General features: G+C 41.4%; 1 protein-coding gene and 1 long non-coding RNA gene across 2 annotated transcripts; both read left to right on the top strand.

Annotated features, from left to right (window-relative positions):
- Positions 1-10635: 10635 nt before the first annotated feature.
- On the top strand, positions 10636-13653 carry LOC142142944 (uncharacterized). The gene is made up of 2 exons (XR_012689414.1): positions 10636-10731; positions 13038-13653. It is a non-coding gene; the product is annotated as an uncharacterized LOC142142944 (long non-coding RNA).
- Positions 13654-27480: 13827 nt separating this feature from the next.
- On the top strand, positions 27481-58963 carry LOC142144522 (DNA-dependent metalloprotease SPRTN-like). The gene is made up of 5 exons (XM_075203502.1): positions 27481-27923; positions 35757-35856; positions 36397-36525; positions 47023-47296; positions 58329-58963. Exons 1-5 carry the CDS (start codon positions 27631-27633, stop codon positions 58949-58951), a joined length of 1419 nt encoding a protein of 472 aa, XP_075059603.1. The 5' UTR covers positions 27481-27630; the 3' UTR covers positions 58952-58963.
- Positions 58964-72089: the final 13126 nt, after the last annotated feature.

Below are 72089 nucleotides of genomic sequence, written 5' to 3'. Positions count from 1 at the left end.
ACCTGCTCTGTTTCCCGCCACATAGAACTTTTGGGGCAGTTTCGATAGAGCAACAAGTGTACGAGCCATAAGCAATTTATGCAGTTCTGCTTTAACTAAGGAGATCTCAGTACTCATGGTTTTAGAAGGGTTCTTTTTGTTCTGGGTTTCCAAAAGTTTAAGCTTAGATTCTAACTCTGATTGCTGATGTAGGTTTGCTCTGCGCAATCTAGAGGCAACCTGGGTTATCGTCCCCCTAACTACTGCTTTGAGGCGCACCAATATGTAAAGATAGAGGTATCTTTAGGATCATTAGTTTGAATATATAAGCGAAGCAACTGTGTGATTGTCAGCCTAGTTTCCAAAGAAGACAGCAGGTGGTCAGGCAAACGCCATGGTCTTAACGGGGGAGGCAGGCCAGTGGGCCTCCACGTCCAGACCACTGGTGCATGGTCCGACCATGTCATGGGAAGGATTTTAACTCTATAGGTGTCCTGCAATACCCACTTATCTGCAAGAATAAGGTTAATCCGGGAGTATGTGTATTGATGAAAAGTAGGTATAATCTCTTTCGTTAGGGTTAGCAACTCTCCATACATCATCATGTAACCCATGCTCTGCCAAGAGCCTTCCAAAGATCAATGAGGGATGAGCAGGAGTTGAATAAGGCAGTGCACTGGAATTAGCTGATCTATCAAGCTTTGGATCTATCACTAGGTTAAAACCTCCCAATATAATTATGCTACCTCTTTTGACTTTATCGATTATGGCTAGTGTGGATTTCAGGAATGGTATCTATCTAGAGTTAGGGGCGTATAATGACACCAGTGTGACCCACTTCCCAACCAATTGATCAATAACAATCAGGAATCTACCATTCTTGTCTTTAACCTTCGTAGAGAATTCGAAGAGGCATCTAGAGCTAAGCGATATCGCTATCCCACATTTTTTATACGGGCCATTAGCTGTGTAAAAGTTAGGATATTGGTAATTTTTAAAAACCGGGGGGGGGGGGGGGGGGTGGGGGGGCTTTAGCAGCAAAATGGGTCTCCTGGAGGGCCACAATGTCCGCCTTATGAAAGGAGGTTAATGCCAGTCTCCGCCTGTTGGGGGAATTTAGGCCTCTAGCGTTTAATGATAGGAACTTAACCATCTTTACAGAGTGAGGGCCAAATATGACTCAAACAGAATATTACAGGTTTAATGTCTACAAGAGCGACAAGGTTTGTGTAATGGGTTAAATCTTTTGCCGGAAAGGACAAGAGCCGGCAAAATACTTAATGCGGGGTGCATGGCTTGGGCCACTTCACACCGCCGACCGCATACAAATTTTCAAAAACAAAGACTAAGATGAACAAGATAAACATAAGTACATAACTTGATTGAATACCTGTAAAGGCAAAACTTTTCCAACCCATTTCAATAACAGAAAAATTGGCCAGTACGAGAAAATCCCCATAGTGGCCAATTAACAAAACCACAGGATGCGACTTGAATAACCTAATGAACCCAAATCAGCTTAACTTAATAACCATCCGCCTGGTAACCATACCCAGCCTGGACCCCTCCCCATTAATAACCCTGTCTGGTGCCTCAGTATATAGATAACAGATACCTACATACATCCTCCAGATTATGACGATGGAACCTTTGAACATGACACAAGAAATACTTAAATAAATAATTGTCGACATTCTTTTCCCCTGGGATCAGCTTATATGGTGTGAAGCACTGAAGCGGAACAGGGGGAGGAAAAGGAGGGGAAGGGGAACAGGGATGGAAGCGGGAAAAAAGGGGGAACAGCCGTGCACAAGACTCCTCAGGAACCAAACAATACGAACTGTATAACTCTCCACATAACACATAATTTCTGCAAGTATTAAATGAGACAGAAAATCATATCCCAACTGAGTATGTGGTGGTTTATACTTGCCACTTTCCATAGCAGTAAACCAGAGGAATGTGAAAGAGTGTAAGTAGAAACTTTACAAGTTATATGGCAGTAGTCTTGCGATTTAACAAACTCTGTTTCACGGATGATGAGACAGTCAGGACCAAAGACAGCCATAGCTTGCGAATCCAAGCCTCACGTATTAAGATGCCACCTCCTGGAACTCGAAACTTCCCTGTGTAGACCAATCTTTATTGATATGAGCTATAGTTTTGGGGTCAGGTTGAGGGTCTGCAGACTACAGGCCGCGAGAAGCTTAGTACCCTCTTCCACCAAAGAAATGACATGCAAAACACTGTTCCTGTGGACAAGAAGCTTTACTGGGAATCCCTATCTGTACGGGATATTGTTATCTCTCAAAAGCTTTGTTACCCGATGAAATGAGCGGCGTTTTGTGACTGTGGCTTGAGATAGATCTGGGGACAGTTGAAGACCCTGTAGAGGGCCTGAGTCATCCGCCTCTCTAGCCGCCTGCAGGATGCGCTCTTCTATGTGGAAGAAATGGACACATAACAAAGTATCCCTAGGTAGTGTATCAGATGTATTCCTTCCCCTGGACAATCGATGTATACGATAAATAAGTAGCTCATGCGTAGATGCTGCTGGTAAAAGCTTCTGGAAAAGACTGGTAACAAAAGAGTAAAGTTCTGCATTTGAATCTTGTTCAGAGATTCTTCAAATTTTTATATTGTTTCAGCGAGATCTATCTTCTAAATCCGTCATTTTAACTCTCATGGAGCTCACTTCAGCCTCCTATTGCTCGTGAGATGTTATCAGCTCATTATGTGACGACACTATCTCATCCGTCTTATTTTCCAGGTGGTCAGTCTTGCTCCCCAGTTCCACCACCTCAGATTGGAGGGCTTTAATGGATTTCTGCAAACATATCTGCTTTTAAGGTGGCCAGCAGATGCTGCATTGATTTAAACGAGATCGGCACCTCGGGGTCTATCTGCTGTTTAGCGTCTCCAATAGATAGAGGATTTAACGGGTGACATCAGGATGAACCGATGTTTCACCAGGACCTCCCTCCACCTGTGATGATGCGGACGAGGCTCTCTGGTTTTGAGGTTTAAATAAGGGGAGCTGCTTAGCCGGCATAGATGATTTCATCTTTTTAATTCTTTTTAGGAGCCATCTTACAGGATACAGGTTAGCGTCCCAATTGCACGTGGAAATTTCAAGAAGGCTGCTCCACTATGGTCAATACAGGCAATTTGAGAGTAGGCTTAGGACTGGGCTCAGGGTCACATGTAGCTCAGTTGCTGAATCTTGTTAGTCTGGTCAAGAACCTATGGAAATATGGACAAGGCATCAGCTCCTGCATTGCAGGGACAGACTGTACTTAATTATACATTGTAAGGTGCAGTAGCGCTGCAGCTAGGGCTACATCTAAGACAGAGGCATTGAGGCCATCTTCCTCAGATGGGAGGTTAAAGTGAATTAATTGAATGGCCTCTTCAGGGCGACTGGAAAAATCAACCTAACCCACTAACCGATTTTCTTTTAACTGCTTGCTCTGGCAGTCCGCCGTGTGTGGGCAGTGAAAAACGATAGTTCGACCAGACTGTCAGCCCGGCACTTCCAGTTTAGCGAAACCACGTTAATTTCCCCTCACCAGCCGATCGAGTGTCACAGGGGGATCTCCTGCACATCAGGTAGGCAACGGAGGTGATCTTCATGCCCTTCGGGTCTTCACGGGCTCGGTCCCGATGGCTATTCACACACCAGCAAACAGGTCCGTGGTCCCTATACCTTCTGAGGGTTGCAAACCACTCGCACCACTCTTAGTAGTGCCCCCTCTAGTATAGTGCCGTTTCTGGGCCCTAAAAAAGATTTTTAAGTCCCGATGGCCACCGATATTAAAGCAGACAGAGGAGAGCAGCCAAAATCTCCATCCTTCTCAAATGGCTGCCAAGCCACGCCCCTATCTTTAATTTATAAGGCGCCAGAAAGGGTCGGCAGCGCTGTACATAACATACCAAAAACAGTGAGCAATGACACAACAGGATACAGAAAGAACAAAAATGAGCAAAAATATATACACAGACACAGGTAACATGGTAATGCAAAACAAATTATTACTGGGACAATGAGTGGAAGTGATGGTACAAATCAGCGAGAAGTAGGCCGAAGCTTAAGAAAACAGGGCTAGGGAAGCAGGCCAAGAGGTATAGAGGGTAATGGAATAGTAAAAGGAGCACACAAGGAAAGAGGGCCCTGCTCCTGAGAGCTTAAATCCTAAAGAAAAGGGGGAGACACAAATAGGGTGGTACTAACTGGGGGAGAGAGTTAGGAGGAAGACTGATAGACTTGAATAAAGAAATGAGTCTTAATGGCACGCTTGAAGCCTTTGAGAGTAGATGCTAACCTAATGGAACGTGGAAGATCGTTCCACAGTTGGGGTGCAGCCCGGGCAAAGTCCATATAACTACAAGCTTATCTAAATCTTTATTTGCCCAGTTAGCCTGCACTGCAGACTGCCAGCTTGAGCCGGACATACAAGTGTGAACATTACTATAAAAGGCAAACAAGTAATGGCTTTGCTAGATTCCGGGGGTATGATTTTTATCGTTAAAACCGAGTTGGCGAACCCCTTAAAATATCAAGGCAAAACTGTTGGTGTAACCTGTATACATGGGGAAACTGGACATTGTTATTGCTGAAGTGAACCTAGAAACACAGTGTGGTCATGTTGGAGTTACTGCGAGATTAGTTCCTGGCTTGGGGTTTGATGTTATATTGGGGAGAGATTTTTCCCAATTCTGGAAGCTACGGGAAACCCAGTTGATTGCAAAAATAAATAACCCAGACACGTTTCATAATGTTACTGATACAGTGGAAGTGGGAGTGTTCCCAAAGTCTGAAGGGTTCCCTTTATCAAGCATTATTGGAAAGTCAGAAAATGATGAGGACAACAGTGGATTGCAGCATAGTGTAACTCCTACTGAAGTAGGAAATGTTATTGAACCCATTGACTCGGTGCCCTTCTTGAAGAAAGAAAATATAATTTTGCCTCAGAGCAGTTAAAAGACCCTACTGGTAAAGGATAGAGAGATTGTAAAAGTGGTTAATGGAAAACCCGGTAAAGCCTGATAGCAGGTTGTCATACCCTTACATGTCTTTAAGTCAAAGGTTACTCTATCAAATATACAAATAAGGAGAAAATACTTTGGAATGGTTCATAGTTTCTAAAGCATATAGAAGTACCATGTTAGACCTGGCTCATGGTTACATAACGGCAGAGAATATGGGGTAAAAAAAACTACAGGAAGAATTTTGCACCAGTTTTTCTGGCCAGGAGTTCATAAAGTTGTGTTTGACTACTGTGCATCTTGCCTTGAGTGTTAGTGCCATGCTCCCAGTCCTCATTCTAAGAGTTTGCTTGTCCCACTACCCGTTGTTAAGGTATACCTCTGTAGCGAAAAGCAAGTCAGAACGGATCTACCATGGTTAAGTTTAAAAATCTGTGTAAAGATAGAGTAGCTTTATCAGCTACCTCAGTTCCTCCAGTAAGCACTATTATTTTGGGTCTGAAAGGTACCGTAGCCAATAACCTCGCACCCATGCAACGGCATGAGACTAAAAACTTGATGATAAAGAATAGAGATGTGTTTTGGGATTACAAGTCTTCCGTCCCACAGTTCAAAACAAAAGAGGGGGGGGCTGATTGTGACAGAGACACTGGGCAAATGGTGAATGATAGAGGTTGTCTGTCTTATTTGCTTTTAAACCCCAAGGAGAATGTGTGTGGGGAAAAAACTTCCCAAAGCGTGTGTCCAGCTATAGGAAAAGCCGGCATAAGGGTCCCTGGAGTATAAATGGAGAGACAAGGGTTGGCTCCGTTTATAAGGCCCATTTCGGGTTTTCTAGCCAGCTAGCAAGTGCTAGTAGTCAGGAGTTACACCTGCAAGATGCTGACCAAAAGCTGCTAGGCAGTTTCCTCTCTCTCAGACCGGGGGATTAAATTGGATTCTTCCTGTGAGGCTCTGCATTTGGTGGCCAATGGTGCTATATTTAGTATGTGTGTGGGACACAAGGTCCTTCACAGGAAAGAGGGTGTTTAGTTAGTGTTGGACAGGCAAGGTGTTTGTTTTGAAGTTTTGTTTGTTTTCTAACTAATAAAACTGGAGGAGGCCATATATATCAGTGATACCAGCCTCCACTCTTCTCGGAAGGCTTTCCACAAGATGTTGGGAGTGTTTCTGTGTGAATTATTATTATTATTATTATTATTATTAATTTTTATTTATAGGGCGCCACAAAGTATCCGTAGCGCCGTACAAGGACAAACAATGGCACAGTACAAGGTGAAACAGCACAGTACAAGTAACAGTAAGCACTATAACTCTGGGGGCTCAGGCACAGCATGAAAGAGAGGGAGGGAGGGGAAAAGTGAGTACAGGCAGGTAACTATGGCCCAAGAGGGTGGGCACGGATGACAGGTTGAGAGTCACTGAGGGGAGCGGAGAGAAGCGAGAGGAGACAGAGGGCAGAGGGACTGAGAGGAGGTGAGCTGAGTAGCTAGAGAGCGCAGTTAAAAGTGATGGAAACAGAAGGTAGGAGAGCCCTGCTCAAAGGAGCGAACAATCTAAAGGGAGGGGAAGACAGACAGACACATGGATGAGACGGAGAGACGGGAGGAAGGGGGAGAAGGGAAGAAGGGATGAGAAAGAGAGGTAGCCGACCGGTGGGAGTTTAGGCATGAGACTGGAAGGCTTTAAGGAAAAGGTGGGTTTTTAATGTTCGTTTGAAAGAGGACAGATTAGGGGAAGTTCTGATGGAGCGGGGGAGCTTGTTCCAATGGAAGGGAGCGGCGCGGGAGAAGTCTTGGATACGTGCGTGAGAGGAGGTAATCAGAGGGGAAGAGAGGCGACGATCTTTGGACGATCGCAGTGAGCGGGAGGGAGTGTGAATAGAGATAAGGTTAGAGATGTAGGGAGCAGTGGAGTTGGTGAGGGCCTTGTAAGTCAGAGTGAGGAGCTTGAAAAGGATTCTGTAGGGGAAGGGGAGCCAGTGAAGGGCTTGGTAGAGTGGGGATACAGAGGTGGAACGGCGAGAGAGGAAAATAAGCCTAGCAGCGGCGTTAAGTACAGATCTAAGGGGAGCGAGATGAGAGGGGGGAGGCCGATAAGGAGAAGGTTGCAGTAGTCCAAGCGGGAGATAATCAGAGAGTGGACGAGAGATTTGGTGGCATCCTGGGAGAGGAAGGGCCGAATGCGGGCAATGTTGCGAAGCTGGAAACGGCAGGATTTGGCGAAAGAGTGAATGTGAGGGGTAAAGGAGAGAGAGGAGTCGAGGATGACACCTAGGCAGCGGAGTTGGGGAACAGGGGAGATAGATGAGTTGTCAACAGTGATGGAGAGGTCAGAGGGGAAGGAGGTACGAGAGGGAGGAAAGACAATGAGTTCAGTTTTAGCAAGATTGAGTTTAAGAAATCTAGAGGACATCCAGGAGGAGATGGCAGAGAGGCATGCGGATACCCTGGAAAGAAGGGAGGGAGAGAGATCAGGAGAGGAAAGGTAGAGTTGAGTGTCATCAGCATAAAGGTGGTACTTGAGGCCGAAGGAGCTGATGAGTGCACCCAGAGAAGAGGTGTATAGTGAGAATAGTAAGGGTCCAAGGACAGAGCCCTGAGGGACCCCGACTGGAAGGGAGGAAGAAGGGGAGAGAGAATCAGAGGTGGAAACAGAGAAGGAACGGTCGGCAAGGTAAGAGGTGAACCAGGAGAGGATGGTACCGGAGAGGCCAATGGACTGAAGGGTGTGAAGCAGGAGGGGGTGGTCAACGGTGTCAAAGGCCGCTGAGAGGTCGAGGAGAATCAGGAGGGAGTAGTGGCCCATGGCTTTAGCCGAGAGGAGATCGTTCGTAACTTGAGCCAGGGCAGTTTCAGTGGAATGGAGGGGGCGGAAGCCTGATTAGAGTGGGTCAAGGAGGGAGTGTTCAGAGAGGTAGGTGGAGAGATGGTTGCAGACAAGTCTCTCGAGTATTTTGGAGGCAAATGGGAGAAGGAAAATGGGGCGGTAATTAGAGAGTGAAGTGGGGTCAAGATTGGGTTTCTTGAGAATGGGTGAGACGAGAGCATGTTTAAAGGCGGAGGGGAAGATGCCGGTGGAGAGGGACAGATTAAAGAGGTGAGCGAGGTGAGGTGGGAGCAGGTGGAGGTGGAAAGGGAGCGAAGAAGGTGAGAAGGGATGGGGTCCTGGGGGCAGGTAGAAGGGGGGGAAGAAGAAATGAGAGAGTGGACTTCCTCACCCGAGGTGGGGCGGAAGAAGAGAAGGAGTTGGTGGCTGGGGGGAGAGGGGGGAGGAAGGGCGAGAGGGGGGGTGGCGGAAGAGTGGGTGGAGGAGGAGATTTCAAGTCTGATGGCCGCGATTTTAAAGGAGAAAAAGGAGGTGAAGTCAGTGGCAGATAAGGAGGAAGGGAGGGGGGGAGGTGGGGGAGACAGGAGAGTGTTAAAGGTAGTGAAGAGGCGGCAGGGGTTGGAGGACTGGAAAGAGATGAGGGATTTAAAGAAGGATTGCTTAGCGAGCGAGAGGGCAGAGCTGTAGGAGGAGAGGATAAACTTGAAGTGGAGGAAATCAGCCAGGGAGCGAGATTTTCTCTAGTGGCGTTCGGCAGTACGAGAGCATTTTTGGAGGAAACGGGTAAGTTTGGAGTGCCAGGGTTGGGGATTGGAGCAGCGAAGGTGGATGGGCTGGGCAGGGGCAACCGCATCAAGGGCGGAGGAGAGGGTTTGGTTATAGAGGGAGCTGCCTGATTAGAGCAGGACAGGGTGGAAAGGGGAGAGAGGAGAGTTTCGAGAGAAGAGGATAGAATAGCAGGATCAAGGGTGTCGAGATCGCGCCTGGACCGGGTAGATTTGGGTGGGGGGAAGGGTGCAGGAGTAGAGGAGAGAGAGAATGAGAGGAGATGGTGGTCCGAGAGTGGAAAGGGGGAGATAGAGAAGTCGGACAGACTGCAACGGTGGGAGAAGACAAGGTCAAGGGAGTGACCAAGGCAGTGGGTAGAAGAGGAGGTCCATTGGGAGAGGCCAAGGGAGGAAGAAAGGGCAAGGAGTTTGACGGAAGCAGGGTCGGTGGGGTTGTCAATAGGGATATTGAAGTCGCCAAGGATAATGGAGGGGATGTCAGAGGAGAGGTGGTGTGGGAGCCAGGCAGCAAAGTTGTCAAGGAAAAGGGAGGAGGGCCCAGGGGGGCGGTATATGACAAAGACGCGGAGATGGATGGGGTAGAAGAGACGGATAGAGTGGACTTCAAAAGAGGAGAAGGAAAGGGAGGGTTCAGGAGGAATGAGTCTGAAAGTACAGGTGGAGGATAGGAGAATGCCCACTCCTCCGCCTGGGCGGTCTCCAGGTCTGGCGGAGTGGGTGAAGGAGAGGCCGCCATAGGAGAGAGTGGCAGGGGAGGCAGTGTCGGAATCGGTGAGCCAGGTTTCAGTAATGGCAAGAAGGTTAAGAGAGTTAGATAAGAAGAGGTCATGGATAGAGGGGAGTTTGTTGCGGACGGATCTAGCATTCCAGAGGGCACAGGAAAAAGGGAGGGAGGGGAGATGGGGATAAGGTTGGCAAGGTTAGCGGTGCGCGGGGGAGTGCGGGGACAGGAGCGTGAAGTTGGGCGAGGTGAGAGTATGGGTATGGCAAGTGAACAGGGAGGCATGGTGAGGTGAGGGAGGGGTGGGGGAGGAGTGGAAGAAGTAGGGGGGACCGAAGAATCGTCTGAAGCAGAGGGGCGGGAGAGGAGGACAGGGGGAGTCAGAAGGTAGACAAGAGGAATTGAGATAAGTGAGTTTTGCATTACAAATGTTTGCAAATGGAAATTGCATGGCTAAGTGCTTGCTTTTATACACCTCAGGAAACGGGTCTGATTGAAACACTTTAATTCAATACTTAACAGGTGTGACCAAATACTTTTGTCCATATAGTATATTTGTAAAGGCTCACATGCCCCATATTCTATGTAGAGGTATGTAAGGCTTTATGGAGGCATATTAAGGAACAGTTAGGTCTGATGTTCCCTGTATTTTTTGTACCCTACAGTGTGTATTAAATATTTATATTTGCATTCCAAAGCGGCAAAGCATCTTGCCACTATATGTTTTTTTGCATGTCAATTTAATGTTTAGCAAATGAATGTCGCAGCAGAAACAGTTTGCCCCTAGCATACCTCTATAGAAAAAAAGAGCACGGTCACACCATTCTGGGTGCGTGACCACCCTACAGGGGTTTGTGTCTAGTGCTCTAGAAAACACCCCATTGCACACCACATGCACCAGGTCTCCACTTAGCACCTGCTCACTACGGTTAACTGTACACAGCTCCAAAAAGTCCTGTCGGTACAGTTTCTTGAAATTGGGAATATTCTACCTAAAGTGGGATAGTTAGGAGATATACCATTGTGCATAAAGTAAAGCTACACTCAAAATTGTCACTGTATAAAAATGTCAGCCCTGAGGCTGTTGCACTGAGCACAAGGCTTTGTATGGTAGACGTGAAGCCGTTATTCTGTCCATAGGAAAATGAGTCCTGCGTTCTAAAACAAACAATATATAAATCACAATGTATCTGCATATACATAATTAGAAGAATTGTGTGCACTTAATTCACTTAATGTAATAGGGATACATTAAGATAAGGTAGCGGCTAAATCCCCTTCAGCTTAGGTACCTTCCCACGTCACGGGGTCATGTGACCACAACGGTCACATGGTACACAGTGAAGGCGGGCTGATAGAACTGTATGGATGTCAGTGCAGAATCTGCTGCAATTCTGTCTGTTCCTGGAGTCACTCATCTAGAAAGAGGTAAGAGTAGGGGTAATGTGACAGGGAGCTAGTGTGTGTGTGTGTGAGATGGAAGCTGCAGTTTAAGAGGGGTGCATGTGTGACGCTGCATGGCAGAGAGGACGGCATGTGTGAAGCTGCAGTTTAAGAGGGGGGCATGTGTGACGCTGCATGGCAGAGAGGGGGGCATGTGTGAAGCTGCAGGGCAGAGAGGGGGGCATGTGTGAAGCTGCAGGGCAGAGAGGGGGCATGTGTGACGCTGCAGGGCAGAGAGGGGGGCATGTGTGACGCTGCAGGGCAGAGAAGGGGGCATGTGTGACGCTGCATGGCAGAGAGGGGGGCATGTGTGACGCTGCAGGGCAGAGAAGGGGGCATGTGTGACGCTGCATGGCAGAGAGGGGGGCATGTGTGAAGCTGCAGGGCAGAGAGGGGGGCATGTGTGACACTGCAGGGCAGAGAGGGGGCATGTGTGACACTGCAGGGCAGAGAGGGGGCATGTGTGACGCTGCAGGGCAGAGAGGGGGGCATGTGTGACGCTGCAGGGCAGAGAAGGGGGCATGTGTGACGCTGCATGGCAGAGAAGGGGGCATGTGTGACGCTGCATGGCAGAGAGGGGGGCATGTGTGACGCTGCAGGGCAGAGAAGGGGGCATGTGTGAAGCTGCAGGGCAGAGAGGGGGGCATGTGTGACACTGCAGGGCAGAGAGGGGGCATGTGTGACACTGCAGGGCAGAGAGGGGGCATGTGTGAGTAAAGCATATGGGCAAAGGGGGGTGTGTGTGAGTAAGCATGTGGACAGAGGTGGCATGTGAGGGAGAAGCCTCTTCGCCACACGGCCCTCCTCAACCAACAATACCCTGCTAACACTCACCATCTTTTCTCTGATATTCCCCATGGTGCTCATTATCTTTTCCCTCACAGGCCCCGTGCCCACAATCGTGTCTCACTGTTGCCCACCAGCTTTTCCCTCACAGGCCCCGCTGCCTCAATCCTGACACCTCTCAAAATGAGAAAAGGCACCTTTTATTTGAAAGAGGAGTAGAGGCTTACCAGCAAGTGAGATTATAATACAGAGACCGTTATTGCCATAGTCACATTTTGCTCAGATGATATTTTCATTACAGGCCATGAGTATAATTGATTTTCTCACAACACCGTACATAAAACACTTATCAATTATCTCACAAAAATATCAATACATCCAGTTTTCTAAGCACTTTTTTTAGGCGTCATACTTCTGCCTTCTCACTTATCCATAACTTTTAAATTTTGCTATTTTTCAGGCATTCATTGTGGGACACCAGGAACCATTGGAGAATAGTGTAGGGACCAGGCGAAAGGGCAATATAAGACATTCTGGAAGTTCACTGACACTGCTCCTGCTCTATACCCCTCTCCTGTTAGGCCCTCAGTTTAGATTAATTGCCCAGTGTGGCAGGGCATATTTTTTTATTATTGGGGTGGTCTCCAAAGTCAGCGACTTCAGTGTCACAACGCGGATGATTGTTTAATGCTCTGAGCGGACGAACGGAGGTAACGAGGTGGTGTTTACGCTAATGCCCCCACTCATAGTGCTGGATTCCTCTGCAGGACCTGGCCTTAGTCGCTACAGGTGTTCCCAGGCAGTGATTGCTGGAATGGCAGTCACTGCTTCACAGTGCTCTGTAGGATGGCAAGACTGTGAGTGTTAACCTTTCCCACCACAGTGCTGGAAGATAGGTTTAGCAAGATGATGTGGAACACAGGAATGGATACCTCTTAGTTGGGGCAGGCTTCATGTTTCCTTAAGGGGCCTGGGTCAGGTGGGCGATACTGGGTATATGTAAGCCCCCACTAGGCACTGGACTGGTGGAGGGTGCGTCCTTTTGAACAGCTACCAATGCATTTCTGGAGGGAGGTGCTTAGTGTCTGTATGACTGGTCCCTACACTATATCCCAATGTTTCCCAGTGGACTATGTATAAAAATCCTATTATTTCTTCTATGTTTTATTTCCCTGATTACTATTGCCGAAATAAAACATTTTTCCTGGTACTACAAAGCAATTTTTGTTACATTCTCCCCAGACTACTGCAACCTCCATCTTGCTGTAATGATATCTTGATCCCCTACATTCCATTCAAATAGTTGCTGCAGGAATAACCTCTCTACTCTCCATCATTAATTACTTTCATCCTACTGAAATAATCTTGTCCATTTTAATTATATTTTCACTACAAAAATATTTAGTACCGTCATATCCATTTCCACTTGTTATATCTATTATCACAGTCTCTGTACATACCAACCCTCTGCTCACGCTGACGCTTTTTTTATTTGCTTCATCCAGGTTACCTCCGCTCTCAGGACTACAACCCTTCTTGAATGCTGCCCCTGGAAATCTTCAACAGAATCTCTGTCTGTCAAATATTGTCTCTAACTGCAGTACCCTGCTGAAAACTCGCCGGTTTAACGAACAATTCAAATAGTGCTTGTGACTTACTTCTCCCAGACCTGCGCTCCAGAGGGGAAAAGGACACGTTCTGGAGCGGCGTGATATGGGTTTTCTTTTTTAAAGTGTCCGTTCATCAAGCGATATTAACGAAGGAGAAAGCAATAAACCCAATAGAGACAGTTTATTATTTTATTTCTACTCTCGCACTTTATATTATTATCCACCTGACAATGCCTGATGAAATTATCGCGAAGAGTGATAGTTATGTTGTAACTTGTTATGATGAGGACCAGCAAGTGGAATATAATACCTGATATTGTAAATGGACGTTATCAGACATTTGTGTGTGCTGTTACATATTACAGACAGCTGAACGTTGTAATATACTGTATATTTGAATACTTAGTAAGAAATACATAATGTGATGTAAACAAAACCTACTGTAAGCAGCTTTTTTGTATATTTGAGAGGTAAGGTTGTAATAAACTAGTTATTTATTTCACCATTAAAATGACATCTTTATTGTTGCTTTGCTTGCTAAACTTTCTCAAAAACATCTCAATGTTTAGTATATCAAGTCTGTACTTTACCTGTAATTGCTATGCCGACCAAGGTTCTCCCCCCAGCAATGGAGGACCCAGGAGGGGGTGACTGATCCAGGCAGCTGGCCGGACCAGCAAACTCATGGGGGGTATATTTATTAAACTGCGGCTTTGAAAGAGTGGAGATGTTGTCTAAAGTGTCGAAGTCAGCAAATTGGATAAAGTCATTTCAATTAAAGTCTAGCAAACTTGGTTGTCTTTGTCTGAAAAGATGCGTACGGTACGCTATGACGTACAAGGGCACGCTACGGCGTGAAAGGGCGTACGCATCCACTACACGTGGCAGCAACAGTAATTGGTCTTTTACCATACATTCGCACAAACACGCATACTTATAAAATAGTACACATTAATGGTAATTGCAACACATAGTCAGTTATGTCGAAATATAGTAGTATTTATATGTTATATCAGAGTTACATGCATATTAGTGAAATACACGGAATGGGTTAAAGGAATAACATCATGAGTGGTATCATAATGAACCTTATTACATATCCTACTGTTTGGTTCACTCTGCGAGGGAATCGCAGAGTGCATACGCAAGTTATGAATGATAGGGAATTATGAACTACTTAAGACTAAGGAATCCGGGCGGGAAGAGCAGAGCATACCCCCTGCAGAGATGACCCCCTCCTTTGGATTCCTTAGGATGAACCAGCCAATGATTGACGACCCCTTGGACATTCCTGAGACCCGGACCAATAGATGCAAGCTATACCATCTTCATTGTATTACTGTATTTGATTGTGTATATAAGCAGCAGCTTGTGATCCAGAGTGCAGACATCTTGTCCCCAGACTTCAGGATTGAATGACTGCACTGGATCCAGAGCGCCTGCGATAAGTAACGGCTGTATTTACTATTACTTCGCTTGAGCATATTTTTCCACTTATTGCGAATAAACCTTTGTGCTTTGGAAACACAAATCGAGGTTCGACAATCGTTATTGGTTAGCGACGATACGCACATTAACAATTTGGGGGCTCGTGAGCTTTGGAGGTTTCGTTGCCGATGATACGCAAGACCAACGGATTTCGGTTCCTCAACAAAGGGTGGAGACGCGTCATAAACGGGTAAGAACGCACGGTGTTCAAAACCTGAATTTTACTCTGTGTTGCGAAACCGAATGTCCGTTTTGCATTATCTAGGGCACGCTAACTAGAACCTAGGGACAAAAGAGAAAACTGTTTCTTTTTTCTGTCATTGTGCGTTTTAACTGTATTGCATTGTTTAGCGTATGTGTACTTCCTGCTGTGCGTACGCGAACTTCCGGTAAACTTGCCACGTGGTTAAACAATCGTGTTGATAGTTATTATACATGCATAGTATAATTACTTGTGAAAGCCTCTGAGACATTATTACTATTGTTGGGAACTTTTGATTTTCTGCGCAGAAAAGGTGTATAGTGTGTGATGTTGTAACGTAGATACACTGTTTTATTGTTGAGGTTTTCGCAAAGCGCTACCAATAGATCGCAAGGTTTGCTAATAATTAGTATTGGTAGGCAGTGCGATCCGGTCGCACCGTTAGTGCGAATTGGTGAAGCAGCTAGGAGGAATTATACTGGAAAGGCAGGTTGATTGTATCGACTGTGCGCTCCCAGCGATAATAAACTCAGCAGATATTTGTGGTTGAGCCAGGGTATCGAGGAGCTGATAGCCCTTGGGGCCCACAGTGATATTTCTGTATTAGGGACCCTCGCCAGGGGCGAGAAAAGCGAGTGAGCGCGGCTAAAGGAAACACGTTCACCGAGTATTATAGATCTCTAGCGGTGAGTATAGCAACAGAGTTGAAATTATTAGGTGGAAAGAACAGAGCATTGCGGTGTGTCTGTATTTCACATTTGGCCGGAAGGAACAGAGCATTGCGGTGTGTCTGTGTTCCGGGTAGAAGGTATATTGTTCAACATGGGTGCTAAGCATACGCTAGAGATGGTCAGTGTACTGCCTAAGGAAGGCCCTATAGGTTCAGCGAGGTTTCTCATGTGTAAGAAATATGGTGCATATGCAACTGTGTATTGTGACACGTGGGTCGGGATGACCAAAGCTTGTGATAGGCCTTTCCCAACAATAGGGAGTTTTAATGCAGAGGTACTGAATACTGTAAAAGATAAAATATGGTTGATCAAGTCAACAAAAAAGAGAAATAGCCATAATGATTGTTTAAAATTGTGGCAAATGGAAGGTAACACGTGGCAGAGCAGCGAATGCAAACCGGAAATAGGCGTGGCGAAAAACGCGCGCAAGGCGGATGTAACCGTTGAGAAGCGTGGCGAACTCAGCGCAAGCGCGCCCCCGCCACCTTATGTGGCGGGAGGGGTAAGTACAGCCGTTGTTAAAACTGAAAATAGAAAAATTACTAAGTTGTACCCTGTTTTAAATCAGTTTCAATCAAGTGTATCTGAAAATGAAGATGAACCCACTGTGATTTCGGCCATTGCCCATGCTGTTAATGTACTAGAGGCTCAACGCAAGTATGAGAAAATGGCTGAGATAGGTGAGAGTAGCGTGATCACTAGGAGTGAAAGTGTTCTAAATCTAGGGCCTGTAAATCCTGTAGCGTCCCCTGAAGTTAGTATACCAGAGGGTGTGTTCCCGGTCCGCACAATATCAGTTCCCAATGGGAAACCGGATAAGGATGGTGTAGTTCCTTTAAGAAATGTTACAATGCATTGTCCCTGGACTAGATCAGAATTACGTTCCATTATGACTGAAACGTTCCATTATGACTGAATTCCCGGACCCTAGAAAGGAGTTAGCTAAATGTCAGAAATTTGTTAAAGACTTAGGAAATGCTCACGAACCAACCAGTAAGGATTGGCGAGTAGTGTTGAGGGCGTGTCTTCCTCCCAATACTAACATACAAAAATTTATTGGAGATTGTTTGTTGGAGGAAGATGACACCTTGACTGATGAGATTAATCAACGGAATATAGAACAAATTGTCAAACACTTAGCCATCTGTTTTCCAGTAGTGGTAAATTGGAGTAAGATTTTCACCATTAAACAAAAGGATAGTGAAACTGCCTCAGATTACTTTGCTAGAGCTATAACAGCGATTGCACGATTTACTGGGATATCCAACATAAGTGAGGACCCACATCACAGAGAGGTAGCTGTAGGAGTACTGATGGATGGCCTTAGGGAAAATTTAAAGACGAGAGTACAAACCACATTACCTAATTGGAGAGGCGTCACGGTAGACTTCCTTAGGGAGTCTGCTGTGGAGCATGACAAGAACCTTTTTAGAAAAAGGGAAGAGAAAAGTGATAAGTTAATGACGGTAAGTATACAGGCTCTAGAAGGGGTGCACACACGACCACCAGCATACAACCCATATAACAGGAAACCTAAAGTGATCAGGTGTTTCAACTGTAACGAGGAAGGACATTACGCTAGAGAGTGTAATAAAGAAAGACTCACATCTACCCGCGCATATTACGGCAGCAAATGCTGCGCGGGAAATCAATAGTCAGCGCTAGGGGTCAGGTCATACCTGTAGTCTACAGCCAGTGAGGTTAACTGAGAGTCAGAGTGAAGAACCAACAATGATAGTTGACATAGCTGGCAGGAAACAAACTTTTCTTGTAGATACAGGGGCGGCCCGATCTGTGATAACCTCTCCTTTCAATCTACGGGTGACCAGCAAAACTATTCCAGCTATGGGGGTGACGGGAAAAGTGTTACATTATCCTCTAACTAAACCCGCCGAAGTTACTATCGGGCCTCTGCATACTAAGCATTCGTTTCTCTTGGCTGCAGCGGCTCCTACTAACTTGCTAGGGAGAGACTTGTTATGTAAAATGGGATGTGTCATATACTGTACTTCAGATGGTGTGTTCCTAGATATACCCGAGAAGGTTGCACATGAGGTACAGGACATATTGGACACCCCTCAAAGGTTAATGTTATACTCTCCTGTTATAGAACAAAGTCCATCTCAAGTACAGGGGATGTTGATGGAAATACCAGGTTCCCTATGGACCAGAGATGGACAGGACACTGGACTGATGGCAAACGTAGCCCCTGTCATGGTCAATCTAAAAAGTGGTAGGATAGCTCCAAAAATCCCACAGTATCCATTAAAACCGGAGGTGGAACTAGGGGTAAATCCTGTTATTGAGAGGCTGTTACAACAAGGGATTTTAATTCGTACAGCCAGTACAGCAAATAGTCCCATTTTCCCTGTGAAGAAGAATGGGGGGAGGGGCTATAGATTAGTCCAGGACTTAAGGGGAATTAACAAAGTTGTTGAGAGCCAATTCCCCGTAGTGCCGAATCCAGCTGTCATCCTCATGCAGATTCCACCGTCTGCCAGTCATTTTACTGTCATTGATCTATGTTCTGCTTTCTTTTCAGTCCCTCTTCACCCTGACTGCCAATACCTTTTTGCATTCTCCTACAGGGGAGTGCAATACACATGGACCAGACTACCCCAGGGGTTCATTGACAGCCCCAGTATTTTCTCCCAAGCCTTACATGACTGTTTGCAATCCTTTCAACCCCACAATGGGTCTGTTCTAATTCAATATGTGGACGATTTGTTGTTGTGCTCTGATTCTTTTATGTCATGTTTACATGATACTAAATTGTTGTTGCTTCATCTTTCACAAACAGGGCACAAGGTGGCAAAGGATAAATTACAGCCATGTCAGACTAAGGTCAAATACTTAGGACACTGCCTCACTAAGGGGCTAAGACACCTGACAACCGACAGAATTGAGGCTATACAACACATGACCCTGCCGCAGAGCCAGAAGCAGATTCGTACTTTCTTGGGGATGTGTGGATACTGTAGGTCCTGGATCCCAGGTTTTTCTATTCTGGCATTACCATTGCAGGAGCTAGTCTCTTCCTCAAAACCAGAACGTGTCGTACACACAGAAGAGTCAGAGCAAGCGTTCTTTAATCTTAAAGATAGTCTGACAAGAGCACCTGCATTGGGAATACCTGATTATGAAAAGCCTTTTGAGCTATATTGTACAGAAGCTGATGGCTGTGCAGCAGGTGTCCTCGCACAGAAACATGGTGACGCTAGCAGACCGGTAGCATACTACAGTGCACAATTAGACAATGTGGCAAGGTCACTCCCAACATGTCTCAGAAGTGTAGCAGCAACGGCCCTTCTAGTAAGTAAGAGCGAGGATGTAGTATAAGGACATAATTCAACCATCTATACACCCCATGCTGTATCAGCTCTGTTAAATTCAGCACAAACCAGACATGTTTCTTCAGCTAGATTCACAAAGTGGGAATTAGCCCTGATGGCACCCTCAAACATCACCATCAAACGATGTAGCACCCTAAATCCAGCTACATACCTTCCGTATGTGTCTCAAGAGACACAAAGGGTGGGAGGTGAGGAGACCCTGGTTGATGATGAGTTAGGCAAGAATACTGACACGCATGACTGTATGGAACACCTGAATCAGACCTTTACTGCAAGGCCCGACATACGTGACACCCCCTTAGAAAATGTAGATTTTACGTTTTATACAGACGGAAGTTGCCATAGACAGACAGAGACAGGAGAGCTATGTACTGGTTACGCTGTTGTAGACGATCAGGATGTGGTAGAAGCTGAACCCCTTGGTCCACCTCACTCAGCCCAGGTGGCGGAACTAGTAGCACTAAAGAGAGCGTGTGAACTGGCAGAGGGTAAATCAGCCAATATATATACTGACTCTAGGTACGCCTTCGGGGTAGTGCACGATTTTGGGGCCCTTTGGCGTCTTAGAAACTTTACGACAGCAGCAGGTACACCAGTGGCACACTCACAACACATAAAAGGACTTCTGACAGCGATACAGTTACCCAGAACAGTAGCCGTCATAAAGTGCAAAGCCCATACCTTTGAAGAAGACCCAGTGTCATTGGGCAACAACAGGGCAGACGAAGCTGCTAAATGGGCAGCAGGGCAACCTATGACTGTATCGACCGAGACTATGATGGCTTTTCAGACATTAGACACGCAGAAATTAATTGAAATGCAAGATTTGTGTTCCCTGCAGGAGAAGGCGGTCTGGAAGGCGAAGGGATGTGGTCAAGAGTCCTCAGGACTCTGGAGGGATGGACAAGGTAAGCCTGTAGCTCCCCGAACATACTATCCAAGCCTGGCTGAAGCAGCACACGGCCTGACTCACCTGGGTAAAGAAGGTATGTGCAAACTGGTGAGAGCATACTGGTGTGCTCCCGGATTTTCCTCTCAAGCTGGTAAGAAAGCAATGTCATGTCTTACTTGTTTGAGGAAAAATGTTGGGAAAACTATTCCAACTGAGCCATCCCACATCCCTCCTACAGACGGACCTTTTTAGGTAATACAAATTGACTATATCCAATTACCACCGTGCAGGAATCTAAAGTATGTGTTAGTGTGTATTGATGTGTTTTCCGGTTGGGTAGAAGCATATCCGGCAGCCACTAATACTGCTGTGTTCACTGCAAAGAAAATTGTACAAGACTTTGTGTGTAGGTTCGGTATCCCTAGAATCATTGAAAGTGATAGGGGTACCCATTTTACTGGTGATATCTTCCAAAATATGTGTAAACTCATGGGAATCAGTAGCAGACTTCACACCCCTTACCGACCACAAGCCAGTGGTAAGGTGGAGAGAGTAAACGGTAATATCAAGAACAAACTAGGTAAGATAATGGCTGAAACTGGGTTGGCATGGCCTGAGGCTTTGCTGTTGGTCCTCCACAGCATTCGAACCACTCCTAGACCTCCTCTTAATCTGTCCCCCTTTGAGATACTGTTCGGACGACAACCTCATTTGATCGTGAGTCCACAAGACGACTTAAAGTGTAATAATGAAGTGACTGTACAATATCTTATAAGAATGAGTAGACAGCTGAAACAACAACAACAAAAACTAAAAATGCTGTCACCTGGTATGCCAGAAACGAACTGTCATGATGTTGAACCTGGAGACTATGTTATGATCCGCAATTTCTTACGTTCAGGTTGTTTAACAGACCGTTGGGAAGGCCCGTACCAAGTGCTGCTGACCAGTACTACATCACTGAAGGTTGCAGAGAGAGACACTTGGGTCCATTCCACCCACTGCAGGAGAGTCCATAATCCGGAGAAAGTGCAAGATAAATCTGAGACCGACGACATAGATCTGTCACTCGTGAGTCTGTTTTGGGAGACCTAAAGGCAGATCTTTGCTGTGCCTAAACATATCTCATGCAAAGCGCCTGGAGAATTGGGAGGCTGACCTATCAGATCAGACAATGGCTCGCCACACTCATTTTAGAGAGAGACTCACAAGGTCACTACTAGGCAGGAATGCTGATGGAAGTCACAAGTTAGGGCGTATAACCAAACATAAGAAGGTATCTATTGGAAAAGTCTCTACAGATAAATGTGAAAATGTCATTAATGCCGACACATATCTAGAGCAGATGGAGACACTAGGCATGGGTAGTTTTATCAAAACTCTGTGTGACATAATTCATGGGCATACTGTTCCTTATGTTCTCCCTGATGATGTGTATTTTGTTTGTGGAAGGAAAGCTTATTCCTGGGTGACTCCGAGTTCCAAGGGCTTGTGTTTCCTAGCTAAACTGGTTCCTGAAATCATGACTATTACTCATGAAGAAATGGTAGATATTCACAAGACTACATCACCACCATACATACACACACAGTATGAACACCGTGGCAAGAGAAATATGATTCCTGGTGAGGAACCCATAGCTACAAAATTGATTAGTGAAACTGCTGGTTTCCAAGTTATGGTTGCTCTAGATCTCACCAGGACCGCTCGGGGAACATTAAACTTTAAATATATCCAAGACCTAGCTAAATTAATAGATAATATCACCGAGATGTATGATGACACTTTCAGGTATACTGGAAGGGAGCTACAAGCGTACAAAAAGGAGTTGGTGCAACATAGACTGGTACTAAATTATCTCACCTCTATTACTGGTGGGTACTGTGTGACACTGGCCACCCAGTTCGGTGTCAAATGTTGCACGTACATTACTAATAATACTGAAGACCCTAAAGAGGTTATAGACCGGAAGATGGATGAAATTTTGCAGCTGAAATGGGAATTTCGAAAGAGCCATAATTCTTCGTTATATGAGGTCGGGGAAAAGGTGGCGGGTTGGTTCTCATGGTTAAACCCAGCAAAATGGTTCTCCGGTCTGGGGGAGTGGGTACAGGAAATGATTGCGAGTGTAGGTAAGCTCCTTCTCCTTATACTGGGTGTCATCTTAGCAATTGGTTTAGTTGTCAAATGTGTTCCTACTGTGTTGAAGTGTGGAAAACGGTCTCATGGGAGTAACACTGAGAAAGAGACTGAAAGGGTGGTACCAGATACTGAGATCATGGTCTGTGAAGAAGTATTGTATAATCCTGAACTTGAAACGGTGATTGGGTGATAGTTTATTACACTATCAAAGGGTGGAACTGTCGAAGTCAGCAAATTGGATAAAGTCATTTCAATTAAAGTCTAGCAAACGGGTTGTCTTTGTCTGAAAAGATGCGTACGGTACGCTATGACGTACAAGGGCACGCTACGGCGTGAAAGGGCGTACGCATCCACTACACGTGGCAACAACAGTAATCGGTCTTTTACCATACATTCGCACAAACACGCATACTTATAAAATAGTACACATTAATGGTAATTGCAACACATAGTCAGTTATGTCGAAATATAGTAGTATTTATATGTTATATCAGAGTTACATGCATATTAGTGAAATACACGGAATGGGTTAAAGGAATAACATCATGAGTGGTATCATAATGAACCTTATTACATATCCTACTGTTTGGTTCACTCTGCGAGGGAATCGCAGAGTGCATACGCAAGTTATGAATGATAGGGAATTATGAACTACTTAAGACTAAGGAATCCGGGCGGGAAGAGCAGAGCATACCCCCTGCAGAGATGACCCCCTCCTTTGGATTCCTTAGGATGAACCAGCCAATGATTGACGACCCCTTGGACATTCCTGAGACCCGGACCAATAGATGCAAGCTATACCATCTTCATTGTATTACTGTATTTGATTGTGTATATAAGCAGCAGCTTGTGATCCAGAGTGCAGACATCTTGTCCCCAGACTTCAGGATTGAATGACTGCACTGGATCCAGAGCGCCTGCGATAAGTAACGGCTGTATTTACTATTACTTCGCTTGAGCATATTTTTCCACTTATTGCGAATAAACCTTTGTGCTTTGGAAACACAAATCGAGGTTCGACAATCGTTATTGGTTAGCGACGATACGCACATTAACAAAAGCAACCAATCAGATTATAGTTATCATTTATTTAGTGCATTCTACAAAATGACAGCTAGAAAATGATTGGTTGCTATAGGCAACATATCCACTTTTTCAAACCTGCAGTTTAGTAAATATACCCCATTGTCTTGCACTGTGTGTGATCTAATTATTTCAATAACCTATTTAGTGCTGATACCATGCCATAAGCCTCTCTGTGAAAATGGTGCACAATAATTCACTATGTACAGTAAGTTACACACGTAGGACCACTACCCACAACTTGGACATACACACTGCTTTTTATGTAGCACATTTTCTTTGGTTTACAAGCCACCAGACCTGGAAGATAAGTTTTGACCCAACCACCCCTCCCCCTGTATGTTAGATATTTGTTACATGTCTATATGTGACCCGTGTGGAAGAGACCTTTACGGTTTCCTCGTGTGTCCTACAAGCATGTCAAAATATTAGATAAATGCATAAAGTATACCTGCTGAACCAAGGATTGTAAAACAAATAATATACTATCTATTCTCTTATAACTTTTTTTCCAAAAGATAATTGACATAATTTACCAATATATTATGAGAACCATCTGCCACATATTAGGATTTTTTTATTGAATGCCTACATTACTTTTAGCCTGACAATTATTACATATTCACGCTTGTTATGATTAAAATATGTCCAAATTTTGGAAAAAAATGCATCTAGCACGAAGTCTATTACACCACATCTGATTATAAGAAGGGTCCCCGCATAATAAACTTAATTTTCCACCTATATCAGCAAGAAGTAACTTGTAATGCAATTTGCAACTGATCCATCGTAATCCCACAGGTGTTTAATTGTACAGTGTGCCACTAACTACATCTTTATTCAGTCCAGGGGGTAAATGTATCATACTCTGGTTTCTTCAACTCGCGGGAGTTCGGCGACATAACAGCTAAAATTTAAAGCGGCGCTGCCTTGTAAAGGGAAAATTGCCTTTACAAGGCATCGCCGCTTTAAATTTTAGCTGTCATCTTGCCGAACTCCCGCGAGTTGAAGAAACCAGAGTATGATACATTTACCCCCAGGTAATTTTAAGTTAGGTGTGTGTCTGATTCTAAATTTGAAGTGCACAAATGTGGTGCACTCTAATTTTCATTGCACGCTGTACCCTCCACAATAAGTGCTGAGAGACAAAAGCTGTGGCATTGAAAGAAAGACAATTATGCAAATAATCTTAAGAATAAAGTACCTGTTTTATTAATTACTAGCTAAAGTACCTGCCGTTGCCTGGGTTTAAATCTTCAAGCTATTAAGTTATCAATGAGTTGGATGTAACTGTCAACCTTTTCAAAATAAAAGCTTAGCAGGTCTTCCAACACACCCATTAGGTGGCTGCCCAGTGTGGCTTTTGTTTTTATATTAAATGTCATTGAAATCCATCTAGTGGAAAGACCAGGACAGGCTCTCCAGGTCAAAGTTCTGCCCAGCTTACAACAACGGGAGGTTCTACTGGCACCCTAACCTCTATAAAACCTGGCCAGGATCCAACTGGACCATCTTGCATTTGTTTCATCACAATCGGTGCAGGGGTGTCTGAATGCATAACTGGACAAACAGCCCAATGATATATCCAATATATAAATGTCTAGTGGCGTGTGTTAGTCTGTCTGTGTGTGGAAAAAATAAAACCAAGCTGCAGCGCCACCTGCCACCTGCTGTGGAGTTATACACTGACCTACTAAATTCTTAGTGCGTGTGGGGAAAAAAATTCAGAAAGGGCTGAAATTTGGTATACTAAGATGTTTTTCATTTGTTAATTTAATTTGTTAATTGTTAAAAGTGTTTATAAAGATTTTAAAAAAAATATATATATATTTCTTGAAGGAGAAGTGACAGTTGGGAGTGGTTGGTGGTGGTGACAGTGGGGAGTGGTTGGTGGCTGAGGCCTGGTCTATGGCCCAAATGCATGACAAGAACCTTTTTAACACCTTAAGTAGCTTGATTTGACTAGAATGCATGAGTATCATGCACGGGTTAACTTGTAAATATATATATATATATATATTTATTTATGATTTTACTGTGATAGAGCATCCTCAGAATCATTCCTCCTCTTGTCTGCCTTACTTACATTGTTCACCATTCTGCGCTCTTGTTATAATTGCCATACCTACTCCCAGTGCCCTTCTTGAGTATGGTTCCAGTAGGATTAGGATAGGTAAGATGTATCCTAGTACATGGACAGGAGCCAATGGCTGGGGAGTCACCAGACCCATTGTGGTTAATAATGCTACATAAGTACCCCTTGAGTAAAATAGACACCATGGGTATATCCAAGAACTTTTTTAACTGAAAATGTTAACACTAAAATCTGAACATATCTTGGAGGGGGAGGCAGGGGATCGTGTCATTTTGCTACCACCCTTAACTATACATTTATGCAGCAGTGTTAATATGACCCAGGTGGCAAAGCCTACATCACGCTATTTGCTGTGACTCATGTCATGGAGGACCCCATCCTGACCACTTCACTGGGAAGTGGCAGGATGCGGGAAAACCAACAAGGTACTGCGGGAGATCTGTGCAGAATTAGGGAGTTTCCCGAACAATCCGGGGGAGTGGCCAAGTATGATTAAAACATAACCTAAATTATCCACTACAAAGCATACAAGTATAATAGTCAACTTCTGTAAGCAAATCTACATGCTCCAGACTGAATTGAATATGCCCCAGAGAATACTAATACTGCTTTCATACTGCCGCCCCGGCAATATCCCGGGTTTTTCAATCCGGGTTTTTGCCGAGGCTCGGAGCGTCCCAGCTCAGAAACACCACTCATACTGCACCTCTTACCCGGGAATTTCCCGGGATGACCCCATTCATACTGCACAAGTCTGTGCCCTGGCAATTTGTGGGAGTCATCACCAGAGCAGTTTTCATTGGCTGAAAAATGATGATGTCATTGAAAGGTGTCTGTTTTTTTCTCTATAACAAACCTATGACTTAATTGCTCAATTGTGCACACTCTGTGCTCTGGTAGCTACACAGTTAACACTTCACACACTGGTATCTAAGGGGTCAACCCAGCCAAGCAATCTATCTCTTCTAAACAAACAGTGAATTTGTTTAGAGCAATAAGAACAGCTCTTATTAACTGTTAGATTTAATATAGAGACAGGCAGACAGCCAATCAGCTTGTTTTCTGTTGCACCATTCATAGTGCAGGCAACCCGGGTCCGACCCGGGAATTTCCCCTTCGATAAATCCCGGGTTGAAGACCCGGGTTTTTAGACCCAGGATTTTTGACTTGTACCATTCATACTGCACCAAGACCCGGGTCGTTTGAGCTCACCCCGGCAAAAACCCGGGATTTTGGTGCACTATGAATGGGGTATAAGTAGCACCATACAAATGAGTTGGCAACTATAATTGTCTGCTGGTGAAAACAAATTCTGTGAATAGAGAGGGAGAGGGGGCTCTTCATATATATCTAATGCATGCTAATGTGCATTAAGGTTCTAGCATAAAATAATAATTGCAAATAACTTTTCTCATGGGCTAATATCTACACATTATCATTTACTTTGAGTTGACCTTTCAGTTTGCATTTCTTGCCGTTACTTCCAATTTATGACCCAGTATCTTCAGTTTCTCTATTTCTCACTCTAAAATTATCTTGTTTTTAGATCTCTACACATCCATATGGATCATTTATGAGTAACCACAAGAGAAATTAACTCTTAAAAGGTTGTCCCAATAAGTACATTTTATCTTTAAAAAATAAATGACTAAACAAATATTATTATTTTTTAGGTGACCTTGAAACAAATTCAAGACAAAATTCACATATTATACTATCCATTTTCATGTTATTTAGTACTGATACCATCACCAAAAACAACCTCAGTAATATAAGACAGTACAAGTGTGGCTAAGAGCTGGCTAAATCCTATTTCCCATACAGTCAATGTACCAGGTACCTACACTGAAGGGGATTTAGACACATCACTGTGAGCTGGCTAAATCCCCTTCCAATTCATGACCTGGCCAGCAGGGGACCAAAAAGGTACCTTCAGTGAAGGGGATTTAACTGGTTCACACTGAGCTGGCTAAATCCCATTCCAATTCATGACCCGGTCAGCAGGGGGCCAAAAGGTACCTTCAGTGAAGGGGATTTAGCTGGCTCACACTGAGTGTGCTATTTCCCATGCAGTGTATGTACCAGGTACCTTCGGTGAAGGGGATTTAGCTGGCTCACACTGAGTGTGCTATTTCCCATGCAGTGTAGGTACCGGGTACCTACGGTGAAGGAGATTTAGTCGCAACCATTAAGATAAGCAACATAATAAACCCAGATTGCATTGCAAGACTCTCCCAGCATGCTGTCACACTCCGGTCTGCAGTTGGCCAAGAAAAGCTGCTAACCAATCAGAACTACACGGTGTGGGTGAGCTTGTTCTCGCGTTCGCTGTGAAACGCAGGTGAACAGCAAAGCGCACTTCCGGGTTCTCCTGTACGGAAGCCTCAAGGGGACAACTGCGAGAGCTTACTGATGTGTTGTTAGGAAGAGCCCCCGAATAGTGACTTCCGTCCAAATCATCCGTTAATCATTCAAATCTAGAGTTGAAGACACTGCAGTAATATGGATGCGGATTTTCAACTAGCTGTCCAGTTGCAGGAGCAGTATAACCGGGAGGAGACAGATACGGCGTGGCACCCTAACCGTGATTATAACTCCAAGTATGAGTGCTGGCAGTCAGAGAGGCCGACCACCGATGTGACAGCTCGCCCCGGGAACATGTCGGTGGTGGACCCGTCTTGGGAGCTTCTAGACCCGAATCCAGATATTCATGCATTGTTTTTGCAGTTCAATGATATGTTCTTCTTCGGGAAGTTGACTGGAGTAGAAGTAAAGTGGAGCCAAAGGATGACGTTGTAAGTGTGTGATCTAATCAGTTGTATTTACTTATTCTCACTATTAAAAGCTTAGACCATTTATTTATAAAGCGCCTGCATGCTCTACTGCGGGTTGTACTATGATTACATTCATGTCACAATAAGCTTGTCTGTACAATACAGTTCACTATTTGGAGTGTCTTTAGAGAATTTAAAATCAATCCAAGAATTTACGACATTGAATAATGCATAATACAACATGTACATAATTGTTAGGCCCCTTAACTGTTTGCTTAAGCATATCATGCTTGTACTAGCATTTTTTAAATGCTATTTAAACTATAGAAACGATTATAAGGATGCAACCTATGGTTACACAGGCACTTTTTTTTGTTGGATACGGCCAGCTGTAATTTCTTGCGTTCACTTGAGTGAATGCAATCGAGACAGTGGCATGACCTTCATAGACCTCAACGGTAAGTGCAATCTCTGGTTACTACTACATGCCAAACTTTGTTTGACCTACAGGGTCATTACCGGTTTCCTAACGTCAGTGGGGAACCATTCCAAAAATGACTACTGCCTAGAGTAGGGCATTTCAGTATGTGGTACTTGTTTAGGGTTATAGAGTCCCAAAAAAAGAAAGAAACCTACTGCCAATGAGGGGTATATTGCAGCGTTGTTGGTTAGCATGGCACTAGGGTCATGAATTTATTTAGAACTAGGGCTCTATCTGTGTGCAATTTATATGTTCTCTGTGTGAGGATTTTTTTCCCACAATTCCAAAAATATTACAAAAGGGAGAAAATATACAGCGCTGAATTCTCAGCTTGAAGAGGTGGAAATCAGATTAATATAACTAAAATGGTTAAACAGGCAGAATCCATATGATGCTCATGGGGTACAATTCATTAAAAAAATATATTGCGTTTATTAAAAATTGATTAAACATCTATAACTGACAATACATTAAATATCCTAATGTGCCAAAAAGAAATCATTGATGATGAAATAACCGGGGATAATGGCTTAATTAGCAGATACAGATACTATATTTCTTAGCTTGAGGAAAGACTAGTCCCAGTTCAGTGAACAAAAGGTGTAGTCCTCTATAAATAATCAAGGCAATAATGAAGCCATATAAATTTTCCTTGCATAAGGTCTGCACTTATAGCTGGTTCCAGTAACTGTTTGCTCGGGTGCTTTTGACAGCAGCCGAATAGACTGAATAATGTTGCAACAGTATTGGTAGCTTCAAAATGAGTAATACCTTGAGTAATGCCAAAGTTGAATTAGAGGTTGTTATTTACCACACAGTGGCCACCAGAGACTGGGAGACATCAAGCAGTAATTTCAATTTCAGGTATCTGCAAAAGACAGAATTTCACCTGCAATGAGCAGCTCTTTCTGATGTGTTTCGTTTGACTCAGGCAAACTTGTTCAATCCGAAAACATACTGTTAGGCTAATTGGCTTCTGACTAAAATGGATCCTAGTGTGTGTCTTTTATGGAATTTAGGCAGTAAGCTCTAATTGGGCAGTGACAGATAAATATGAATAATATTCCTCTGGCACCAAGACTTGAAACCTGTAAGCTGCGAGGGGGACCTCCATGGCTCGGACTCAATTTTCTAGCACATCCCACAAATGATTGATCAGATTGAGATCTGGGGAATTTGGAGGCCAAATCAACACCTTGAACTCTGTCTTGTTCCTCATAACATTCCTGAACAACTTTTGCAGTGTGGCAGGGTGCTTTATCCTCCTGAAAAAGCCCACTGCCATCAGGGAATACCGCTGCCATGAAGGGATGTACTTCGTCTGCAATATTTTTTAGGAAGTGGTACGTGTTAAAGTAACATCCACATGAGTGCTAGGACTGAGGGTTTCCCAGCAGGACATTGCCCAGAGCATCACACTGCGTCTGCCAGCTCGTCATCTTCCCATAGTACATCCTGGTACCATCTCTTCCTCTGGTAAACCATGCACATGCACCCTGCCGTCCATATGATGCCATCTTCTTCTAATACTTCATAGTCCTGTTCTGTTGTCACTTGCCCATTTTTAGCGCTTTCGATGGTGGACAGGGGTCAACAATGGGCATTCTGACCAGTCTGTGGCTTCGCAACAAGCTGCAATGCACTGTGTGTTCTGACACCTATCTGTTAGAGACAGCATATTTGTGTTGCAGTATATTTTCTGTGGTATTGGACCAGACAGACTAGCCTTCACTCGTCCACATTGAGCTCTGGGCCCCCATAACCCTGTCGCCAGTTCCCCGGCATCCTTCCTTGGACCACTTTTGGTAGGTACTAACCAATGCATAACATGTTTGAATCAAAAAGTCAGTGGCCACTTTATTAGGTACAACAGCTTGTTGATGCAAACATCTAATCAGCCAATTGTTCAGACCAAATGAAAGGGTAGGGAAGTAATGTGATCTGAGTGACTTTGACCGTGGAATTATTATTAGTGGCAGGCAGGGTAGTTTGAGTATCTCAAACTGCTGATGATGGGACTTTCATGCAGAACAGTCTCTAGAGTTTACAGAGAATAGTGCACAAAATAAAAACATCCAGTGATTGTAGGTTAGAGGAGAATGGTCAGACTGTTGGAAGCTGACAGTGAAATGTCAATAATTAAAATAACCATGCATTACAACAGTGGTATGCAGAAAAGAATCTCTTAATGCACATCACGTTCAACCTTGACGTGAATGCGCCACAGTAGTAGAAAATCACACCTGGTACAGGCTCACCAAAACTGGACAGTTGGAGAGTGTCCCCTGGTCTGACTCTATTCCTGCTGCAACATGCAGATTGTAATGTCAATAATTTGGCACAAACAACATAAATCCATGAATCCATACTTGGATGTGCTGGGATGGAAGATTTGCAGCCTGAATGTGCAGCTAACAATTGTGCAACAACTTTGTGATGCTTTTATGTCATCATGGGCTAGAATCTCTAAGGAATGTTTCCAGCACTTGTTGAATCCATGGCACAAAGACTTCAGACTGTTTTGTGGTCAAAGGGGGGGTCCTACCCAGTACTTGCAATTATGATGCCTTGAAGGAAGCCTGCTGATTGCTGCAAAACATTGTACAGTATAGTTCAGGTACAAAAGGTGACACTTTGCAATCCCTCTATGGAAGGAAAGTAGAACATAACTGCAAAATGATATAAAGGGCTAGGAAGGATAGAAGTGCACAAAAGTGTTGAAAATGGGGAAAAAGGAGGAAAGCATTGAAACTTATGTTTAAGCAAAACCACTAAACCTCAATATTTCATTGAGACTTCCAGATGCTGTTGCAGTGTTCCTTTATATCGGGGGTGGGGAACCTTTTTTTCTGCCAAGGGCCATTTGGATATTTATAACGTCATTTGCGGGCTGTACAAAATTATCAACTTAAAAATTAGCCTGCTATATTTGGTCAAAAATTTAGCTTGTCCCTAATGTGATGACTGGAACTGCTTCTCTTTTGTGAGGCGTGTGATGTTAGCTGGTATTGATGATGTTGCTACTCACTGCTTTTCCAGGTTTCCATCAATCGGTCTGGAGCGCATTCGACTCTTTCCAATGATACGTTTTGAAAAGAACTGCTCACAGCAGTAAGTTCCGAACACAGATGCATATTTCAGTGCATGTCTCCTTAAAGTGGGAAATTCATGATTGCTTATGTAATGTTTATAGAACTCAAGCAGAGGGGGGTTGTTGTACCTAGCTTTCAGATCATCATCTATTTGCAGCTGAATGATTTGTGTTGTAGTTTATAAGGCACATCAGCTGTTTGCACATTGAATGGAGTAGCTGATGTTCAGGTCCATTGTTCACTTTTCACATCCTTGAGTCCTTCATTAAATGCCTCCAATTAGTTTTGCACATTGATCAGCATATTCAAGTGTCCTGGAAGGCTTTTGTCCTTCCAGTGTGGGGAAATGACCAGTGTTATTCCTTTCAAGTTGCACTTTCCACAGCTTTAAGTCCTACACTCATCCTCTCCCGTATGAACTATTGCAATTCCTTCCTTACGGGTTTTCCCAAAATCAGATTTGAACCCCTACAATCTATTTTGCACGCAGCAACTAGATTGATTTTCCTTGCAAACCGTTCTTTCTCTGCTGAGCCACTCTTAGTGTCTACATTGGTTGCCTGTTTTTCAACGAATTCAATATAAAATTTTTCTACTAACCTACAGGGCCATCAACAAAATTGCACCGACATACATCTCCTCACTTGTCTCAAAATATCTCGACACCTCCGTTCTGCGCAAGATCTGCGTCTCTCTTCCACTCTCATCACATCCTCCCATTCCTGGTTACAGGACTTTTATCAGGCTGCACCCACTTTGTGGAATTCCTTCCTTCGCACAATAAGACTTTCCTCTTGTCTTCAAACCTTCAAGCGTTCACTGAAAACCCACTGCTTCAGACAAGCTTATAATATACCTCAACCAGCATCTTAATCTCGCCAGCCTATACACAGCTAACACAAGGCAACAACCCTCTGACCAACATTGCTGTGTGACTGATCACACAACCCACGCAATACTTTTTACCTTTACATTCTAGCTGGTCTAATGTACAATATGATGTAGCACGTGCCCTTTTGTTTCAAACTCCCATTGTCTCATAGATTGTAAGCTTGCGAACAGGGCCCTCATACCTCTCTGTAATAATTACCCAGTATTGTTTTATTAATGTTTGTTCCCAATTGTAAAGCGCTACGGAACTTGCTGGCACTATATAAAAAAATGATGATTGATTTACCTTCATATGATTTCACGTTTGAAAGCAGGGAGCTGGTTGGGGCTCTGCAGCTTGATGATCAGCTCTGAAAGGTACGCTAGATCACACAGCCACTTGCTATCATTGAATTCTCTGTCAGGTTTTCCCTTCATCTTCATGAACTGCTTGACTTCATCCTGCAGTTTGTAAAACCTCATGAGCACGTTGCCGCGACTCAGCCACCACAATTCACAGTGATAAACAAGATCACCGTACTCTGAGTCAAGATCATTCAGGAACTCCTTAAACTGGTGGCTGTTAAACGCTCTGCTTTTGATAAAATTTATGCATGACACTACTGTTGACAACACATTGTTGAGACACAACGACTGTGCACAGATACTTTCTTGGTGTATGATGCAGTGGCATATAATTAAATCACTTGGATCAAGACTGAGATGATTCAGATCTTTTTTGACAAATGCAATTAACCCTTTTTGCGAGCCAACCACATCAAACTCTGCAGTTATCCCACAAACAAAGACGGCCACTTGGGCAGTATTTTTTTATGTCCTTTGTCTCTTCACAAACCATAGAGAAAAATTGAAAATCTCCTGCAGAATCCTTCAGTGTTTTTTTTTTTTTTCAATATCTTGAGCTAAGTCAGTAATCCGATCTGAGACGGTTCACCGAAACAAACTAGCACTCTGAAACAATTTTACTTTGTCCGGTGCTAACAACTCTGCAGCAGCCACCAGTGACTCTTTCACAAACTCTCCCTCTACATGAGGCCTTGACTTCTTTGCAATTAGCTCGCTCACTGCATAACTCATCTGAATAACGTCTTTCACAATAAGGCCTAGTGAAAGCGGCTTGTTGCAGTCCCAAACTCCGCTGAAGAGCACAGACTTTATCCAGACGCATTTTGCATCCCAATTCACTGAGTTTAGCATGTTTTGTACTGTAATGACTCTTCAAATTGTCTTTTCATTACTGCTAACGCATTGCCACAAACTAGGCACACAGGTTTGCCTTTGGCTTCAACAAATAATCATTTCTCTTAAAAAGAACAACACTGCATCAACTCTTCTTTTCTTTGTAGTCGACATTTGTAGGATGTCACACCACTTAAGTTTTAATAACTATCCAGCGAGGATTGTTGATCATGAACGTGTGGATAAAGGTTGGATTGGAGTTATCTCTCCTGTGTTGACAAAGACACTGAATAAATGTGAGCTCTGGAATCTGCTGTGCCCTTTATGTTTTCTCCACCCCTGCATTATGTAGACCATTACATAGACCATTCTATTAGTATGTGAATAAACGCCAATTACTTTATCCTGGAATGCAAATATTATATTACATTTAGATTTGCGAAATTGGAACAAAATAAGGCCCTCCTCACAATCTGCCCTGAATCTTCCACTTTTGGATGACACGCAGCCTACTTTTATGTAAGCCCCTGCCTCTTTTAAGGTCTGCTCATCGAGTTTGTGCCACCAAAATCGGGATAGTTGGGTGGTATTATATTAGCTAGGATTAATGAATATGTTTTGTTTTGATTTTTAATCTTTTTTTATTTATGTGAAAGGATGCTAATGGGGGTACATAATAGTCTGGAAAATGTGATGACCATTTAATAACGTTATTTATGACTTAGGTTGTCCTCCATTTTAAACATTCGACAAACATTCTAATCTTCTATCTTGAAACGTCTTCAATTGAACACTAGAAGCCTCAAATACCATTCATATCCCATACTACTCATATACATTATACCTGAAACAAAAATCCTATATTCTCACACTATAAACTCCAGTTATGTCACATAGTTTTACATTACAAACTACTTTCTATTCAATCCATTCAACAATCTATAGAATCTACACGAAATCCAGTTTCACATTCTAGCATCTGTAAACCAAAGACAAACGATACAAACTCTATATATCCCATTCAAACTCCACATAAACTTTCCAAAGTTCATTACTTCAACAGTTTCACATGAAATGATGTAATCTCACCCATGTACCAGCCAAAACAGCCCTCCATGTTGTTTCACACTGCAGCCATTATAAAATTGATAGATACTTGCATATCCATGGAGTCATATGGGTGTAAGAACATTTCTAGCCCTGTGTGTGTGTGATTTTAAAAGTTTCCTGAGGGAGGCAGAACCCTATGTAATAGTTAGTTCACAGCATTTGATATGTAAATGTAAGCGAAGCAGCCCCAAAGCATGATACGGTCACGGTCGTGCCTCACAGTTGGCGGGGTGGTCTATAGGTGATGAACATGTCTTTTAGTATTAAGGCCAAAAAGTTCAACTTTTGTTTCATCAGACCCTATGATGTTTTTTTCACATTGTTTGGGGGTTACTGAATGTATTTGTTTTGCAAAATTTAGAAAGGCTTGGATGTTCTTTTTTTGTGAGACTTGTGTAGAATACAGAAGATTGTTGTCACATGCAGGGAGTGACCCGTTCCTGCCAGAAATTCCTGCAGCTCCTTCAATGTTGCAGTAGGCCTTGGTGAGTTCTGAAGGCTCCTTGGGGACCATGGCTAACCCAATAGGATGCAACCAAGAAAATTGCAAGGAAATACTACAGGAACAGCTGATCTTTGTTTGAGGTTACAAGCATTCACTTTAGTTATTGACAGGTGTATGCTAATTACCTTTTGACCATTATTTTGAATGTGATTGGTTAACTCTAAATATCAGTACAGCCTCATTATGAAAGGTTGTGCACATTTATGCCTCCTGGTTATTCTATTCTTTTTTTTATTTTTCTCATTTCCTTTTAATTGTACCCTAATATTATGTCTGTATACAACATGAAGTCTGGTCATTGGGGAACATAGTATTCATGAAGTTTAGAATTTACATGAATGAGTGGCTGCATGGTGTTCGGGTCAAGCTTGCAGGTTTGCATTTTTAATTTTCAGCAGAGTTACAACTACTTCTTTTTCAACCTTTTGAAAAAGTGTAACATTTGCAGTCAGTCACATCTATTGGGTTGTTTAACTGGCATCTATGTGTGTCCACTAAAGTGGATATCTTCACTGAATTATCACTTTTCACCTTCTTTTATAAAATTGCAGTAGAATATGAATGTCATTGAAATGTGGTTTGTGTTTATTCCTCAGATGTGCAGGAGTTTGTTGTTATGAAGGCAGAGGAGGCTTGTGTTCTATACGTCTTAGTAAACCTCTCCTGGTGTTAAGACCAAGAAAAGATCTTGTACAGGTAGGTTTTAGAAGAGAAAACTGTCACATCCATATGACCTGATATTTGACCAGTCCCTAAAAGTAGTCTCTTGCATCAGTTTGGGAATCAAATACTGGAATGTACCCTATGACTCTGTTAATCTGAGTGTATGGGAGAGAATTCAATTCCCCCCCCGAATTTCTGCGGCGTTAAAATTATTACCGTTATTATGGTAGTTTTAACCTGGCTTTCTGCTTGCAGCTCACAGAGCTGCGAGCAAAAAGACGCCCCCCTCCCTAGAGCCCGAAGGCTGTAGCTGTTTTTTGTGGTTTGCCTCACAACCCTGGCATTCAGCCAACTATTATATTGTTGTGTTTTGTTCGGATTTTGACTACATTAAATCAATGGCTGTTACAGTATGATATATGTAGATATAGGCCTAATAGCAAATAGAAATATCTGAATATTGATAATGGCTCTTCTATTTCATATTCACAAATACTATTGTTTTAAAAAAATGAAGTGTTTAATGTATGTGTAATTCTTATTATAACGTTATAGTTATATTTTGCATTGTAGACGCTCCTCCACGAGATGATTCATGCTCTTCTGTTTGTCACTCACAACAATAAAGACCGCGATGGACATGGCCCAGAGTTCTGCAAACACATGAATCGTATAAACAATGCTACTGGTGCTAAAATATCTGTAAGTATGTAATTATTAATTTGTGGTTCATTTATGAAAAATGACACGTAGACATACCAGCCAGCAATAAGATGGGATAGACAGAATTTCTGATGAATAGTGAGCATAAGTAGCTGAAATTGTGCACAACTTAACATAGCTCTACATACTGCACTGAAGCTCTACAATGTATACTTTAGGGGTCATTCCACATCACATCAACACAATTTTAGAAAAAAAAAATTCTACCTTGCATTTTTTAATTTCAATTAAATTTGGTATAATAAATGCTGCCATGGGTGTAAAGAAAACCCCCAAATCTTAGGCTGATATGTACACTAGTTTTGAAGTTATATGCCGTTAAAGCTGCAATTTTCTAACGAAAAAATTGCTTTTAACGTTTGTTTAAATTGCATTTGTAGCTCACCTGATTGAGCTAGAGAGTTGGGCAACATCTCATTTTAAACCTATTTTTATGGGCTTTCATGTGATATATAACGCAGCATCATGTTTCAATAAAAGTATAACATTTTCAAAATTTAGATTTTCGCAAAGCCATATTTTACATTTTTTGAAAAACATCTAAAAAATTGTTCATACTGTTGTTAATAAATCTCCAAAGATTTATTTTGGGAGCATGATTGGACCATCTGATACAAGAGCTTTAAGTTTTGAGTGATTCATGAAAATTGTATTTATTGAGGCACTACACATCTGAGAAAATCAACAAAACAATATTTTTTCCAGTTCACTTCATTAGGGGGATGCACGTCCCTCTTCAGGTGTGTTTGGGGACAACATTTTACAGACAGCGCCTGCTCCCACTTCTGTGCAGGTGTGTAAACTTTTGTGGAAAGATGCTCTACGTGGAAAGACACTTCAGTTGTGTTGAATAGGCCCGCATTTTACAGGGACAGGTTAGGTTTGGGTGGGCTTTAATTAGTGAAGAAAAGCTCCTTGGTCACTAATTTAAGGCCACCCAAACCTTAGCTGATCCTGGACCATTTGTTACACATTTGAAAAAGTGGAGTGTTTAATTACAGTGGAGTATCAGACTGGGAGAATGTGTGCTGGGAGCAGGGAGGAACAGCAACTTGGAGATGGGGTGCTGGGAGGGATAGACCCAGCAGACTGGTGCAACACTGTACTCACAAGAAGAAGCCTCAGTCACCCGGCCAGGCAGAGAAGACAAGGCACAGCCCCTGAGGCTGCTGCTGATCTCCACAGATAAGTGGAGCATGTGATGGGCTCTCCCAATCAGAGCTCAGCACATGCTCCACTTACCCCTCAGCAGATTCTCATGGGAAATATTTCCCCGACTGCCCAGTTCGAACCTGCTGTGGTGTTTAAATTGGCTTAGAGCAGTGTTTGCAGTGGTTTTTGTTTGCATTGGTTTAGAGAAGTAAACAAGAATAAAGATGAAGGAAAGTGAAAGGTACCTTATTGTTTCAACCAATTTAAAAAGGCTAATCATACTTCTGATAAGAAGGGGTTGAGAACTGTTGCATAATGGATGTGTATGCTAAATTACTTTCTGAAACACCAAAAGTTGCAAAATTTTGTGCCAGCTGCAATAAACAATTTATAACACTTTGAAAAGAGCAATAGAGTCCTTGTTCATCCCCTCAATAATGTAGCATCAGCTCCCACTTGCTGTCATTAGAGGGTATGTAAATGCTGTCTATGACAAGAAATGGTGGCTTACATTTATTCTGGAGAAAGTTGAAAACATTGAAGTGGATGAGACATTCCTCCATCCAGCTGGTCTATCACCACCTTTTTCATACCCAAAGAAGCTGGATGTTTTATGGATTACTATAGTAGATGTTCTGTGTAAGGTGAATCCGTTAAGTCCAAGAGGTCGAATGTACACCCTTTCTGAAATGGAAATACTAATAACAAAGGAAGCCTTCAGCCAGTTCCAACCCATCAAGTAGCACCATCCATCCAGAGCAGCAGCACCAAATAGTAATGATCTGTAGTAAGCTTTCTTAAAATATGTGAAAGACATAAAATTATCCCAAATGTTTTAAATATTTCAGTATTTAACATAATGTGTCAGGACCTTTAAATCGGGAGTTCTAGGGGGCGTGGCTTGTAAGCCGACATGACCGGACGCTTCTGAGAGCGCTCCGGCGGATAATTAAAGAAAATACCAGATTCGGGTGATCAGAGAGTGCCGCAAACAACTGGTATAATTCCCGTAGCACCTTAGGGCTCGGTGTCCCTAATTGTGGTTTGCCCTGATTTACCTGAATATCGGAGGTCAGCTCTTCCCCCGGAGCACGCTTGGGCGCCATTGCGGTGCCTGCATGGGCGCAAACACGCTCAGTGATACCACAGCAGTGATCCTGGATTCGCAGGTTCTGCTTCACAAATCACGGAAGGTAACAATCTGAACTCAGGCAGTCTGGACCCTCTACCTACTGCCGCAGAAAATGGTTACCTAGATCTGGGACCAGACGGAAAAAGTTTTGGCGCGAAAGGCGCTAGCCGGCGGGAGCAGGTGAGGGAAATTAGCTCCCAAGAAAGATAAGAAATTAAGCAATATAAGGAAGAAGATAAGAAAGAAATATAATAAAAATACCAAAAAAAAAAGTAGAAATAATAGATATAAAAAATATATTTACAATAAATAAAAACAAAGAGGGAAGAAAAACAGCCCTGCATATTTGCTCCCAAAGGGCTTGATTTGTCTGGGCGTCCCAGGAGCATAGCACATTACTAATATAGAGAATACTTATTTTTGCTGTCCTAGACATTTTTGCAAAGTTATATATCAGCAGTGGATACGTTAGTACCCCCTCTAGTGGTTTGAAAGATCATTGCAACACAACCTGTGATTTCACACACAAGAATGATCTTGGCTGAAAACATAACAGCAGAAGCAGAAAATATAACACTGTTTCAAAACAACTGGCTCTGAAATATTTTCTTTCCTGTAAAGCAATTAGGAGAGTATCTCATCTATATTCGTGAATACCCTGAGATGTATTATTCAAATGTAACTGGGAGGGAGTGTTGCCCACTCTGCCTACAATTGAATGGGACTAAGTTAAAGCCGTCTATCTGGAGAACTGTCCTTTGATCTCTATCTTCTGTAATGGATAAATTTGTTAATCCACTCACGAGTGGTAAGCCACAGCGCACTGAATCTGAACGTAAAAGAGGTGCGAGGAATGTTGGTCAAGCCAACAAAATGAGTGATAAAGATGCAGGTGACAACTCAAATACTAATCCACCATCTCCACCTCGTGCCAGTCACACGGCGTCGGACGCGCCAGCTCTCTTATGAATCAGTAGTTAGGGCCATCAAGGAGACTATGGAGCCATTAATGCAACAGCAGATGAGCACTCTTACAGCTGCGATGCAAGAGCTTAAGGACCAGGTCTCTCAGATTACTAAACAAGTCCAGGTAAACGAGTTACGCATTGGAGAAAATATGCGTGATACTGGGAACCAGAAAACTCTCACGGCTTCACTACTTAAAACTCAAAAACAAATGCTAAACAAGCTGGATGACTTGGAGAATAGATCCAGAAGAAGTAACTTACGGCTGGTAGGTCTACCGGAAACGGTTAAAGGCCCAACCCTTCTAGCATTCATATCTAAAGAGTTACCAAGGCTTCTAGGGATAAGTGAAGATTTTGCCAGTATGGAGATTGAACGTGCGCATACACTGGGGCTGCCAAGAGAAAATATGAAGGAACGGCCTCGTACAGTCATTTTCAAGTGCCTGAACTACACGCACAAAAATGCTCTCTGGTTGGCCTCAAAATCATCGGGCCCAATAAAATGGGAAGGTAACCGCTTGCTGCTCTTCCAGGATTACTCGGCAGAAGTTACTAGGGCACGGAAAGAATTCTCCACAGTTTGTTCCGCTTTGGTAAACAAAGGGAAAAAGTTTGCTCTTTTGTATCCAGGACACCTGAGGATCTTTGAAGGCCAAGACTATAAGGACTTTATGACTGCGGCGATGCACAAGCTTATCTACAGGAACTGGAAGTGGATGCTGTGTCAGCAAGTCAAAGAGACTGATTAAGCTCTGGATTTACCATCATCACGTCCCAGCTTGTCATCATATTTGAGTTACCGCGATAAATGGTTTCATTTCCATAGTCGCGTAAATATACCTTTCTGTTCTTATTCTGTTTAATTGTATCTAAACTTTTAGTGTTCGTTATGTAAATTCTATGTGGCAGGAAGCTTTGTGAGCATAATCTGGTTTACTTAAATAGACTCAACACTAAATAGGCTTGAGGTTATAAGGGTACAATTGTTTGAAACCTTACAAGTATGTATCCTGCTCAATTATGCCACAGTGATATTTACTGTTATGTTTAGTGTTATATTATCGCTCATCTAAACTATATTTTGATCTGATGTTTCTAAGCTTATACCCTAGCTACCATCTCTAGATATAACATATATGTAAGCTTTAATATAGATTTAACCCCATTGTACTGTAATACATTTTTGCCGCTAAATGAGTGGGCTCCCTCTCCTCCCTTCCATTTTAAACTCGCTACCCCAATACTATGTTTGGGATAGTATTTTTCATTCAATTTACAATCAGTATGTCAAGATGGTGTGCTGACTTCTTGCACACTAAAATACTTGGAGATCACAGTGGTTATACTGTGACACCTACTTTATTCGCACCCAATGTTTGTGTCCCCACCCTTACCTTACCTTAGTGGTGGTAGTTCTTCTTCAAGGTTCAGATAAAACAAAAAAAAAAATAATAAAAAAATAAAAATAGGAGACTACGAGATCAAACCTCAAGTTAGAGTTTGGGGGAAGAGAGAACAGCATACAAGATGCATTGTAATATGTCTGAGGTTAGGTCAGAGGTATCCCTTTTTTAATACTTACCATCTAAAGGTTATTGATATTATTTGTGAGTATATAAATGTGAAAGCCAGATTTCTGCATAAAAAATTTGCTCATGGAACGTTGGAGGCATCAATTTGCCTATTAAACGGAAAAAACGTCTGACATATTTGAATAAGTCTAAAGCAGATATAACCTTACTCCAAGAGACCCATTTAACTGATGCAGAGCATGATAAACTCTCTATGCTGGGACATAAAATTTTGGTATACGCTTCATATAATAAGAAATTAAGAGGAGTGACAATCCTATTTAGGAAGAACCTTCAGGTGGATATTCACCACAAGATAATTGATAAAGAAGGGAGATTTGTCATAATAGAGGCTACTTTCGAGGGCTCCAAATATGTAATTTGCAACGTCTACACCCCTATTACACAGTCTAAAGCATTCTTTCTACAACTGATCAACAAACTTTATACATACTCGGATTCACCCCTCATAGTTGGTGGAGACTTTAATATGGTGGCCTCTAGGCATCTAGATAGATCAGCTCCCTTAAGACAGAAAAGAATTGGCGACCAAGTTGACATAAAGTATATAGTAAAACAGCTGGGGTTGTTTGATGTGTGGAGAGCTAGACATGCAGTCGATTCAGAGTTCACATGTTTATCAGCAGCTCACAACACACTCTCTCGTATAGACTATTTTCTGATCTCACACACTTTAGGCAATAAAACTCAGCTGGTATCAAACCAATAGGACTCTCTGACCATGCCATGATTTGGATTAAAATAGAAAGACAGACCCCATTGGGCAAACACAAGCAATGGAGGATATGTTAAAACTAGCATGGGATGAATATGTACATAATAATCAACAACATGCCGAAGATCCTATGTTGTTCTGGCAGACCGCCAAAGCAGTCCTGAGGGGGGAGATCATTTTGTATATGACAAAATATAATAAAGATCAGCAGAAGACATATCTAGAGGCTCAGCGAAAACTGACAAAGTCCTTTGAGTTATATAAAGGTCAGCCCACCGCAGAGAATAAGAACAAATATAAACAAAAACAAATACACTTTGATCAGGTAGTACAGCAGCAATGTACACATCAGGAAATGGCAAGTAAATTCAATTTTTATAAATTTGGCAATAAATCCAGTAGAATTCTCTCGAATTTATTAAATGGTACCAGACTAAATAGTAATATCTCATCACTACAATCGCATGACGGATCTGTTAAACATAGAGGGACAGACATTATAGAGATCTTAAGATCATTCTACTCTAATCTTTATACCCTCTTTGGGGAAAAAATTCTTTACCTCAATTGACAAAGTTGCAAGCAGACACCTAATTCAGCCCATCTCTTCAGAGGAGGTATTGCAAGCGATTAAGCAACTGAAAACTTTTAAATCCCCAGGCCCGGACGGGTTTAGTGGGGAATTTTACAATATCCTACAAGACAGAGTGGTAGTTTTGCTGACAGATCTCTTCAACTTGATATTCTTTTAAAACAAAATTCCAATTTATTTTAACAGTGCCATTGTCAAGGTACTTCCTAAACCAGGATGGGACCATGGGTTACCAGGATCTTATAGACCCATATCATTACTTGATGTCGATTACAAATTATTCACGAAAATAATGGCAGAACTCCTCAAAATCCTGTTACCAACTCTTATCTACAATGACCAAACATGCTTTATATAGGGGCGACATTCAGTAACCAATGTTAGAAAGATCTTGACGGTCCTCCAGGCCTTGGAGGGTTCGGGGAAAGAAGACCCGGCCTTACTACTTTCCGTAGATGCCGAAAAGGCATTTGACCTGGTAATATGGGAGCATTTATTCACAACCCTTTGCAAGTTCGGATTCCCTGCCCTATATATCAACACCCTAAAAACTCTATATCATTCCCCTAATACGCAAATCCTGTCCAATGGCTATTTATCAGCTCCATTCACAGTGGAAAGAGGTACCAGGCAGGGGTGCCCATTATTATTTGCGCTGGCGCTAGAGCCTCCTGCAGTGGCACTAAGAAAAAATACAGATTACACTGGCATAAAAGTGTCAGGATCTGCCTGCAAGCCTTTGCAGTGCATACTGCATTGCCTGGCAGCTCCTGCCTCCTGGACTATTAGACTTTATTAGTGTGTATTTGCAGCAGTACCTCTGACCACCAGAGGTGCTGCTATCGTGCCTTTCATGTTGCATTAGGGGTTAACCCGTTCTTCACTTATCCCATGCACCTGGGTGTGTTCTCATTTCCCTTATATATACACCTGTCACTCCCAGCACACATGGCTGGTTATTGATGTTATACTCTGTGGTCACTTCCTCCTGTTGTGCTCCTGGATTTATGCTGCTTGAGATCTATCTCAACATACATTCTGCTGACCTGTTTCATCTGTGAACCTGGGACTTACCTGTGCATTTCCCTGTACTTGCTGCCTGGAATCTTTCCTCATCTCCCATTTACCTGCAACTGCTGTATATCTGGTAATTTCTGCAAGCTCATTATTTCATCATCTGTTCATACTTTCCAGCAATAAACATTGTATGTTTTTTTACCTTATCCATGGCTCCTTGGCTGTATTCCTACATTGATTTGTGACAAAAAGTATGGAACCAAGAATCTAAGTTAGCTCTTTTCGCAGATGACATGCTTCTGATGGTGTCTAATCCAGGGAAATCAATCCCTGCTATTCTGAGCATAATTCAGGAATTTAGTTCCTTTGCGGGATAGAAAATAAACTTTGATAAATCAGAAATGCTCCCACTGGCAGGCGCTCAGGCTATTATGAATAATAACTCGTTCCTCACATCTCACTTTACGTTGAGCCATATTAAAATGTTTAGGAATTCAGATTCCAGCTAAGCTCCAAAATCTATACGGAGCCAATTATCCAGCTGTTAGCAAACAAATTTCAACACTCTTAACCAAATGGCACGATATCCCACTCTCCCTCCTAGGGCGTAATGCGGTCATAAAAAGTGTCATTTTTCCAAAGCTGTCTTATCCAATTCAAATGCTTCCTATAGGATTAAACAAACTAGACACACATGTTTGCACAAAGTTATTTTCCAAATTTATCTGGCATTCTAAAAAACCCGCATAGCAAGAAGCAAATTGATTCTTGGAAAAACACAAGGAGGAATTGGCTTACAGATATAAATTCATTCACGCGTGCAGCTCTATTTAGATATATCACTGACTGCCTTTTTCAACGTAACTGCTATACTGAAAAAAAGTTGGAAAATGCTCTATTTCACCTATACTCCCCGGCAGCACTTTTACATCTGCCTAAATCCTTGGTACCGCCACAATTTAATAAGAATATCTTTTTTACGGATACACATAAAGCATGGATTCATATTAACAAGAAGTATAGTAGAGACTTCAAAGCTACCAGTTTTCTTCCGATCTGGGGTAAACCTGCATTTCAACCTAGTTTAGAAAATGGCAATTTTCTCGCATGGCGCGACAGAGGGATAATGACAATAAGGAACATATTTGATCCGAGTGGCAGGATCTATTCTTTTGAGCAATTAAGGGAAAAACTAGGGATACCAAACTCTCAGTTTTTTATGTATCTCCAGCTTAGGCATTATGCAAACTCAAACTTGGACCCGAGAAAATCTATAGAGAACCCAGATAGTTTGGAAAGCCTGCTCTCCTTTCTGAAGAATGTTAAGTTTAAAGTTAGATATATATGCAGATTTATTATCTACACAAAATATAACCCCCTGGAATCGAACAGTGAAGGCGTGGCAAAAAGACATCACCAGCATAAGTGAGCCAATCACTTTAACTCGCCACTTTGAATCTATTTGGAAATCACTACCTACTGCTCATCTTCAGGAAGTACACTTAAAGGTGGTTCATAGAGCATATATACCACAGTCAAGACGTTGTTTTATGGTTGAAGGAGAGACGGGTCTTTGCCCAAAATGCAAATCTCAAAGAGCGGACTGGTTACATAATTTCTGGGGCTGCAGGAAGGTTAGGAAATTTTGGTATAAGGTTGTTAACCTCATTAACTACGCATTCAAGATAGAGGTTGCATTGGCCGCAGAACCTCTTCTGTTGGCTGATTTCAGTAGTTGTAAAGACTTCCTACCCTCCTCTGAGGTATTAGCTGCTCTGACGGTAATAGTTATGGTAGCTAAGAAATTGATTCTGCGGTATGGGGCATCACAAGTGTCCCCGAACCTAGGGATACTCAAAATTGAAATTTTGGATGTTATTTGTTTTGGACAGAAGAGCCACTCTCCCGGACATAGAAAAAGGTGGGGTGAGGTTTCAGAAGAGATGGGGCATCTATATTGAATCGCTGGAACATTCGGTCCAACAAAACATTTATAAATTATTTGAATATACTAGGTATTATCCTAGACAATTAAGTTAATTTTGGCCTGATCATAGAGATAAGTCTAACTTGGTCGAAGGGCAATGCTTTGTTCTCTTGGATTCTAAGGACTTGAACTTACTCTGACTGTAGAGAAAATACGAGAATAACCTCCAGACTCTTTCAACCCTTCTATAACCCCTTAAAGACACAGGCAACTATTAGATTGGAAAAGGATTGATCTGTATTGATTGTCTGACCTTTGCTAGTTAAAAAGGCAACTACATCCCCCCCCCCCCCTCCCCCTTTCAATCCTTCCCCTGATTCCAGGTTTCCTTAAAAAAATGTGTTCTTTTTCTTTTCAGTCTAGCTTTAAAGTTGACAAGAATCATTACCAATAAGTCACATTCATAGATGTATGAAAATAAAGATATACACAATGTTGATATCTAATTTAAACAAATTTAGACACTGGACCTAGATCCAAAAAAAAAAAAAAAAAAAAACGCTTTGAAAATCTTGAAAATTCTGAGAAAAACAAATAAAAGAGATAAAAAAACAAACAAACCATAATGTGTCATTGTACATAATATAGATCAAAGGGATTGTTTAAGGAGATAAATTAAAAGTAATGAACAAGCCTAGATAGTTCTCATTTTCATTATTATAACAGACAGTCCAAAATGAAAGCTCTTGCAGGAGATGATCCCAAAATAAAACTTTGGGGATTTATTAACAGTGTGAACAATTTTTGAGATATGTTTTCCAATATTTAAAGATATGGCTTTTTGAGAAAATCAAAATTTTCTTTGTATTGAAACATGATGTTTTGTTACGTTTCATATGAAAGCCCATAAAAAGAGGGGTTATAATGAGACCTTGTCCAACTCTCTAGCTCAATCAGGTGAGCTACGAATGCAAACAAATAACGTTAAAAGCAAGTTTTTTGTTAAAAAAGTGCAGCTTTAAAGGCGTACAACACAAAATGCACATATCGGCCTAAGATTTGAGGGTTTTCTTTACACCCATGACAGCATTTATTATACCAAATTTCATTACAATCTGAAACGGTCAGTTTGAAACCCTGTGTTGATCTGATGTGGAATGACCTTTGGGCAATATTATGTTTAACCTTGTAAGTGTTCTTCTAGGGTGCAGCCATATGATATCTGTGTACTATTTGGATAGCAGTTTTGAGTACATTTTCCACCATATATCATTTGTGTGGACCCCATCACAAGATATGTGTTCTCAGATGGGTTGCAAATTATTAGGAGATAAATATATTGTTACAGCTAGACAGGAATTCTCTTTTTGTTTTTGATTAGGTTTATCACAGTTTCCATGATGAAGTAGATGAGTACAGGAAACACTGGTGGCTGTGTAATGGGCCCTGTCAGAAAAGAAAACCATATTTTGGATATGTAAAACGTGCAATGAACCGAGCACCATCATCACTTGACCCGTGGTGGGCTGATCATCAAAGAACTTGTGGAGGCACATACATCAAAGTCAAAGAGCCAGAAAACACTTCTCGCAAAGGCAAAAAAAAGAACGATTCTTCTTCTGAAGTTCAGCCCATTAAGTTGACAGATGTTAAAGGTACGGATTTTCTGATCAATACATATGTGTAATGTTTCCCCATATTTCAGTTTTGTGCTATACCGTGCTTATAACATAGCTAAAAATCTGTCAACCCTCTGCATGAAAAATCTAGAAACTAGAATTATAATGTACAAGTTTGAACGCCTTAATCTGTATGTCATCTGAACATATTAGTTTGTGACAATTAAAGGATGACTATGTAGATGACATAATGCAGGTCATGCAACATGATTTCACTAGTGTGTTTTTTAAGGCAGAGTGGTGTATCACATTATTCCTCTTCAGACTGCATGGCAGCCCTCACAAATGGTTTAGCCCTTTGACAGCTGAGTAGAGACAGGAAAAAAATGACATGCCTAAAAGATATTTAGTGTGAATCCTCCTGCTTCCTTCACTGCTTCTTTCCTGTCTCTTCAAACTGCATAAGGCAGTGCTGAGAGTAGGGAGTTATTTTTATTTAATGGGTTTACCTAGTTTCCTTATGTAATCCGGAGGGTCCCAGTGTCACTGCTTTGGGGATGCCCATTGGGACAGGGGTGACTTTCTGGCCTGTGCTTTCCTGCACTTTAGTAGTAAATGCATGCAAAATGGATTATCTGTCTAAAGACCAGAGAAATTTTAAAAAATTGCATACTTCTGCACTGCTACTGGTATGACTAGCAGCTGATGTCATTTCCTGGTCAACACCCGCATAGGCAACAGGAGCTGGATTCCATTAGACCAGCGGTAGGGAACCTGCGGCTCTCCAGGTGTTGTAAAACTACAAGTCCCAGCATGCTTTGCCAGTAGATAAACTGCAGATAGGTGGCAAGGCATGCTGGGATTTGTAGTTTCACAACACCTGGAGAGCCACAGGTTGCCTACCCCTGCATTAGACACTGCAAGCTTGCCTCGCTGAGTTATGCACACAGACTGCAGCATGGAGCTGGAACCTTTGCCCAAAAACACAGAAAATACCCAGGGTTGTCTTCTTCAATAGATAAATTAGTTGATTATTTCAGCTCTTCCTCTTAGTAGTCTTTCAGATTGCAGTCTATTTTAATTGGGTGGGCCTATAAGACTAACAGTGAGCACCAGGGAATCTCTCGACTGGTTGCATTCAAGGAAAAGAGAGTACCCCTCTTGGAACCAGAATGCTGCCAACATGGATTCAAGTTCCAAAGACTGGGGTGCTCATCTGCATACAGCAGTAGTACAGGTTGCATGGATGCAAAACAAGAAGAAAGGGCAATGTGGTGTGCAATACAACATGCTTTACCTTCAGTTGCAACAGACACCTCAAGATCTTTTCAAACAACTTACCGGTAGTGGCTTCCATAAACCAACAAGAAGGCACCAAGAGCAAAACCATAATGACCGGGTTATCAGAAATCTGGAATCCCTTTAAGCTCTTCTCATAGCAGACAAGGATTACAATGTGGCAGATTTTTTCAGATCAACCCAGGAAAATGTGTATTGCACAAGAAGGTGTTCCAGCAGTTAGGCTAAATTTGGCACTATTAATTTTATTCTGCAAGTTCTAAGAAGACAGTGTAAGGATTAACAAATGGGCAACAGATACAAAATTGCTATATCTTTTGCAGATACTACCCTTACTTCTCACAAACAAGATGAACATTTTGTCAATTATCTCTTCCTCACTTTTATATGGAGAAAGAATCACCCCCATATTAACTTAAACTTCAACAATCTCTGGCTAATGGGGGTGTTAAATTCCTGAATGTTGTCCACTGATGTTACGCGACCCAATTGCGTTACCAGAGGGAGTGACTCTAACATCAAAGCACATATATTAACTTGGCAATAGAACGGCAATTTCTCCCAACCTTGCTTATCTTATCTTGCCTTATCTTCACCTCCACAATCAGAAACTCCCAGCCCTTATAATGGATAACTCACTTTTAACATTGGTAAGGAATATTTGGCATATCCTACGACTTAAATTCCATCTCACGCCCCAATCTTTGATTCTAATTTTCAAAGTGGTACGGCACTCGTCCTTTCACATTATGGGAAATGAGGGGCTTGCACTCAGTGGGCCATCTATTGGACAAATCCTCTAAAACACCACTTCGATTTGCCAAGGCCATTGAGCAGTTTCCACTTTTAGGTCCCTGTGGTCTGGCTTTCATCCAAAAGTCTTATTTAATTTTTTCTGATGTTGGTTGGGACAATCTCCTTGACACCCTTTTAAATTCTGCATTCACTTCAAAGAAGGCAATTTCTTCCCACTATAACTTTTAAGGAACAATATAAATTATTCCACTAATCAATTTGGCCTTACTCATTGGTTAAAACATTTCTCTATTAAACAATGACGTTCTCCTTACAAATCTCAATACCTCTATTAAACTCCTCCCCGCCTCCACATATGTGATAATGTCCCTTAACATTTTTCAAAGAGGCTAACTTCCCTCCTTTCACAGATTTGTTATGGGCCTGTCTGGGGACTAAGTGTGAAGAATCTGGGGCTGACCTGTTTCATTGTTTCTGGGGATGTCTTGTCGTTAAGAGTTTCTGGATCCGCATGTGGCGATTCGCCATGGTGGATTTGGTAAACTCTACTGTTTACACCAGAAATGGGCATGATTGGATATCTTGCCACACAATACTAGAACTTCTAAAGGAAGCAAAAAATAAACAAACTCCTATTGGCCATTTCGGCTGAGGCTTGAAAGTGCGTTCTCGACACGTTGGTCCAGGGCTCCTCGCTCACGCTTGATCTCGTTAAAGAGAAGCTTTTTTTTTACCCTATGAATGGACTGGCTGGGGGCTTCCCTTCAAAAAGAAATTTTCATCCGTGAATTCTTTGAAACATGGGAAAGTTTTAAACACCTTGTCTATTCCCCTGAGGAGCAACTTTGGGAATGCTTCCACCAGACTATTTGGTATAAGACGAGAATGTTTTTGTAGGATCCCTCTATTCTTTTTTTGAAGACTAATTATTTTACCTCTCCTGGTCTCCTCCTGTAAATGAGTAAGAATTACTCTTCTGTTGTCTCTGGCAACTTATATTCTTTATTATTCATTAATACTCTTTACAACTGTTGTGTATTGTGTGTATACACTTTTGATTGTCTACTTGAATTCTTGAATTTGTGATTCTCTAATGTAATTTATAACGCTTTTTACTTTGTACAAATCTTATACAATTAAAAAAAAATTATTGTGCTCTCTACTAGCACAACTGACTCCAGCAATGAGTCAGTTGTGGAGTGCAAGAGGTATTCCTACATAAAGCTGAGTACATAGTACAGGCTTTTCATCCAAGTATCGTGGCAATCACACAATAAATGACTGCTAGGTCCAATATTGCATTATTGTGTACGCTCCTCATGTTTTTAATATACCAAAATACATTGTATCGTTTGATTTTATAAATGGACTAAAATTCGCCATCAACGATGGAACGATGTTGTAAGTGTGTACGTAGTAACAACTAGCAGTGTAGGCAGGTCTCCATAGAGTGTGCAGAGTGACAGTCTTTTCAGCAGATGGTTATGACAGATGAAGATCTGAAGGTAAATCGCGTAGGTGTGTACGTATACATCTGCGTGCTCATCGAGACTTTCAATTGTTGGTAAGATCGTTACAGAAAACACATCTGCAGTAATTTTCTGTAGTGTACCCAAATTTTCATTTGTGATTGCTAGGGAAATTTAATTACTAGAGTTGATAACTGATACTTCCACTAGAGTGCCTGTATAATGGGAAAAGAGTGGGAAGGCTGCCAATGGACTGATTGCACTAACATTTAACTTAGAGGAGTATAGTGCTCACAACACTTTTCTTATGTATATGAGTTATATGTTACAAATACTTGATCGTTGATTCTGGTGAGTCCAAATCTACTATCTTAACCAAAGGCTTTCTTAGTAGTATATAAACAATTAGTAAAAATTCCATGCATTTAAGTGAAATATTAAAGTAATAAGAAAGTGATCTGATGCAGCTAAAGACAATAGTTGTAGTGAAACTTTGTATCAGACAGTTGTGCACCATTTGTAGTAAGTGTAACAAAATGAAAAATAACCTATCCAGTGCAAACTTCACATATATCTAGCAGGGATACCATCAGGTAGCGTCAATAATTCTATCAAATATTGTGGATGTGTTTTGTTGTATCTGTCTGCTCATCTCAAATTTCTCATTCTCTATTTGTTTTCCTAAAGGGAATGGGACAAAACATTGATTTCAGATCATACAAATGAACTCCTTTTTAAATCTGCATTCAGACCTTTTGGATAATAGAGAGTTTGAGTAAATGGCTAAAGATGCACACTACCACCTAAATGATGCACATTTTTGTTCACCACTTTAAAATGGCTGCATAACAGGGGTGTGTCCAGCTGTTAAGCATTCACAGCTCCAGTTTTCAGCATCTAGTAGTTCCCTGGGCTCCAGGGAGGTGATGGAGCTATAATGCGCCATTCATTCCCCAAGAGGTAATGCAGCTTTAAACTAAATAACTAAAACACTTAAACCCTAGGAAAGCATTTTCAAAAAACTGATACAGTAGTGGAGTAAATTCTTAGAGCTATAATCCAAACGTCTTTCTATGTTTACTTTGGTTTCCTCCCACCCTCCGAAGACACACAGGTGAATTGTCTTCTGACAAAATTAACCATAGTGTGCGTGTGTCTGGTAAGGAATATAGATTGTGGGCAGGGGATGATGTGAATGATTAAATATCCTATGTAAAGCACTATGTAATATTTGGGCGTTATTATAGAACTGGTAAGAAATTAAATAAGTGTATTGAAGCCCATCTAAAAAAAAAAAAAAAAAAAGGAAGCATGCAGGAAATCATTCATGTCATTGTCGCACCTGCAATATTCATGTAGATAATGGTGAGCTCAAAATTACCAGATCCGTCACATCAATCAAGCACATTTTGTACATTACGACAGGCTTATCAATGGTCAGAATTGAATACTTTTGCTACCAGGTATGACATTTTCCACCAGTAGAGCCAGGCCCATTTGCAAGTTTTTGTAATGTGTCCCTGTAGGCATCATTTCTCTGGACCCAATTCTCACTGCAATCATCATTTATTTATTTAGCTCCAATTAACCTACTAGAATGTTTTTGGATTGTGGGAGGAAACTGGAGGGCCTGGGGGAACCCCCTGCAAACACTGGGATAGCATACAAACTCCACCCAGATAAGGCCATGGTTGGGAATATATATGCTGTAGAATTAAGTAGTTTTAAACTATTTTTAAATGTTAAAAGCCTTGATACATTAATGCTAAGTGTTGTTCCAAAAATATGCATGACCTGAAAGAAACAAAACTCCTGAAAACAATGTATGTGAAGTACTCCTCAAAAGTTGGGAAAGGGTATAGTGGGTGAGGAGCAATAATGGTGGATGATCTGGCTGCAGAGAAACTAATGGAAATAGAATCTATGTCTGTGGACTCCTGAGTGTTAGAGACTGTTTAAAGATTTAAATGCTGCTGGAGAGTACTCAAGCGTGGCAGGGAATTCCATAAATGTGTAGTCACACTGGAGTAGTTTGCAGGCATAAATGAGCGGTGGTTACCAGAGACAAGGTGAGGTGCAGGTCAGAGGTAGATCTAAAAAGGCTGTATGGAATGTGTCTTGAGATTATATTTTAGATGTATGAAGGGGTGGTGGTTTTCAGGTAAGGGTAATTTTGAATCAGAGTGGTTGGAGAGGTATAAGAAGATTATTCTACTTTAAAAAGGAAAAATCTAATTAGAAAAAAGATTTCTATTGTAACTTTATAATGGTCTTAAATTATCGTTACAGTTCCCTCTTTAAAGAGCAAAGATTAAATGTATCAAGCTTTGAGTTTCTGGCGGGCTTGAAAATTGGAAATGTTACCTATAGGAGTCTATCAGATTCTAGCTGTCATTTATTTAGTACATTCTAGAATCTGATGGGTTGCTATAAGTAACATCTCCACTTTTCAAACTTATTGGAAACGCGCAGATTGATACGTTTACCCCCAAGTCTTTAAAATACTGCTTTGATTTACATAGTAAGACCAGCTAGCAGTTCTGCTGTATTTAACTGATGTTTGTAGGTGATTCCTTGCATACTTTTACATAGGCGTTTGCTTTTGGAAGAGTCTTCTATGGATTTGCTTTCTATATGCTAACCCAAGCCTGAAGAAATTATTCTCAAATTATGGGCCAGCAATTTTGTAACAGAAAAATGTGTGTGGTGTTAAAAACATAGCTTGTGGAGATACTATGCAAATGTAAACCATGTTGATCTGGTTATGTGGCCCCACAAACTATATACTGTATATCCCACACATGATATAACAGCCTAGAATGTCATCCTTAACAGTGATTTTAGGGCAAATTCACAGATTGTCCCTGGCATTCATATTACCCAGGGATAGCAGTATGTAATGCAAGAGCCACTCTATTACATTCTCCAAAAATCCCTTGTGATGCCATAACAGAGTTTTTGGTGTATAAGTGACTTTTTGTGTGGAGGAGATCAACACCAGGGACCAGTTCGGATTCCTTATAGAGTAGGCTGTATCGAACCACCTTGTGCAAGGAGTTTGGATGTCTGGAGGGAGGTTTTGTTCCTGTTGCCAGAATGCATTTCTTAGTCATCATGACAACCTTAGGACTGGGATGTGTCCAGCCCTCTAGTAATTTGACATGTGAGTGTTGAATCACTGATTGAACATTTGGAACCTTTGGCCAAAGCAGTACTTGCAGATTACCCTTGTATTTTTTTTTTCTTCATTCGCGAAAAACCATACACATTTATTGTCTCTAAAGTAGAAATATTTTACAACGATGACCCTTCAGTGTAGTTCTGTCACAATTCCATTTATCTTCCTAGGTTTTGACTGAAAAGATCCAAATAATTCACATAAACCCCTTTCAGGACAAATAACATAGCTTTTTGCAGTGTACAAATTGATTTGACTTTGACAAATGGCATTATGTGGACAGGCAGTATACACTCATTATATTATTTTGTTCCATTGTAATTTTATAAATTATGTAATCAGAAAATCCTAGGTGGTTGGAACCTTAATAACCAAACTCGTTTGTCTTGTGTTTTTTAGCTTTAAATAGAACCTTTAAGTATAATTTAATTTTCCTCTTATAATAAGTATAGAAAATAACACTTTATTTTAAATACAGCTTTTCACAGTTAAACTAAATTTTATATAAATAATCCATAGATGGTTGCTGGACAGTGCCACCGTATGTAATGGTAAACAGAGTCTGAAAGACTCTTGCTGAGTCCACCACATTCAAAAGGAATCTGTTTTCACCCTTCCTAATGTTAAGGTAGCAAGTCTTGTCTGGCTAGTCTAATTTCACAGAGAGGGCATGGAATTCCCTTTTAACAAATTTAGAATCGCGTGTTTCACTTATGAGACAAGTTTCTGTAAAACACATTTTCACTTGGAACACCTTTTCTATTTTATAGTCTACCAAAGTTAATTTTAGACAAATTATACTTTCTTTTGTTGGCATATTGAAATAACTATCTTCCATTTATTTATTTTTTAATGTGTATTTTAAAGGCAAAATTAGGGAAAAATATCCTTGGCCACTGTGACTTATTTTCTTCTTGGTTGTATGTAGTTAGTGGAACCCACAACATAATGCTAAATGTATTCTATAATGTTTAGGGATACCCATGTGTGTGTGTGTGTGTGTGTGTGTGATAATAAATTTTATATATATATATATATGTGTGTGTGCGCAGTAAGGAGGGGATGTGGCACCTGTGGTGTAAAATTGAGGGTGATCGAAACCCAAGGTATGTGCATATGCGTACCAGATCTTCACTTGAAACAAGCTCATCAATAGTAGAAATGTGATGGTTTCACCGTGGTCAGATGGGTCCACTGCGGTCTTGCAAACTCATATAAAGAGAGAGAAAAACCCCCAGATAGTGTGATACCGTTACGTATGTATAATTATTATAGCCCAGCCACCCAAGATTAGTCATACCAGAAAATAGAAATGTAGGGCTTATCTGTAAGGTATCCTTTCAACACCTGGAACGCTTCCCTATAGGCAAATGCTCAACAGCTGGATAGATAACTGTTAAACAGCTTCAGTTGCTTCCAATCATATGTCAATACACAGCCAGAAAAAAGAAAGTAAATATAGAGTAGTATAGTCTATGCAAAAATACAGGTTCAAAATAACACACCAGAGGGGGGCGTACCAAAAAGAAATATAAAACGGCTTATCTGTATCCCAGTAGTATGGAAACCCCCTCAGTTTATCTTGGTATATCAATAGTAGGTGTGGAACCAGCTTGTCTGCAAATACTTCTAAGTTGTGTACAGCATTCCCAGTAGGGTGTTGGGTCACACAGTCCACTCAGCAGGTATATATTAGGGATAAAAAAAACAAATAGTGTAGTATTTATTCAGAATATATCATAAAAAATGCACACTCACAATGTGTGAGTTATTACAAACTCATCTTGAATCCATACATATTAGGTATACAGCAGGAAATGTTCAGTCTCTAGATAGTCCATACAGTAGCTTCCAGTGGTCTCCACACAGAAGTAACCACTGGGGTTCAACTGGAGAAGCTGTAAATATCTTACAATATGTTGGATAAGTAAATAAAGTAGCCTCAGTGTTCTCAAAGCGTTTTGTCCTCAAAAGGACTTCCTCAGGAGTTATTGAAGCCTGACTATTAGCTTCATTTATAGTAATGCAAGCCGCCATTTTGCGTGTGCGCATTGCAACGGATGTACTGCACATGCGCGGCGCGGACATTGCCGCGATCTGTAGTACAACATTTTTATGTAAGTATCGCTAGGGTGTGTTTAAAGAAGAGCTCAACTGAGTAGTGATATATAATGGGCAGAGAGTTGGGAGACATCTTCATATAGGAATAGGATATTAAACCAAATATAAAGGCGGCCATCTTTGTACAGGCATAAGAATCAGCCTCCATTATAAAGGAGATACAGGAGATGGTGGCCATCTTAATAAAGGATTAAGATGAGAAATAAAAATCGGCCATCTTGTGATGGGGATAAGTAATATATGTCTATAGGAATTAAAGTCAGCGGTCACACGTTAAGAAATGGAAGACTAACATTCCGTATTCACAGTTTTATAGAATCAAGAGAAACTGTCTTAACTAGTAAGTAATAATTTTATTCCCTGTTTTATTTTCTTGTGCAATATATTGTATGTCTTGTTAATTTTTGTAATTAAGCCTTGGAAACTTTTTTCAGATTAAATAAATGTAATCTAGCGTGTTCTCAGTGGTTGTTTGTGAATTTACGAAGCCCAGGGAGGCTCATGCTAGATATGTATATAATTTAAGTGTGAAACATTAATAAGTGGTTCCGGTGAACATACGGACACCATAATAAATCCTTTGTGGTGGCAGAAAAGGTGTATTCATTGCTAAGTGACAAGGTGACGCCAGTCACAGCCAGATGTGCAGATTGCTGCATCTGGGACAGGCTGGGTGTTCGTGACACACTATAAATAGGAAAAGAAATGTGAAAGAGTGAAAAACATGCAAGAATCAGAGAGGAAAAACTGCCTACATGAACTTTCTTTTGAATGCAAAACTTGTCAACAATATATAAAGTACTTCTTTTACACTTTGTAGACCTTTGAGTAACCTTACACACTATTAAATCACAGTTCCATCCATCTTTGTGAATAGGCCCTGAATAAGATCATGGGATTCCAGACTGATAAAGGATCTTCAAGTTGGCAAAATATTTACATCTTAATAAATCAGCAGCAAACAGATAATACCAGGTCTTTGTCAAACTGGGAGAGGAATTGCTAGACAAATAAAATAACATACATCCGGTACATGCAGCCAAGAAATATTGAATCAAATCTTTAAATTTGTAGTCTCTTGTTGGTCATCAAATTACCTAGTATGTAAACATGCAAGGCTTTTTGAATATTGATCTTCATAATCTTACCAAATAAAACCATAATCTCATCCCAATAATTTGGATATGAAATATTTTGGCAGATGGTGTAACACTTTTGAGCATTTATTTTCTTTATGGATGTGCTTGTTCTTTATATTAAATTCATAATATGCTCTGTGTAAAATGTTAGTGTTTACCAAAATATCTGTTCTAAAACATTTTTTCCATTTTTTTTTGCACCTGAGACAGTATTGTATAAATCTGACTCATAAATTAACTTCGTTTTAAAACAATACTATTTTCACTTTATTTCATCCATAATAGATATAAAAGGTGAATTCAAGAAAATGTTGTGATTGTATTTTTCCAAAGATTTGCTATAATTATAATTTTGGCCCAAAAAGTCAGTTGTCAAGATTGAATAAATTAATAGTTGTCAAAATCAAACCATAATGTCTGGGGACATTAGATCCATCGATAAACACAAACCCTTACTTTCTATTTTTATATAATCGGTGACCATCCAGATCATTACAACTTTTCTTGTGGGGTCCCTGCACACCAGCCATGTATCTCTAAAAAGAGGATGTGATTTATAAATGTATCTATAAATCTCAACTATATGAATTCATAATCTAAAAATGCATTAAGATTGAGGAGCATCATCACCAGACCAACAAAGTTGCTGGGGGTTTTTTTTTCTTTGAATTGAATCTGCATGTGTTAACTTGCAAAACCATTAGCCTCAAAGTCATTTGTTCTAGTCATGTGAAAAAGAAGATACACCAACTTTTCAATGTATATTTTTACATATCTGGTCATTGTTGACCATCGTTTGGTCCAATTTTGACCAAGCGTCAGTTGTTGGGCAGTCATGTTTTCTTCTAGAGTACTTTACTATAAACCATAGTTGGTGATGAATGATCGTACCGCTGTGCATGCTGGCTGGTTTGATTGTCTTCATTTAGTGGTAGGAGATATTTATAGTGCGGTGTTTGGTAATGGAACGTTAGTAAAGGCAATGCAACCCTGTGTAAGAGGATCATCTTGTACAAGCGGTTTGTTTGGTTTGTAATTGAAACATGTATTATTATAGAACCCTGTACTTTGAAATTCAACAAACTTTTTTGTTTTCTTTTATGCAGGAAAAAGCGATAGTGTCGATATTCGTACATTTATGCCATTTAGTGGAACAGGGTATAAACTCGGTGAACCAAGTCAAACAGCGGTGGCTGTGAAAGTCCAGAGTGCCATTCCTTCCTCCAGTGAAGCAGTCAAGTCTTTGCCAAAGTTTCCCATTAACACAATTCTGAATTATAGTACCTTTACATCAAATAATATTGACAAGAAAAAGGCCTCAAAGTCCAACATGCCTAAAGTATCAGTTGCAAATACAAAGGCATTCATAAATGTTAGTGGATCCCCAGTAAGACTTCCACATGGTAGTAAACATGGTAACTCTAGTAATAGTACTCAAAGGATGATTTCATTTGAAATGCCCACATCATCACAGAGTGCATCACCCCTCATGCAAGGATCAAACATTGAAAAAGATCATGGCAGACCTCCCAAAAGGCCTCGACTAGATGGCAAAAACATTAAGGACTTTTTTTCAAACACCGGAAGCAATGTTACCAGTGATGAACCAGTTCTAATAGTAAACATTGACCATAGCAGTTTGAATAAGAAGGTAAACTGTCCTGTGTGTCGAGAGGCGGTATCTGAAGATAAAATAAATGAACATTTAGACCGTTGTTTAGCAATATAAAATTTTCTCTTTTTCGAAAAAATATATAATTCAGAGTGAGGCATTAATTTTCATGCCTTAGTTAGAGTATTAACAATTACAGTGCATATTGGTGTGCTGCTATATATTCTTCCTTTTTCCTGTCTTCCTCAGGGATTTTAGAACATTGATACCAGTCCAAGAACTTTGGTGTTTGAGCAATTTCTATACTTCCGCTGCATTAATAAGACTTTCTTTTTATTTATTGTTCTATTTTAATAATATTTTTTTTTATCATCCTAAATGTACCTATTGTACTCTTGCAGAGAATGGTCTTTGAAAATTGGAAGTGGAGAAAATTCTAGTTATGAAAGGTTAAAATGGGTACCTTGTTCATGGTGCAGTGTTTGACTTTTGTTAGTATCTTTCACCTCTGAAATATGTGGACGGAGAAGAAAATAAAATTTTTAAAGAAATGTAAAATCTGCTATCATAGTTTTAAAATATTAAATAATGTTGTAATTAACCCTCTTAATCAACAGTTGTTGGGTAATTTGGGATTGGTTTACACATTCTGAAGTGGGTAATAAATACTGTAAAATTTGCAGTAACGGGTATATTTACTAAACTGCGGGTTTGAAAAAGTGGAGATGTTGCCTATAGCAACCAATCAGATTCTAGTTATCGTTTATTACATTCTACAAAATGACAGCTAGAATCTGCTTGGTTGCTGTAGGCAACATCTACACTTTTTAAAACCCTAAGTTTAGTAAATATACCCTGCAGTGTTTGGTTAAAAAGAAAATCTATGAAGCAATTTTCAGGAATCAAAACTTTTTCAGGAAAATGTTTCCCTCAAGATTTAACATTGCTTTTAAAATTGTATGAAAAACAGATTTTGTACTTCAATATTTATTAGAAATGTTTGTTCTTTTTTATATTTTTTGTGTTTTATGCAATAAATATTGAATAATAAATGCACATGTTCAGCTGGTCATTTTAACACAGCAGTATGTTTAATGCACTCTCAAAACTATACACTCAGTGGCCAATTTATTAGGTACACCTGTCTAGTACTGTATTGGACCCCCATTTGTCCCCAGAAGAGTAGGCATGATTCAACACTGTGCTGGAAACATACCTTAGTGATTCTGGTCCATGTTGACATGATGGTATCGCACAATTGTTGCAGATTTGTTGATTCCAAAGAAGTCCTACTAGATTGAAATTTGTTGACTGTGAAGGCCATTGGAGTATACTGTTTGTGGAACCATCTTGAGATGTGTGCTTTGTGACATGGCTCATTATATTACAGGAACTAGCTATGAGAGGATGGGTAGACTATGGCCATAAAGGGATGCACATGGTCAGCAACAATACTCTGGTATTGTGGCATTTAAATAATTGGTGTTAAGGGGGCCTAATTTGTGCCAAGAAAACGTTTCCCACATCATTACACCACCAGTTTGTACTGTTGATATAAGGCAGGATGGATCCATGGATTCATCATATTTACTCCAACTTCTGATGCTATTTCTGCTGCATGTTGCAGCAGAAATTTGAGGTTCATTAAACCAGGCAACTTTTTTTTTTCCTATTTTCAACTGTCCAGTTTTGTTGCGCTTATGCCCATTGTAGACTCAGTTTTATATTTTTAGCTGACATGAAGAAACCCGGTGTGGTCGTCTGCTGCAGTAGCCTATCGACTTCAAGGTTAGTCTTGGTGTGTGTTCAGAGATGCTCTTTTGCTTACCACTATTGTAACGCATGGTTATTTAAGATACTGTTGCCTTCCTGTCAGCTTGAACCAGTCTGGCCATTCTCCTCTGAACTCTCACAGGATGTTTTTTGTTTTGCACACCATTCTCTGTAAACTCTAAAGACCAATTTGCATGAAAATTCCAGGAGATGCCAACAATCGGTAAAGGTAGCTCATTGTACTTCCAAAATCACTTAGATCACATTTTTCCCCATTCTGGTGTGTGTTCTCAACAACTGAACCTCCATGTCTGCATGCTTTTATGCTTTGAGCTGTTGCCTCATGATTGACTGATTAGATTTCTCTTGTACAGCCATTTTTGGGACACTGCTGGCCATGAGGTATAGAGGGCGCTGTGCTGGGAGTAATGCGCTAAATTCTTATAACCTGACTGGCCTGCTACCTCCTTCTACTTGCCCCTGGAGGGAGAAAAGTCACTTTTTTCAGAGTGGCTACAGAGTAGGGCACATTTTAGTTTAATTCTATTTAGTTTTATTTTATGCTTTATAACTAGTGAGTGGTGTTCACTGAAGTGAACACCGCGGACGAGAGTGGGGAGTGTGCCGACTGTAACCATGCCACCTCCCCGCTCTCCATCTCTTGCTACCCGGCAAAAGGGTCACCCGGTCGCAGAAGCAAAGCTTCTGGGGACTCAGAATCTGCACCAAGGCATCTATGAGCCACGGCATGCAGCCCTAGTATCCACCAGAGCGGCTGAGATGGGGCTGCTGGCGGTCCTCACCTGCTACAGAGGACTCGGACAGCGTTGGAGCTTGAGGTAAAGGTGTTAAAGCCTGGTAGGGGGCTGTAATAGTAACAGCGAATCTGAGATGGACAGGAATGACTGCCATGTTACTGAAGAGACACCTTCTCAACTGTCATCCCTAAGTGGGCAGCACCTCCTATCATGCAGAGTTCTGGGTTAAGTAGAGCCCGCCATTAAACTTTGCCTCTGTGGTGCTTGATCCACATTGTACCTGGGGGGAAAGGGGTTTTTGTTTTCCCTACTGCTGTGTGGTTTGTGCTTTAATGCTGTATCACTGTTACTATTGTACTCTTTATTTTTTATAACTACATTTTTTCCTCAGTGTTACTGTACTTTCTCTTATAGATTAAGTACTGGCCCTTTCCCAAGATAAGTTACAGTATTTTCAGGTACTTTGTATATTGAGTACTCCTTATTTATTATATATTGGCACTTGACAGAAATTTGTGCTAGTTCCATATGTGTATGGTCTCTCCTTTCCCCCCATGGGGCGTGGACTGATGTGAATGAGTTCTCTGTACAGTGCTGCGGAATCGGTGGCGCTATATAAATAAATGGTGATGATGATTAGATATTAAGTTACATCTATTGTGTGAGTAAAACTGTTAGATTAACAAAGGAAGATTATCCACCGCAACAGGCAATCATAAACCCAATGTAGTGTGTAGCTTATTAATTGATATACAGCTACTTATGGGTGGTGCTCTTACCATGTAAAATTAGTAAATACTTAGAGAAAGAAGAAAAAAAAACATAGAAATTTGGGGCACTCCATGATTGGTTACTTGTTATAATTTAAAACAAAATACTTTATTAGATAAATTAAAAAAAGTTCCCCTAATAACCTGTAGGTCACCAGTAGCGAAATAATAAAAACAAAAGTGGAACATTGTGCTAAATAAGCTGATTAAAACTGGCAGAATTTGCTGCCAAGCCTTGTTATGTTTTAAATAAGATACATTTTTGTAATAAATTTGTATAAACAATAAAGATCTAGTAGATCCTTATGTAAATTGTATTCATCCTTCAATACAGATTATATCATCCCCTATAATGTCATCAATTTCTTTCAAATATATAAAACTAACTTTAGTTGTATTGCAAACAAAGAAAATGAGTTATGACCTGTTAAGCCACAAAATGATTTATATATTGAGGACTTCTCCATTACTGTGGCTTATTAATCAGATCAGTTTGTAATTGACATTACCTATCATATAAAGGTTAGTGGTAGAGTACAGTCACTGTCTCTGTCAATATAATCCCTTATGTCTTCAATTGTTTTATTTTTCTTTAATATATATATATTTATTTATTTACACTTTAGCTGAATTGCAAACATAGTTATGACCTATTGAGCCACAAATTGATATACAGGAGAACACAATTAGCTGTTTTCATTAATCAGAAGCTTGCTTTATAGTAACCTGGCCAGATTGCGCCCATCAAGTTAAGAAGACAGAGAGCTGGATCTAATGGTGCACTGTGTGGTTTATATATTAAATATATTTCCTTTTATACAACAAACCACACCATTAATTAAAACGTAACTATTATTGTTAAATAAAATATTATTAAAAAAAGCAACAAAATATAAAGTGAAAAAGTGCAATGAAGCTGTGTATGGCAATTAATCTATTATATAGAAGGTGGTGTTTATGAATTCATGTCTCCACTTTCTTAACTGGTAGATTATTTAATATAATACTCCAATGAATATTCAAGATAGCTATTTTCATGTAAAGTTCTGATTTTAAATTGTCATATTTTTAACCCAAAATTTTCAATGGATATATATATATATATATGTATATGTATATGTATATGTATATGTATGTGTTGTTGTTGTTGTTGTCCCTTGGAGAAAGATATCTCCATATTTCAAACAACTGTTATTCCTGACATCAAGCTTTGTCTCGAATATATAAATCTGCTTGCTGGTTGTAAGATCCAGCCAAATAAATTAGATGCAGTGACGGTGTTGAATTACCAGCTACCTTTCAGAATCTAACTCTGAGTTGGCCAGTAAGAGATTAGAAAGCTATCTGAAAGGTATTCCTCTAAGCTAAATCATATTAAATTCCAATAGTTATTAGCATACACAGCGCTAACGCCAACATGCGTTTCGCTGGTAAGCTTTCTCTAGGCCTAGAGAAAGACTACCAGCGAAATGCACAGAGCAAAGTCCATCAAAAAAAGTTTCCCAAGTTTGGTGTGGAAGAACTTGACTGGGCTGCACAAAGCCCTGACCTCAACCTTATCTAAAACCTTTGGGATGAATTGTAGCATACTACAATGTTCTAGGATAATACTTTTTTTAAGGAATGCTGAGCTCTTAAATAAACCGTAGAAATCTATTCATATGGAAATGAAGTTTCTTTTATTTTTTGAGTTGTAATTTTCAGAACTACACAATGTAACCCCCCCAAGGAGAAAAGGGCCACACATTGCCCTTAGTCATAATAAATTAGAATAATACATTTAATCAATGAAAGAGCCACCACTCTGTAATATGCGCCCCCCCCCCCTTTAATATAGACATAATACATTTTTAGTGGAAAACAAAATCTTTAATACAGTGGTCAATGCATCTCTGGCATACATGCAGAGTGCTTTTCTGCTCTTGTCATGCTCAGTGAACCTATCCCAGTTCTTGTGCAGTGAGCCTCCCAGTCCTTAAAAGAAAATAAATGTGGTAGTGAAATACAAGAGAGGGCAGAAATTAAATGTTGCATACAGTTTTACACACATACAGTCATGGCCAAAAGTTTTGGGGATGACACATATTATTTTTTACAAGTCTGCTGCCTCAGTTTTTGTTATGGCAATTTGCATATACTCCAGAATGTCATGAAGAGTGATCAGATGAATTGCAATTAATTTCAAAGTCCCTCTTTGCCATGACAATGAACTTTATCCCAAAAACATCATTTTCACTGCATTTCAGCCCTGCCACAAAAGGACCAGTTGACATCAGGTCAATGATTCTCTTGTTAATGCAGGTGAGAGTGTTGACGAGGACAAGGCTGGAGATCACTCTGTCATGCTGATTGAGTAAGAATAATAGACTGGAAGCTTTAAAGGAGGGTGGTGCTTGAAATCATTGTTCTTCCTTTGTTAACCATGGTTACCTGCAAGAAAACACGTCCAGTCATCGTTGCTTTGCACCAAAAGGGCTTCACAGGCAAGGATATTGCTGCCAGTAAGATTGCACCTAAATTAACCATTTATCGGATCATCAAGAACTTCGAGGAGAGAGGTTCAATAGTTGTGAAGAAGGCTTCAGGGCGCCCAAGAACGTCCAACAAGCGCCAGGACTGTCTCCTAAAATTGATTCAGCTGCAGGATCGGGGAACCACCAGTGCAGAGCTTGCTCAGGGATGGCAGCGGGCAGGTGTGAGTGCATCTGCATGCACAGTGATGCAAAGACTTATGGAGGATGGTCTGGTGTCAAGAAGGCCAGCAAAGAAGCCACTTCTTTCCAGGAAAAACATCAGGGACAGACTGATATTCTGCAAAAGGTACAGGGATTGGACTGTTGAAAACTGGGGTGAAGTCATTTTCTTTAATGAATCCCCTTTTAGATTGTTTGGGACATCTAGAAAAAAAAGCTTATCCAGAGATGGAAAGGTAAGTGCTACCATTGGTCCTGTGTCATGCCAACAGTAAAGCATCCTGAGACCATTCATGTGTGGGGTTGCTTCTCAGCCAAGGAAGTGGGCTCACTAACATTGTTGCCTAAGAACACAGCCATGAATAAGGAATGGTACCAAAATATCCTCAAAGAGCAACATCTCCCAACCATCCAAGAACAGTTTGGTGACTAACAATGCCTTTTCCAGCGTGATGGAGACGCAGGACCTGTGAGCTCCGCTGTCTGAAGCATAAACTGCACTATTGTCAGGGTCTCCCCCACCTCAAAAGTGAGCTGGCAGCTAGTTACAGCAGCCTCGCTCTCCCTGAGAATTCATTGAAATAAACAATCGACCCATAGACCGTTTGCAGGGTCTGAATTCACGGCCGGAGTCTGGTGTGAAAATGGCGTCCAGGTGATCATAGAACCGTGCCCACCACACACTCCTGCTTAATCACCAGGCCAGAGCTGCAGGGTGCCAAGAACACCCCCATCCATCCCTGCTGAGTATTGTATTATTTTATTGGCATCCATCGCATCCTAGCCAGAATTACACACGTTGGGGGAGGATACTAGAGAGTCTGCAAGACTCCCCAGCCAGACTGCCGGAACTGACTAAGCACTCGGTGCAGAGTTGGGCTCCTCACCTGCCACCCTCAATAAGCTACACACCTTCATTGCCTCCTGACACCCAGACTACCAGCACAGTAAAACGCATCTGCCAGAAGGAACCGTCAGACATAAACTGAGGGATGCACTACTGGACCTAGAATCCAACTGACAACCTGGTGCCACTACCTACCAGGAAGGTTTACCTACTATAGTGTGAGAACATACCAATTCCAAACCCCTCAGGCCTTACCTTGTGTGCAAACAGGCTCCCTTCGTATGAAACTCCTGCTGTCAGGCAAATAATATCGCCAAACTCATGTACTTTTTGATTTACGTTTCTATACTGCACAGATTGATAAAACTTATTATTTATACTTTAAATGCCTGTGACTTTGCAAACCACATATTGTCTGGCTTTTCAATTCATTCAGCTCTGTTACTACTAGAATTATCAGAGGAAGTCCAAAGTGACTCCAGCTTACAAACTGTTATTACCACAAGTGCACCTTCCACATCTGTACACGCCAGCCCCTAGCAGGCCAATTGCACCATAAATCAATGTAAGCCTTAACACTTTATAGCTGATATGGACGCCTAGTCCACAGATGGGGGGGGGTAGTGGCCAGTGACAATCTTTTAGTAAATCACAAATGGAGACAACAATAGATGGGTATACACAGCTCAACGACATGTCTAAAATTTGCAGTGAGGGAGGCACACAAATGTGTAATTCGGGGAAAATTCATCCAACTAGGCATATTTATGAAAAAACAAAAGCTTGCCCAGTGTGATACTCTCCTTAAGAGAATTAAATCCCTTGAAATGAGACATAAAGCCTCCCTAGAATCTACCACACTTAGCTGAACCAGCAGAAACGAGAACGGTGCTGAACAAGTTAATGTCAGATAACCTAAAACTAGATTAAATTTGTCGCAACAAATTTTATCAGTGGGGAGACAAGCGGGTAAACTTCTAGCAGGAGCGCAGGCAGGTCTTCTGCTAGAAGACCAAAGAGCTCATTTGTATATTCCACACATTAAAGCAGAAAAGGGGAAACACTGCATCTCCTCATCAGACATAGCCGCGTCATTTCACACATACTATTCTAAACTATAACCTTAACAATGACTCGCATCTAACAGAATGCTCACTCAAACAGGAACATATAGCCACTTATCTCAAACAGATTAATTTCCCCACACTTAAGGCAGAGTATGTACAAATGTTGGAAGAACCCTTTACCATGGAGGAACTAGAGGAGGCAAATAAGACGACATCCTCAGGGAAAAGTCCGGGTCCAGATGGCTTTACAGTATCTTATTACAAAACTTTTAAAGCTAAATTGCTCCCAATTACGCTCCAGGCCTTCAACTCTGTCTCAACACAATCCATTTTTCCCTCTATTCCCATATCACAGTATTGCCCAAAGAAGGGAAAGACCCAGCATTATATTATGCCCCATCTATAGGCCCATATCATTGCTCAATGTGGAAACAAAATCATATGCCATGCTTATAGCCAATAGGTTTAAGCTGCTCCTGCCTCGGGTGGTCCATTCTGATCAAGTAGGGTTTGTCCTGGGCCGCGAGACATGTAACAATACCAGAAAAATAATTGACCTGGTTCAGTTCGCCTCATCCACTAATGCGCCAACGATTCTGCTGTCTACAGACGCAGAAAAAGCATTCAATCAAGCTGGGACTTAATGCTGCTCATAGTCAGCCACATGGGTTTGGGCCCATTGGGTTTGGAGTGGATTCAAACTTAATATTCCCACCTGACAGCTAAGATTAAAGTCAGTGGAGACTTGTCAGACTCAGTTGGGATTACAAACTGAACGAGACAGCGTTGCCCCTTATCCCCAATGATTTTCATCTTATGTATGGAAGCCATCGCACAAATCCGAATATATCTGGACTGCAGATGGGAGATAAAGAATTTAAACTAGCACTCTTTGCAGACGACCTTTTTGCTATCGTCACGAACCCTGTAATCTCAATCCCGAACCTAATGTCTGAATTCCTTACCTTTGGAGAACTTTCCAACTTTAAAATCAATTACTCGAAGTCTGTGGCCTTCAATATTTAATAGTAACATAGTTGATGAGGTTGACAAAAGACACCAGTCCATCAAGTTCAACCTATTTTGAATCTCCTGCGAACCCTCACTTATATTTGAAATTGATCCAGATTAATCAACCATCAATCTGTTTCAATCTGGAAAAATCCCTCCAGACCCTATATTGCAGTCCTATTTTCTCCCTATATCCACCACTATCCTATATTTTAATTATCAGTTCTATCCCTGAATACACTTTTCCGCTAAAAATTTGTCTAACACTTTGTCTTCTTTTTTTAAGATTTTATTTTTGTAAGGGTCAATAGAAAGTTACATTCTGTATAGCAATGATAAAATGAGTAAATGATAAAAACAGTTGAGGAATACACATGCATTAATACATATAGCGTCTTATTAGAAAAGAATATTGGTAAGGATGTTGACCCGAATTTCCAATAAGGAAAGCGGCAACTTCAGAGAGAGAAGTTAGACAGAGGAGAGTAAGGAGGGAAGGCGGCGTGGCGGACCGCCTGAAAATAAGAGAAAGGAAGAAGTGGAGTAGAATCTGGAAAAAAGAGATGGGAAGGATGAAATAGGGAAAGGAAGAAAGGATCCAGTTGGAGTGATGTTGTAGAATCACATGACGAAAGGAGTTTGGATTTGGAAGTATGAGGTCCATGGCGCCCAAACCTTATTAAATGATTTAGAGCAGGGTTGTCCAACCCGCGGGCCGCATGCGGCCCAGCACGCCTGTAAATGTGGCCCAGAAGGAGTTTTAGTTGTGGCAAGGGGGCAGCACTGTTCATTGAAAAAAAAAATCCTGCAAAAAAAAGAAAAGAAAATACTTACCTTGCGGTCACTCGGTCACGTCAGCTGGTACTCCGACTCCCTCCCTTGTCTCCTCCTCTGTGCGGTGCTCGCAGTGAATGTCTGGCGTGATGTCATCACGCCCAACATCCATTGCGGAGCGCAGCACAGAGGAGTCACCCGCGCGAGAAGAACAATCAGCAGCACAGAATTGGAGAAAAGAGAAGAGGACAGGAGAACAAGCCGATTAAAAGGTAAGTTAAGGGGGATTTTTTTTATTATTTCAAGGGACGCTGACCAGTGAATAAAAGTCACCTGGTCCTGTAGCATCATGGACCTTATCTCCCTGCTACATACTTCTACTTGTATTACTAATGGGGCATTATATATTATTCTCTTTGGCCCATTATAAGTTGTTATCCCTTAACTAACATAGTGGTGTAATTAGCAAAACAGGTCACAATTTGGGGTCACAGTGGTGTATATGTCAGGTACCGCAGGCCTGGTCAGGGCACCCTGATATACAATGCCTGGCTTAAATGCACTTTATTGATATTGCATCGAAACAATACAAAAAGTGATTATAGTATAAAAACTAGAGAGGATTTTTTGAACAGGGCGATTGAAAGGTAAGTATAGGGGGATTTGAAAAAAAAAGTGATATATATAAAATCACCTTTTTTCTCATATATATATATATGTTAACTATGTTTTCTATGGTTTTTTGGATGATCAGCTATCGTTATTGTTAGTGTATCTTATGTGCGGCCCAAACCAACTCGTCGTCTGCCAATGTGGCCCAGGGAAGCTAAAAGGTTGGACACCCCTGCTCTAAACCATCACCAATGTCATTAATAAATATATTGAAAAGAAGTGGCCCCAGCACGGAACCTTGAGGTACGCCACTTAAAACTTTTGACCAATTAGAAAATGTTCCATTTATCACAACTCTCTGTTCCCTATTCTCTAACCAGTTTTCCATCCAAGTACAAATGTTGTTTCCTGGACCAAGTTCCCTTATTTTGTAAAGCAACCTCTTGTGTGGCACTGTATCAAAGGCCTTTGCAAAATCTAAGTAGACCACATCTACTGTGCTGCCCTGGTCTAAGTTCCCACTAACTTCATCGTAGAAACTAATTAGATTAGTTTGACATGACCTATACCTCACAAGGTGATTCCCACTAATAATCTTAAAATATCCCTTTCATTAATTCAATTTAAAATATTCATGCAATGTTCCCAAAAATAAACCTGAGTATCGTTAGCAGCAAAATAAAAAAAGAAAAAAAATTGTGATAAAGTGAAAAATAATAAAAAAAAAAATATTGATTAAAATTGTTAATAAAATGGCAAGAAATTGCCAAGCCTCGCTCTGTTGTTTTATATTTGGTATATTTGGTTGACCTTAAACCTGCATATCAATACAGGTAATCTGCAGCGTGAGGTTTCCAAATATAGAATCATATTTAAGAATATATAGAATAAGAATAAAACACAGCGAGGCAAGTTCTTGCCATTTATTAACAATTTTAATCAATATTTTTTTTTATTATTTTTCACTTTATCACAATTTTATTTTCTTTTTTTATTTCGCTGCTAATGATACTCAGGTTTATTTTTGGGAACATTGCATGAATATTTTAAATTGAATTAATAAAAGGTATATTTACATTATCACTGAGTGCCCCTACGAGACATGTTTTCCTCTATCACTTCTGTTTCTTAATCTGAATTGTCCTACATGTTAAAGGTGCACCATTCCAGTCATAAGATAATTACATGAATGATGAAATATTAGACTGGATATGTGAATACCTGGTGCGGTGGTATATAATTCTTTCCACTAATAATCTTACTGAGCACCAAGTAATACTGAATACTTCCTCGTCTGCCGCTGTGCTCCCTCCGTTCCCGCTCTGATGACCCTGATGCCGACCGCTGCTCCTCTCTCCGCCTGAAGTCTACCTCTCTGGTCTCCGGATTCCAAGTGCTGCTCCGGCTCCTGTCCTGACGCTGTCTCTGACCGCTACGCTGCCACGTCGGGTCTCCGACCTCCGCGTCACCATCCCTCACCGCCTGTGTCCTGCTGTTTCTCCTCCGCCTGTACTGGTGCCGCTGCTCCGGCCCTGACTCTGTCTCTGGCCGCTTCGGTCCTGACGCCTGCTGCTCCAGCTCCAGCCCCAGATCCTTCTGCTACAGTTCCTGATGCTGTCTCCAGCTGCCCATAGAAGCCGCTCTCCACGCTGCTCTGCTCCGGTCCTGATGTTCTCTCCAGCTGCCGAACAGAAGCCTCTCCACGCTGCCTTCTCTCCACTGGTTAGTGGGTAGTTTGTTATCTCCCTCCCCTTCTCCCACTGGGTCTCCTCTGCTCATTGCCCCCACCAGTACCCCTCTCTCGGTAGCTGTGTGCTTGCACAACCCCCTTCTCTCCCCTTGTGTTGGTCCACACACAGACACTCACGCAGCCATACCTCCCCCTAACCTCGGGCCCCCACCTAGTCCTATTGGGCCCACCTGAACTCTGGACCCAGCTAGTCCTTTTAGCCTTCCTGAACTCTGGGCCCTCCTGAACTCTGGGCCCTCCTGCTTCCTGGACCTACCTCATCTCGGGACTCGCTGATCTTAGGTCACCTGTACTCTTGACCTACCTTATCTCTGTGACACTCTGGATCTCTCATCTCACCTGAATTCTGGTCCCTTCTGATCACTGTCCCTCCGGACCACTCCTGCTCCGGCGACTACATGTGACCCGTGTTCTGCCTGGACTTGCCTGTTTCCCATGGTCTTTTTCCTCAACATCTGGTACCTGCTCTCTGCAGTCTTCCATTACCCCTTTCACCATGTATCTAAATTCAATTTACCATTCGGTCACCTTAACCTATTTTATTTTAATTTAAATTTTATTGTACTTTTATTTCATTTTATTTTAATGTCTACTGCACTCTATATTGTCTTTGCAACTGCCTTTCTGTTGTACTCTGTTCTATTGCCCTCTATTGTCCTACTCAGTGTTTTATTCTGTTTGTCAGTCCTTAAAGAACTAGGCTTCTAATTCGCTCTGTTCCACTATGGTCTCCCTTTTGCTGCATTCACCTCCTCTGTGTTACTCCCTCACCCCTCCCCTGCCTCCTCTGGCCATTCTCTCTGCCCCTGTCTCTCATCATGCCGCCTCGCTCCTTTCCCATACCCATCCTCTTCCCTAGCCTGCTTCTATGGCCTAACTCTCACTGTCCCATCTCTCATCCTCCCCCTCGCTCCATCAACCATGATAATCTCATTCACATCTCCCCTCTTCCCTCCCTCCCTTTTTCATGTGCCCTCTGGAAATATAGGTCCGTCTGTAACAAACTGTTCTCCATCCATGACCTCTTCATCTCCAACTCTCTCAATCTTTTTGCCATCACCTAAACCTGGCTTGCTTCTTCTGATACTGCCTCTCTTGCCGCTCTCTCTTATATAGGCCTCTCCTTCACCCACTCCACCAGACCAGATGAGCGTCCAGGAGGTGGAGTGGGCCGCCTCCTATCCCCTAGCTGCACTTTTT

Source organism: Mixophyes fleayi, chromosome 3 (assembly GCF_038048845.1).
Source record: "Mixophyes fleayi isolate aMixFle1 chromosome 3, aMixFle1.hap1, whole genome shotgun sequence".
Taxonomy (NCBI): Eukaryota; Metazoa; Chordata; class Amphibia; order Anura; family Limnodynastidae; genus Mixophyes; species Mixophyes fleayi.
This window is presented reverse-complemented; position numbering and strand designations above follow the sequence as displayed.

Coding starts and splice junctions, on each gene's coding strand:
- LOC142144522 (XM_075203502.1), top strand. CDS start 27,631: ATGGATGCGGATTTTCAACTAGCTGTCCAGTTGCAGGAGCAGTATAAC. Junction 27,924..35,756: donor TGGAGCCAAAGGATGACGTT/GTAAGTGTGTGA, acceptor TTTATTCCTCAG/ATGTGCAGGAGTTTGTTGTT. Junction 36,526..47,022: donor CTACTGGTGCTAAAATATCT/GTAAGTATGTAA, acceptor GTTTTTGATTAG/GTTTATCACAGTTTCCATGA.